This window comes from Musca vetustissima, unplaced genomic scaffold (genome assembly GCF_032173495.1).
Source record: "Musca vetustissima isolate MV318-11 ecotype Yass unplaced genomic scaffold, APGP_CSIRO_Mvet_v1 utg2199, whole genome shotgun sequence".
Taxonomy (NCBI): Eukaryota; Metazoa; Arthropoda; class Insecta; order Diptera; family Muscidae; genus Musca; species Musca vetustissima.
In genome coordinates this window covers 128,634-200,722 of record NW_026879439.1, presented here as the reverse complement: position 1 = coordinate 200,722, position 72,089 = coordinate 128,634, and the positions used below count along the sequence as shown (strand labels likewise).

The window sequence follows — 72,089 nt, the reverse complement described above, 5'->3', positions numbered from 1 at the left end:
ATGGCAGATGTATGAATGTAATTGTTAACGGTTTGCAAATGTAGCAAGTTTCGTCTTTGTTTATTTATATTGGGATATGTGCAAATACCCCAAATCGTACAAAATAGGGGCGTGATGGGTGACAGGGATTTTAGGGGCATAAATGTTGGAGAAAGGTGTAGAATTTTTAAAACATATTTTAGGGTCATCAAAGGCGCAGATTTGTTTAAAATATTTTTTGAAGCTTAAACAATCCTTAGATTTTCTAAAAATATTTTTGAAGGATCAACAATCCTAGAACTTTCTAAACATATTTTTGGAGGATCACAAACGGCGTATATATTTTAAAATTATTTTTGGAAAGCTCAACAAAGGCACTGATTTTTTGAAAATATTTTTTTAAAGGATCAACATACGCCTTGAAGGACCAACATACTCGTGGATTTTTTAAATGATTTTTTAAGGACCAACATACTCGCGGATTTTTTAATAAAATTTTTTGAAGGACCAGCAGAGGCGTAGATTTTTTAAAAATATTTTTAAAGTATCACAAAGGCGCAGATTTTAAAAATATTTTTAAAGTATCAACAAAAGCGCAGATTTTAAAAATATTTTTAGAGTAATGGTACTCTAAAAAACAGAAAAATATTTAATAAGTACCAGCAAAGGTGCAGATTTTAAAAATATTTTTTTAAATACTTTTTTCAAGGTTCCAAAATGTTGTAGATTTATTTTAAATATTTTTTTCAATGGCCCAAAAAGACGTAGACTTATTTTAAATATTTTTTAAGGGTTCAAAAAGGCGTAGATTTATTTTAAATATTTTTCAAGGGCCCAAAAAGGCGTAGATTTTTTTAAATATTTTTTCAAGGGCCCAAAAAGACGTAGACATATTTTAATTTTTTTTTCCAGGGCCAACGGATGCGTGTAGGAGCAGCCCTCTACCCATCTCTCAGGTCATTCCTTTGAGGGGCCAAAAAAGGCGAAGATTTTTCTTTTAATATTATGTCCAGGGGATAAAAAATGCGTAGATTTATTTTAAATATTTTTTCAAAGGTCCAAAAAGGCGTAGATTTATTTTTAATATTTTTTCAAGGGTCCAAAAAGGCGTAGATTTATTTTTAATATTTTTTCAAGGGTCCAAAAAGGCGTAGATTTATTTTTAGTATTTTTTCAAGGGTCCAAAAATGCGTAGATATATTTTTAATATTTTTTCAAGGGTCCAAAAAGGCATAGATTTATTTTTAATATTTTTTCAAGGGTCCAAAAAGGCGTAGATTTATTTTTAATATATTTTCAAGGCCAACGGATGCGTCTATGAGCACCCCTCTATCCATCCCTCAGCTCACACCTTTAACTATAAACTCTATAAAGTCTCAATGGAATTTGTATCGTCCATAAAAAGTGTCTGACCCTTCAACTCGTCTATAAAGACATCAGATTTCAGATCTTCTGTAAAAATAGGTAACTTCGTTTATATAGACTCTTTGACACGTAAGCACGTCCTCCTTCTTCAGTTCGTCCTTGATTATAACGACGTTCTGAACTTTAGCTCATGTATAAAGACTCCTTGACCTTCAGCTGGTATATAAAGACTCATGACTCGCATATAACACTCCCTTGTTATATGCTAACTCGAAACATCTATAAAGACTACCTGACCCTTGAGCATGTTCTCGTTTATGAAAACTCTTTGAGATTCAGATTGCTTATGAAAACGCAATAAGCTTCTGTTAGTCTATAAAAACTCCTGATCTTTAATTGGTCTATAAAAACCTCTTGATTTTACGATCATCCTGTGTTTCAGATGGGTTAATACTCTTTAAGCATTATTCTATAAAATGTTCAAGGCGTACAGCTCGTCCATAAAGGCTCCCTGACCATCAGTTGACACCCTGATTTCAGCTCTTCCATAAAAACCTCCTGACTTCAGCTCGTCTATTAATACTCCCCGACTTTCAGTTTGTTTATAAAGGCTTCCAGACCCCTCAGCACTTCTATAAAGTCTCCAGAACTTCAGCACATCTACCACGAGACTCAGCTTGTCTTCGAAGCCTCCCTGAGATTGCACTAGTCTATAAAGGATCGCTGACAATCAGTTCGTCTATAAAAGTTCTCAGAACCCTCAGCACACTTAAAGACTTCATTCCTCTTCAGCTTGTTATCGTTTATAAAACCCTACTGAGACTCAGCTTGGCTATAAAGACTACCAAAGCTTCAGTTCATATATAGGACTCCCTGAGCATTAACTCTTCAATAAAAAATGTCTTGGTCCGCTTCAGTTCATTTATAAAGACTAACCAAGTTTCAGTCCTCACTTGCACCTCCCTTTCTTAATCAACTGATCTGATATTAAGCCCCAAATTGTTTGTCGTTCCACCCTAATATCATATCCATGCCCGCCGTAAATATTCTCACACATGTGTGTCTGTATGCATGTAGTTCGGAAAAAAATTGTTTGGCACTAGTTCAATTATTTTTCAAGCAATTTTGTTTAAATGGCTATAAATTATGGCAATACGTGACAAAAAACGTTGTGAATATTTAACATGTCATATATATATAAAAAAGTAAAATAAAAACAAAAAGGTCTCCAACCATAAAATCAGATTTGTTTGAACCTTTAGTTAAATTTGAATTTTTTAAAGTTAGTTGATGGCAAAAGAAAATCTCACATGGATGTGAGATTCCGTGCAGAGTTCCTTGCAGTGAAATTCTAGGTGAAAAACATTTCGTGTCCTTAAAAATGTCCTGATCATCAGCATGTTAAAAATACTACCTCAGCTTGAGTCCCTCTATAAGGAATATTAGAGCTGATAATCATTTTTTCTTTTGAAGGGGATTTTTGGTTATTTGGTAAATTTCAAATCCCATATTCAGGGAACATTTTTGGGAAAAGTAGTTGACTAATTCTTTTTCTTCCGAAATATGGGATTTTAAAACCGATCGAACCACCCTTTCATTTTTCATAGAGATGCTGAAGCTTAGATGGAAGTTTATAAAATGTAATTGACATTACTTACGACTCAAAAAATTCTGCAAATTCTGATATATCGATAATCGTACCTGAAATTACAAAAAATAAATAAAATTTAAAGACAGGTTCTATTGTAAAGACACATGAAGGAAATCGAGATCAAGTCCGATTTTAGATAATCAAATAACAATATATCTAGGCTGTAAGAATACGGGTTTTATAGCAGATTTTAAAGTGACTTTGTGGCCTCTTTTGATACAGACCATTCCTTATTTCATTCATATTTTAACTTCCTAAAAAAACTTCCTCTACCCCCTCTACCACTCAAAATATTATATATGGAGAAGAGTATACGTTTGTTTGCATGTGTATATATTTTATGGTGATACCAATCTGGCTACCGGTCTACGCATTCAGAAAGTCAAGATAAAAACAAAACCAAACAAAAAAACCTCATTCACAAACATTAATAATAACTAGGGCCAAAACTCAAAATACCAGCCAGCCAGCCAGATACACGTAACACACAGATCCATTCTTCTTCACATGGCGACTACTTCCAATGAAAATCATCACACATTTATCATAAATAAACTTTATCATTTCCAGCATCATCAGTGGTGGCGGCGGCGTCATCCGCACTGTCAGCTGCTGCAAAAACTTGAAACTGCAATAGGGCCAGGGACAATATCATCATTATGGTATTATAACCCTCAAAATAGTTTTTGTGTGCATGTGTGTGTATGCGTGCCTGTGTGTGGATTCTTGTGTTCCAATCTGTTAGTGTATTGTTCTTGCTAATATCAATTTGCCAAATTGATTCCTTTCTTCTGCTTCTTTTTTTTGGTGCTAAGGTTTCATTCATATTTTATTTACTGATATTGTTGGGAGTTTTTTTGTTCGCAATCAGTTAGAAATAAGAAGCTTTGAAAAATGAATGGAGATATTTTTGGTTCGAAATGTCAGAATTGAAATTTATTTTTTGTAGAAGAATGTGGTTAGAGAAGATTAAGGGAGTCTCTACAAAAGAGTTGAAGGGAGTCTCTACAAAAGAGTTGAAGAGAGTCTGAGAGGGTCTGAAGGGAGTCTTTATCGACGAGCTGAAGGGAGTCTTTATAGACGAGCTGAAGGGAGTCTTTATAGACGAGCTGAAGGGAGTCTTTATAGACGAGCTGAAGGTGTCTTTATAGACGAGCTGAAGGGAGTCTTTATAGACGAGCTGAAGGGAGTCTTTATAGACGAGCTGAAGGGAGTCTTTATAGACGAGCTGAAGGGAGTCTTTATAGACGAGCTGAAGGGAGTCTTTATAGACGAGCTGAAGGGAGTCTTTATAGACGAGCTGAAGGGAGTCTTTATAGACGAGCTGAAGGGAGTCTTTATAGACGAGCTGAAGGGAGTATATATAGACGAGCTGAAAGGTGTCTATATAGACGAGCCGAAGGGAGTCTTTATAGACGAGCCGAAGGGAGTCTTTATAGACGAGCTGAAGGGAGTCTTTATAGACGAGCTGAAGGGAGTCTTTATAGACGAGCTGAAGGGAGTCTTTATAGCGAGCTGATGTGAGTATCTATGTACGAGCTGAAGGGACTCTCTATAGACGAACTTAATGGCGTCTTTGAGCTAAGCTCAAGAGAAAAAAGGCCAGGGATCTTAACAGGCGAGGCGATAACCAGGTAGTCTTAATAGCAGAGCTGAAGTCCAGGAAGTATTTGTGGACGCGCTGAGGCTAAATGAGTCTTTATAGAAGGGTAGTATGTTTCATAGTAGTCTCTGTAGACGAGCTGAAGGGAATTTTTACAGACGAGCTAAAGGGAGTTAGGGCTGGCGTTTTAGCACAAAAGGTGATGGCCAGGGGGCCTTGCTAGGAGAGCTGAAGGCCAGGATGTCTTTATAGATGGGCTGGGACTCAATGAGCCTTAACAGACGGGTTAAAGATCAGGGTGTAGTTAGACGTAGTACATTTTGAGTTTTTTTGTTTTATAGATAATCTGAAGATCAGGAAGGCTTTTTTTGGTGAACCGTGCCGACAATGAGTTTATGTAGAAGAACTGTAACTGTTGGTCTTCATAGAGTTCAGTTCTTATAAACGAACTGTATATTAGGAAATATTCATAAAAAGCCAAATAGCTGGAATCTACAGGGAAATCATGTAATGATCTGACGACCAGGTAGTCTTTCTAGGCGAGCTTAAATACAATTATTAGTTACATGCAAGAAGAGGACTGAGTCCTTAGAAATATCTTCAAGGAGCCTTAATAGAAATACTGAATGCTCATTAAGTCTTTTAAAAGAAGGTGAAGGGCCAAGATGCCGTTGTAGCCCAGATTAATTATTAGAAGTTATTTAAGCACTGTAAGTCATCACAAACCTTATTAAGCTCAATGAATAAGGTTAGAGGAGCTGATAAACAATTACATTTTATAGCCTTCCATGGATACGGGGAACTTAAAAATGCATTAAGTTGGTCGGATCATTATGTAGAGGCTATGTCGAATCATAAATTTACATTGAACATTTTCTGGGAAGGTTTTTTGTCCACCGAGAATTTTAAAATACCTCAAAAGAGGTCGGATTTTTTATGAGGGCTATGTCGAAGCATTGATATATATGCAAATTTTTTTTCGGGAAAGTTTAAAAATTGTCATCTGAAGCTCCACAGTCTTGGTTTTATTTTTCATTCTGCCCACGGTTTTTTTTTTAGTAAATGTGTGCGAATTTTATGAAAAAGTAGTCTACGATGAATTATCGTTTCAAGTATAGGCAATAAAGCAATCGATAATACGATAATAACACGTGCACCTGTCATGAGTCAGATTACACGTTAGATTTAATCCTACTAGGTACGTAGACTAATTAGGTGGATTATGGAAGGATTAGTAGGGTACTATGAACACGATCCCTTACTAATCAATAAAAATTAGCAGAAATGTGTCTATTAAAGACACACAAACATTGAAAACAAGAATCAAGGTGTTTATAAAAATTCAATACCACATCTTTAACCATTGTTTTTAAATCACTACCTAAAAAGATATTTTAATACAGATATTTTATTAGGGTTTACGTACTTTTAAAGGTCATCCTTTAAATACACTCCAATATCAATATCCTATTTTAATAGCTTGTCAAGTGTTTTTCGTTACATGTGAGGAATCATGGATTTATGCATGCGAGTCCGAAACAGTGCTGCAACACATCATGTGAGTCTTCGAAGCACTTCGAACCAAATTGTCGGCTGTTTCTTCGACAAATCTGGTCATGGGCAACTGTTCCCCTTTAGCAACATAGTACGGCCAATTCTGAATGGTACACCGACCTTCTGCCACGAACGTGGACATTCAAAAATTCCTAAAATCTTTTGGAACTTTGATTTTATGGGGGCAATGCAATAATAAATTATTGCTAGGAAAAACGACTGCCGGCACTCAGGTAGGAACATGGAACTAGAACTTTTAACATTTCGAAAATAACGCGTGCACTTTGCGTTAAAGCTATGTAAAAACAAAGACTTGAATAAAAAATGTTCTATTAAGAAGTTATTTACCCACCAAGGCCCCGAAATACCAAATCACAATCACTAGCAACATTAAGTGACAGGTATTATGGTTGACATTGCGTCTAGAACCAAAATCCAAGTACCGAAAAAAGGGCTGCACCTTTAAAAAGAGGCTAACTCGACAACAATCGACCGATATTTATTTTTGAAGAAATTTTTTTTTAATTTTTTGAAGAAAAATTTGTCAGCTAATGTGTACTCAACAATGGGAAGATGCTGTTAACCCCCTAAGATCCCGGGATGACAAATCACAGCCACTACCGTTACGAGAGGCCTTTATTTTGGTTCGAAAATATGCTTAGGACCATCCAAATACCGAAAAAGGGGCTGGAATTTTAAACGGTAGCTACATCGACAACTATCGACCGATATTTATAATTTTTGGTAGAATGATTTGCCTGCTAATGGTTACTCACCAATGGAAAGAACATTAGAACCCACTAAGACTCCAGAGTCACAAATCACAACACTAGCATTACGACTTGACTTCTTCTTGGTATTTGTTGGAAAATGCGCCTAGGACAATCAGAATTGTTATAGAGGGCTAGTTATGGCTGGTTGGATCTATATATGGGTTCCACACCCAAAGATCGACAGATTTTTATAATTAGCAGGAAAATTTTCAAAGTATCACACTAGAGCCATCTTGTTTGAAAACCATGATTGAAATATTCAATGTAACGAAAATTAAGGGTAATATATGAGGGCTACCCAAACTTTGGGCAATATTGATACAGTAGACCACGGATATAAGAACATCCGAAAAAATAGAGAAATTTGTTCTTATAAGCGGTTTTTCATATATAAATGTATTTTATATAATAAACTGTTTTCTTATATGGGTGAAACATGTTCTTATGTCCGTGTTTTTCTTATATAACATGTTCTTATATCCGTGGTCTACTGTAATTTGTGTTAAGGACCTGTGAACCTAAAATACAAAACCAGTGAGCGGAGCAGTATAGTCGAACGGGCCCGACCATACGATACCCTACACAACTACCACAGAACACTATCATTCTACAGATTTTTATTCCGAGCCTGGGTAATATTTCGTGATAGTTGCACCTTCTTGCCTGCTTAAAGGTCAATAGCACCTCTTCCATACATTGACATATTTTCCGAATATTACTAATGTTCAGTACAACTCTAATAATTACTTATCCAGATTCCCTTCACCGTGGGTTGTGTTGTGATGTTCGGCTTATAATTGTAGAACCAATAAATAAATAAATAATGTTTCGGTCCACTTCATCCAAAAATTATTATCTGATCATCAACGAAAATTATAGACATTGTCCTTGACCATAACTGGAACCTTATGGCACATTTCAAAGCGATCAGCGCTATATTTCCGCCGTCTAGTGTGGTAACGGTTTATTAAATAATATCTGAATACGTAAGCACCTGTAAATATTTACGTGTAATTCCCACATCCGAGTACATACGACAATATAATTGGTATCAATTTAAAGGCCAACCACTCCTCTTGGATATACTATCAACTTCTTGGCTCAATGTCCTTCAGGAGTAAATATATACGCTACAGAATACAAATTTTGTAATTTTTCACACAAAAGTCTGGGTCCATTTGACCCGCTAAATATTGACCGATCTTTATCAAAACAGGCATGCTTATTCTTTTTCCCGATCCCCTTCTCCATGTAAAAATTCGAGATGTTTGGGCCATAATTGAGAAACGTGCCCAAATTTTTCACAATTCAAATTTTTGTGGGTACCGATGTAAGTGGTCTCTCCCAAATATTGGCTCAAGATTGAAAATTTTTACTGGGGAGATTTTTTACCCAATCATAACTCATAATATCAAATTACAGACAATTTGATTGAGAATCGTGCCCAAACTCCTAAATATATCGAAATTTGGTACGTTCTGTTATATGAGGGCAACCATATAAGGTGGACCGATATTGAAAATTTTTTGGTAGGGATTACCTTATAATAATCTCAAATACTCAAATTGGGTGTAAGTTGATTAAAAAACGTACCCAAACTCTCCAAATACCGAAATTTTATGTGTACCGAATTTTGGTTCAATGGGGATAATTTTTGTAGGGAGATTTTTTTTACCCAATGATAACCCAACATTCTCAAATACAGGCCAAAAAATACTTAATATTGGGCGCCATTTATGTGAAGACAATATCAAACGGTGAACCGTTATCAATGCTAAACGTTCTAGAAGTACTAACAATGTAGGTGCAAAATTTCATAGCTCTATATTATATATTACGAGCTCTATTGTGATTTCAATAGACAGGCGGGCAGAGCTAAATCGGAATATACAATTTTATTCTGATCACGAATATACAGACTCTCTGGCGAATATTTCAAGGTGTTGAAGACGGAATAACAAATTTAATATACACTACACCTTGTGGTGGAGGTTATAATAATGAATGGATGGTATAAAAAAATCGTGGTGAACTATTTCTTCTGAATAAGTCTTCGAAAAAAAATAATGTTTTCGAGTTATCTCAATCGGAGTTGAAAGAAAATAGTTTCGACAATTGTTTAAGAAATGTGTAAAGATCAAGCCTTTAGAATACTATGAAAGACCGTAAAACCATTTACGATGACAAAAATATTCCCATTTTTATTACTAGGCCAGAAATGTATATGTAGTAACCCTCATATTAGGTCGGATAAATTTGGCATCTGAGATTTTGAATAATGGGAAAAGCAAATCCTCAATTTTGCACCTAGCAACAGCAAAAGTATTAATGTTTTTGTTGGATTTACGCCCAAAACACCAAACACACATACACTTAAAATCGTTTCGACTTAAGTCTAGTCATCTCGGTTTCAAGCCGTTTCGTTTTAATTTTTGTTTTTTTTTTTCAATGGAATGTGTTGATGATGTTGGCAGAAATTTTATGAATTATTTCGAAAAAAAATTCTTACGATTGTTACGTTTGAAACAAAAGAAGATACTTAAGCGTCGAACAAAAAAGGTATCAAACGCGGTATATATGGGAACAACCATGGATGGTTGCAGCGGAATGATTTTCACCTGTAAAAAAAATTTTAATAGGGAAGAAAGGACTATTAACAACAAAATTGCTTAAATATATAAAGAGGCTTCCTCTAGCAAAATGAAAAACTTCGCCATTCCTCTTTTTCGACTTTGGCTATAGCCTAGGTCTTTTTAAGAAGAATCTCAAATATTTACAGTCTTCTCCAAAGTCCCCATTTTTGAATTCGGCGTACGTCTTCTATTATTTTTTCTAAACCAATCCTTAGAACTTTCACCCTTCAATTTATATTCTTCAAACTTATCCCAAAACATATCTTGAAACGTATCCCCCCATCAAAACACTGAGTGTCCCATATGTTTGCATGCGTAGTCTCAAAAAAAAGTCCATAATAATACCTAAAACAAATAATCATCATGCACACCAAAAACAACAACAACAAACTGCAAGTCTGGAGACACATACAATAGCAACAATAACAACACAAAACCAACAAAAGCAATCTCCAAAATAAAATCTAAAAGAAAAAAATAAAAATATTCGCAAGCTGAAAATCGTTAAGTGTTCGCATCCATCCATAAAGAATCTGACTAAAGGATGATGGAGGTATCACCAACCAACCAACACCAGCTGCTGCAACAGCTAGCAAACAATCGTGGAAACAAAAAATCTCAAATTTAGTCCAAGGTAAGCAACTTATTTTTTTGGTCGAAAGTGTTCTAGAGAGATGCGCAGAGATAAAATTACAGTGGGAGAAATTATGTATCGGATTGTGGGGAAACGAGCAGGTGACAAGGTGACTGGGACAGGTGTGGATTTTATTGAAATAGGGGACTTAAGCATATGTTTAAAGTGTATGCATATAACATATTCACAGGTATAAATTCTAGATCCAGAGAGATGGACGATAAAATTGCCGGGAAACGAATGATTCCTGCTCGAAAGGCGTCCTTAGCAGATGTGAACGTGGAAAGAAGAAGAAGATCTTTAATATCGTAATGAAATAAATGTCCCATTAATTCTTCAATGTGCATTTATTGATTTTCATGTATGTTTTAATTTGCCTCGCCAGTACTGCATCTTACTGAAAGGCTATAAATGTTGCAGTTTCATAGAAAACATTAAAAATAATTTTTATGGATAATTTAAAAAAATTGTTGATATGCCAATTAGAAATATGCAATTATTTTATTATTATTGCACACCTCACCAATATTAATGCATTTCATAAAACAAAAGAGCTGTTTATGGCAAAGATATATAATATGTGTACATATGAAGAAAATACTACGAATAATAATACAAATCTTTTAATAAAATCAGGTCTCATTTCGTATTTAATTTTTTTTAATTTTCTTGAAGGAGGAGTGGAGCGATTGACTCCATTAGAACTATGTGCGAAATTTTTCCTTCTTAAACTTATAATATTAACTTTCGAAATGCAGCCATTATTAGGTATTTTGGGTAAAAATAGAACAGAATGGATAATATTTGTACTAACTTTCCTGTGTTAAAAGAGAAACATCGCGACGAATCTAATAAATCATCTAGTTTCAGCACACTCGAAAATGATTTCAGAATTATAGTTTAATCAACTGAATAACAAGTAAACGAGTCACTATATATAGGGCTTAAATAGGTTTAAATAGCTATAATAAAAACCAGTGAGTGGAGCAATATAGTCGGACTGGGCCGACCATATGATTCCCTACACCCTGTTGTTATATATTCCGAGCTTTGGCGATATTTGCAACCTCTTGGCCGACTAGAGGTCAACACATATTACTAATATTCACCGTAGATTGTGTTGCGATGTTCGGGTTTCAATTATGGCCTAAAGATCGATTCGAAAAACACAAAAAATTACGTTTTCGGTCCAATGTAAATATTTAATTTTATCTCTCCTTAAACAACTGTAAATATTTATGTGTAGATCCCACATCCGAGTACATACGACAATATAATTGGTATCAAACCAACCACTCCTCTTTGCTATACTATCAACTTCTCGGGTCTATGTCCTTCAGGGGTAAATATATACGCTATAGAAACAAATTTTGTCATTTTTCACAAAAGTCAGGATCCATTTGATCCGCTAAATATTGACCGATTATTATAAAAACAAGCCCGATTGGCCCGATTCTTCTCTCCATGTAAAAATTCGCGATGTTTGAGCCAAAATTGCGGTCTCTGGAGCGACCAGAAAATCTGACAAAATAAAGTAAAGTAATAGGGGTCTTCATTGGCCATAACCCATCATACATTCGTGAAGATTGGCCCGTAAATGTGGCCTGTATCGTGTTTACAAATTTTAATGGACAGACGGACGGACGTACGGACACACATGTCTAGATCGACTCATCTAGTCGAGATATTAATATCGGTAAACTTAAAGGTGGGTGTAGGATCAATATATCGCGGCGTTACAAAGCTGTATAACCCTGACAACATAGTAATGTAGGGTATAATGAGATCAATATTGATATTTTCGGTAATGGGAGTTAACAGCCAATGAGAATATAAAATACCAAAATGCAGCAAATTCGGCTGAAAAACGTGTCCAAAATGCACAAAATACCGAATTGGATCAATATTTTTAGTGCGGAGATGTGGTGATACCTTTATGAGAATCCAAAATACCAATATATAACCCTGACAACACAGTCATGTAGGGTATAATGAGATTAATATTGATATTTTCGTTAATGAGAGTTAACAGCCACTAAGAGTACAAAATACCAAAATGCAGCAAATTCGGCTGAAAAACGTGTCCAAAATTCACAAAATACCGACTTGGGTCAATATTAATAATTTTTAGTGCGGAGGTGTGGTGATACCGTTATGAGAATCTAAAATACCAATTTTATTGAAAAACCTGTCAAATATCGCTAAAAACATACCCTTAAACTTGGGACAATATTAAAAACACAAAATTAGAACTAAGTTGTTTGGAAAATGTGTCCAACATCCTCAAAATACAGAATACTGGGTGTACCGTTATATGGGGGCTACTCTGACACTTTTGTCAATATTAAAGTTTTTTGGTACGGATATGTGTTATTCAAATGGAACCCAAAATACCAACTTACAACCAATCCGTTTAGAAAACGTGTCCAAAATCTTCAATCTACCGAATGTTGGGTTAGCGTTATATAGGGGCTACAACAAAACGCGGACCGATATATCCCATTTGCAATACCAAAACTCCTAGGAGTACTAGCAATGTCTGTGCAAAATTTCAGATCTCTATCTTAAACATTTCGATCTCTATCGACACGCATAAATCGATATAGAATTTAATTCTGATCAAGAATATTTACACTTTGTTGCATTTTTGAGGTACTTCAAACTCCATCTTATAGTGGAGGGTATAGCAACATTAAAATATGTATAACACTAAAAATATTTTAGTATTTTTCCAGAGTGGACATTTACGCTATACTATGTAAAGTATGTCATTTTATGTCCTTTCGAAATAATACAATAGCGTGCAAATGTTGTAATGATACGCTTCAACACACTGTGGTACAATGCCTAATATGAAAAAAGAAACGAGATAGATCCATGGTTCTTTTTGAGATTACGCATAGAATAACTTTCTGGATCGATTAATGCACGTTCTTGCGTTTGTTCTTCTGTCAATGCTATACAGTAAACAAAGTACTGGCTGCATTTATGATCGAAATTGGATGAAATTTGGCACAGCCCACTTATTTGACCCTAGGACGAACCCTATTGAAATTGGAGAAAATCGGTTCAGATTTAGATATATCTCCCAAATATAGGTTTGTCCGATTACACAATGTTCACCTAAGTCACAATGTTCGACCGAATTAAGAACAGAATTTTGTTGAATTTTAGATATAGCTTCAATATATATTTTTGCCCGATTTTATGTAAATGGTGCACCGAACTCCCAAGATATGTTCAATAGAGACAAAATTTAGCATTAATTACTGAATTGAGACTAGAATGAGATGTGTTAAACTTCATTGAAATCCGAAGCTCCTATATTTCTTTCGATTTACACGAATTTATGCTTAAATTATTAAATTGATTCTAAAATGATGTGTGTTTAGTTTCGTTGAAATCGGTTCAGATTTTAATATAGCTCCCATATATATTTCGTCCGATTTTATGTAAATGGTGCATCGAAGAGACTATTTTTCTTCTATTTATACGAAATTTGCACACGTGTGTCAAGTTTTGTAGAAATCGGTTCAGAATAATGTGTATTGGATTTTGTACAATATGTTCAGATGTAGATATAATCCATATATATTTTCGTCTGAGTTCATACAACTTGTGCACCGATCGAGATTAAATTTCGAGCGCACTGTGCTGCAGCATAGTACGTTGTCTCAAATCAATCAATTTTTTCATATAGCTTCCATACATAATTTTGCTCGATTTCATACAAATGTTACCACAAAGAGCCCAAGTCTACCGGATTGACATGCAATTTTTCATAGATTTCAGAATGGTATGTGTATGTGTTGATTTAAAATTGTTCATGCATCTATATGGATCACATATTTGATTTTGTCCGATTCCATTCTTTTCTATCAACAGGATTTTTTTTTAGTTTTTAGTAGAGACATTTGGTACCCAATTCGAACCCATTGTACCAAATTTCAGCGAATTCACTGAAATATCGCGCTCGAGAACCCAACATACTGAAAATTGGGGGGTACCCTTATATGGAAGCTATGCCTAACCGTGGTCCGATGTAGCTCATCTTCGAACTTGACCTGTATGCAGACAAAAGACAACTCTATATAAAATTTAGGTGATTAGGTTAACAAATTGAGATGTTAAGAGGCTAGAGTGATTACAACAGGCAGACGGACATTCTTAAATCGAATTATACGCTGATCAAGATTATATACACTTCATAGGTGCGGAAATGATTATTTCGTTGAGTTATAAACGAAAAAAACAAATTTAATATACCCTCCATAAAAAAGGTACAAGTGTACTCGGTTATTAATCGTAGGTTTAAGTCGGTTCACATTTAGACACATATCACATTTTTATACCCTTCACCACACGGTGGTACAGGGTATTATTTCTTTGTGCATATGTTTGTAACAGGCAAAAATAATCGAGATAGACCCATGGTTCCTTTAGAGAATATGCATAGAATCACTTTCTAAGTCGATTTATGCATGTCCGTCCGCCCGTCCGTCTGTCCATGTTAAATTGTAAACAAAGTACAGGTCGCATTTATGATCCGAATTGGATAAAATTTGGCACAGCTCATTTGTTTGGCTCAAGAACGAACCCTATTTAACCCGATTTAAGGTAAATGTGGTACCAAAGTCCCTAAATATCTTTCGATTTGCACGAAATTTGGTACAGCCTACTGAACTAGGTCTAGAATGATGCGTGCCAAGTTTCGTGAAAATCGGTTCAGATTTAGATATAACTCCCATATATAGTTTCGCCCGATTTTAGGTAACTGAGGTACCAAAGTCCCTTAATATCTTCCGATTTGCACGAAATTTGGTACAGCCTACTGAACTAGGTCTAGAATGATGTGTGCCAATTTTCGTGAAAATCGGTTCAGAGTTAGATATAGCTCCCATATATATTTTCGTCCGATTTTATGTAAATTGTGTGACAAAGTCCCTATATATCTTTCGATTTGCACGAAATTTGGCACAGCATACTGAATTAAGTCTAGAAAGAGGTGTATTAAATTTCGTGAAAATCGGTACAAATTTAGATATAGCTCCCATATATATTTTCGTGCGATTTTATGTAAATTGTGCACCAAAGTCTCTATATATCCTTCGATTTGCACGAAGTATGGATTTATAAGTAAATGAAGAACTCAAAATAGTGCCGAATGCTCAAAACATACTGATATAAGTGTAACCTAACATGTGACAAGTTTCGATGAAATCGGTTTAGATTTCGATATTTTGCTTTAAAATTATTTATAAAATTTTGTCCCATTTTAAGAAGCAACTCTATATCTGACCAAAATTTAGTGTAGGTTGCAGAATGACATGTTTAGTTTCATCTTAATGGTCCTTCAAAAATGCGACGTCTGTTAGGATTCCATCTGTTGAATATACCCAAAGTGGTGAAGGGTATAATATAGTCGGCCCCGTCCGACTTTACTACTTTCCTTACTGGTTAATTTAGTCCAATTTCATGTCAATGGTCCTTCAAAAATGCGAGGTCTGTTAGGAAGCATCTCTTAAATATATTTGAAATCAATACACACCTTCTCTATCCGTTAACGTATTTTTGAATCAAAACTATTTTTTATTCACTGCAATCCACAATTTCACTAAATACAATTTCAAATTTATTCAAAAATTTATTTTCGCTCATAAAAACGACTTAGAATAAATCATCTGCAATCACTATTAAACAAGAGTTTCCTCTTTTTTTTGTGTAAATATTTGTTTAAATATATTTTTTTAATTAAAAACGTGAGCGATAAAATCTGAAATAGGCGTTTGTTTTCTATAATTTTTGCTACGCAAACAAACAAACACACGTACACACTAACACGCCGATCAGCAGAAGAAAGAAATATTAACTTTTATGGCTCATAAATTTCACTGCAACGTCGTAATTAAGTAAATCCGTTTACATTTGCCACTTACACCTGGATGGTTTTGTTCTAAACGTAATGTTTTTATTATTTATTTGTTTTTTTTTTTTCACTGTTGCTGCTGGTTTACGGGATGGCCGGCCAACACGTTGCACCCCAGAAAACTCAAACTCTCACACACTTTAGTTTAGTTTAGCATTCATAAATCTATCACAGATATCAGCTCATATTCATGCCACATGCGGCATAATTATTGCACTGCACTACACTGCCCTGCAATGAGGCTCAGGCATCATGCAAATCACAATTAATTTGTGGCACAGTAGAAGCCAACAGGCTGGCAGGCAGTCTGCAGCAGTTCCTTATTGCAACCAAAATGGAAATATTTATGGACACTTGGCTCTTGGCCAATGGTGGGCCAAACCCAATGTAGAAATGTAATAATATATTTCACTTTATATTTTTGCAGTTGTTTTTATTTTATTTTTTTGTAATATTTACAACTACGATTTGTGTTTTGTGATTTTTACACGTTTCGAATAAATTTCCAATTTTTAAAAACACACATCCACCAACCAAAATAAAAACATCAACGCAACGCTACACCGCCGAGAGGAAGCTGACGAAGTAGAAGACGTTGAGAAAATCGAAGACGCGGTATGGATGGGATTGTTGTGTGATGAACGCGCAATTTTTCTTGTGTTTGTTTTTATTTTCTCTTGTTCCGAACAGCAAACAAAACGACCGACTGCATCAAACGACCGGTACTCAGTGCAGAAGACGACTACGACAGTGATGTTGTCGTGTGGTGTTGTCTTGCCTGCTAGCCAACCGTTGATGATATTGTTGTGGTGTTGCCACAGCGTTGATAGAATAAGGAGAAATGGGGAAATATGTTTGTAAAATGCCCAAAGATGTGTTGTTATACTAAATAATGATTTTTTGAAAAATAAAATGGATAGCCTACCAATGGGCCTAAAGCATTGAAATATTTAAAGAATTTCCTCCATAATTTTTGTAGTCGCATTCACCAACAATATGACTCTGTTTTTTTTTTTTTTTTTTTTTGAGGGTGAGAAACATATTTACAGATTTCTCATTTTTATACAGGTCTATATTTTGACATAGCTGCAATATAAAAAAGACCTCCTCAATTTTCCCAATTTTACAGAAATAGCTGTAGTGTGGCATTCCGGTTTATTAGAATTTTCGGAGTATTTTTTATATAGGACACTCATATAAAGGTCCCTCCCAATGTTCTGTATTTTGAAATTTAAAGTATAAACAGTTGAAATTCAGTTTGCTGGGAGAATACGATACATATTTGCACAAAGGTCCATGTTTTAAAACTGCTACCACATAAAGGAAGCCCGTAATTTCTTTCATGTTGAAGTTCCAGGTCCAGTTTTTCAATCTTAATGTCTTTAATTTATTTGCCATTTTCTAAGGTAATTTACAAAAAATTGTCTCTATGTAGTGGTACCGACCTATTAAAGGACATTTGAAGAAACTTGGTGAAAGGTACAAAAAGTTCGGGCAGCGGAATTCCACGCTTTCACGAAAAAATAAGAGTTCCATAACGTCAAAAAATTTGGAATATTCCTCAATTTTTAATATTTGGACGATTTTGGAAGCAATTTTCAACAGAATTCTGATTTGTAAGCAAATTTAGTATTTTCCATGATGTGTTTTCGAAACAACCTTTTTCCGAACGAACACCCGAATAATATTTATGTGTCGCGTGCCATAAGTTTCCTGGGGTATTAATGTCTGGTTCTCTGTAATGTTGGGTGCCATTAGATATCAATAGTCTCTTTTTAAAGTTACTTCCTAATTTTCAGTAATTTGTCAATGACGCTTTATCGATTATCCAAACGAATAATGTTAAAAATGTCTAGTATTGAATACACCAGAATGGGTTCCGGATAATATTTTTATGTCAGGAATCATAAAATTAATAGGATATATTTAACTTAATTTATAGAATCTTCATTCTTCTGTGAGAATCATATATGTGCTGTAATTGAACTGGCCGGTTCTAACTGGTCGATAACAAGACGTTCGGAAATGTTGTAATATATATTTTCCACCATGTTGGGAGTTATAAAACCTATAAACAATTTTCTGTGCCTTGTTAAAACAATCATCGATATTGAACGTTATTAACCTGTTTCGAGTTATGTAGATTTTGGCAATCTTATTTCTTAAAAAATTCGATCGTTTTTGGTTCATTCCCCAAAACGATCTGGGTCATTTATTTATTTCCATGGTTCCCTTTAGTTCAATCTTTCATTGATACACGTCAGTTAATTTGGTTAATGAATGAACGATAAAAAAGTGAAAAACTAACGAAATAACCTAGATAGTACCGATCGTTCTCTTTTGGGCAATAGTTTGTTTGAAATAGTTTGTTTCCGAACGACCCACTGTGGGCGAAATGGACGATCTAGCGTCGTTTAATTCAATTTTCAAAGTGTTTAATTGGGCCAAAATTGTGTCTCTATCGATTACTACTATCCCACTGATCTAATATATCGATCCTATTCTGATTGATATGATCTAGTTGAACAGCTGTGAGCTGTCAAACACAACATATGTTTCAGCCTAAGTTAACTAAGCTTCAACACGTGTTTTCTTTGCATTGCCAAATTTTCTCTAAAGTAGCATTTGTCTCAATAAGGTGAATGAAAAGTTGATTTATTTATTGTTAGAGGTATGTATTAACTAAAAAAATTTTGTTTGTGACCTGTGCTTAAGTGTTGTAGAAAAAATATAGTTCAAGTGTACTATACCACTCATCTGCTTAAAAAAATCCAAAGTAAGACTTCCGTAGACCGGAACTTCTGATATTCGTGTGTATTCGCGCTAGAATATGGTTTTTTAAATTACTATGTCGATTTGTGATTGTAAAATGTCCAAATGATCTGCAGCCACCTGCAACTTTACATGATATTGCATTTTTTAGGAAAAATGTCGATGCTCAGACGAGAAGTTTATTTACTATGGCGCAACGAGCCTGTGCGTACTAAAAGAAATTCTGTCATTGAAACTCATATATTTAATAATATTATTAATATCAGCATGTGCGATGCTAATAAAGTTCTTCTAATAAACAAAAAAATAGAACATTTGTAGCAAAATTGGCTGAGAAATGGAAATTCGACCATAGAAGCCGTTACAAATTTGAAGAAAACAACAAGGAGTGGTTAGACGGATAACTTTTATTAGTTAATCCACTGACTAATCGTGGAACACCCGATAAGAAGTTTGACGAATGTTCCAACAAAACGAAACTAAAATGTTATCCAAATGGAGTCCAATTTACGAACTATTCAGCTCAAGTGCCTTTACAAGATATGGTAGATCATATTGTTACGCGCCTTGAAGAAGCTCATTTTTCTATCAGAATTTAATGTTGCTGAACGGAGTGAGCAGAATCTCATTTCTTGCGGGCTCAAAATCGATATTGAATCATTTATGGAATATGCTTTACAGAACGCAGAACTTTTTATCATACTTTATGCTTGGTTTTATATGCCGTGTACCATACATAAAATCTTAATACATGGAGCCGATATAATTAAAGTATCACCACTTCAATTAGGAAAAATGAAATGGAAGCTCGGCGAAGATTACCGCAATTTCCGTGAGCATCATACGCGAAAGGCATCCCGATTAAATACAATGAAATACTTAATGCATGCGCTTTTGTGTTAATCAGATGCCTTGATTTCAAATTTACGCAAACCACAACCAAAAAAAAAGAAAGATTACAACTTTTGTCAGAACATTGTGTATCCAAATCGGAATAAGAAACTATTATTACAATAGTAATAATAGTTTCTTATTTCGATTTGTTTTTTTTCTTTTTTTTTTTTTGATTTATAATTAATTAAATTTTTGTTGTGAAATGTATGAAGTCTTAATAAGGCCAAAAATATTATTAAAAAAATTAATAAAAAAATGTTTTTATTATTAAAGTTTAATATATTCTTAGCCCCAAAGAATGAGAAACATTAAATATACTAACTTTATCATGTTTTCCTGAATGAAATAAACAATGACTAAAAAATTGAAAAATTACAACTTTCAAAAAAAAAAAAAATATATATATACATTAAAAAAAACTTTTTTTGCTTAACTCTGTAGCTTAATCTATTTTCAACTAAAAAAAAAAATATTACAAAAAATAAAATACAAAATCCCTAAGCGCTATTAATTAAACGCCGCTAGATGAACCTTTTCGCCCACTGTGCGACCCGACTATTGTTTTTTTTGCGAAGTTTGAGCACGTTTTTCAATAAAAATGTTTGGGTAGAAATGTTGTTACTATAGATCATTAATATTGGTCCACATTTTAGTACAGGTCAGAGGTGGGAAAATTTTCCTAACAAAAAGTATAAAAACATTTTTAACCCGAAGTGACAATCCCGGACCTGGGAGAGTAAACAAATGCTTCAAAGGACAATGTCTCTTTTGATATATAACATCAAGGAGAGTTAACGTCACTAACAAGCCGAAGTTCTTTCCTTCGTGCTTTTTGGAGGATTACAGTGTTCTTTGTTTTTCGGGGAAAAATTGAAGTCTTGAAGTAATAATACAGTGAACATCTGGATTCAATATCAAGTTTTACCGCTACTTGAGGATTTCTAAATCAGAGGAATCGGAAATTATCACCAACTAACTTACATCTCTACTTGATGAATTTCTAAAGCGGAGAAATCGGATATTATCACTAACTTACATCTCCAATAGGTCTCTCATATTGTTTTCCATATATGACATCAACTTCAGATCGGTGGATAACATGGTTAAATATCTGCCCTTGCGGAAATGTAATTACCATATTTTGTTCATTACTGCGACTCCGCTGAGTTGAGGCAACAACAAGCATTTTCATATTAAGTTCAAATTACTCAAGCCTTTTTAGATTATTTTTAATCTCTGACTTCAGATTTTCCAAGTCGAAAAAAGTTTGAAATCACAGTAATGTTTGAGCTTTTTGCAACTTCTCTCTAACAGATATCCACATATCCTCTGCCACACAATGCAAATATATCACCCATACAAAACCGTGTTGTCTTCAAATATTTTTCAAAGAAAAAGGTGCTCACGTGTCCTAAAACAACCATCCTATCAAAATGGATTAACAATTTTTCTTTAAACAAGTAAAAAACTATATTCGACTTTTCGATTCTTGCCTCCGATTTTTTACTAAAAAATTCGACTTATCGATCATTCAAACGATTTTGTCAAATCAGTTCAAAATCGATTTTTGACTTTTGCCGACTAAAATTTGTTTAATAAATTTTTGTCAACATAAACAAGTGCATTTTTTGTTCGGCATTGTTGACCCAGTGTTGGGCGCCATACCATAATCAAAGAGTGTAGTATTTTATGTTAATGTTAATATTTTAGGATCTTAGAAAGGTTCCTTGGGACAATTTTTTGCCATCACAATTTCATAAGAATTTTTGACCCGACGTTATGGATCCTGCGTTGGGCGCCATGTGACATCTTAAAAAGGTTCCTGAGTAAATTTGGGGCATGATAATTCCATAAGCATTTTTCATCCGACGTTCTGGATCCAGCGTTGGGCGCCATGTGACATATATTAATCAAAAATACCGCATTTGACGTTAATATTATTTAGGATCTTAGAAATGGTCTTTGGGTCTATTTCGGCCATCATAAATCCCTGATTGTTGAAATTACTAAAGCTCATTCCACTCAGGGATGGTCTGTTTGACGAATTTTTAGGTTTTCGACTGTCAAAATGTTGTAAACGTCGAAAACGTCATATACTTGTATAAAATGTAATAAATGTAGTAAACGTCATTTATTTCAATATTATAACCATATACAGTTATTTTCAAGAATATATATTATTTTTACGTACATCTGACTATTCCTTACTAATGCTGATAAAAAATTCTGAACTTTTTTGAGAAGAAAATTTTGACATTTTATATGGATTTGAGTAAAGCATGCGTAATTTTCGAATTGATTAATGGGAATAGCTATCTTGTCAAAAACCTAATGTTTTTGGGGGGTTTCCGACGTTTCTGACGTATGTATTATACGTCGGAAATGTATGTCATTTACGTCACTGTTTCTGACGGACCATCTCTGATTTCACTAATATTCCGGTCAACAATATTTATATCCAAAAATCCCCTAAACAAAATTTTCCATCTGGCATCACTGCATAGAGGCGCTTAATGTATCCATATCATTGTTGTTTTGTTGTTGTTGGTTGTCTCTGTTGACGTTGCTGTCATGTTTCATAGGGCGATGTACAAAATTTCAGAAGAATGAACAAAGGAGGCGAACGAACAATTTAACAGAACGCGTATAATGAGGTGTGAGTGAGTTCATCTAAATGAATTATAAAAAAAAATAAGGCAGTACACCAAAAATACAACAAAAACAACAACAACACCATAGTAAGTGTACCACTAACAACAATGACGAAACAATTATCAACGCCACTAGACAACCAGCCAACCAACCACGAGCACCAGCGGTGAACAGTTAAAAAGTTAGTTTGTTTCAATTACAACCGAAACAAAAAAAAATGGAAAAAAGTAACAACAACAAAAACGCTGGTGAACAATCCCAGAACATCATAACAACAAAAACTACAATAACAACTTTTTGTTTTAATTGCAACCAACAAAAATAACAAACAACAATAATAATGTTAAACACACACCCATAATGTAGCAATAAAGGTTTTCGGATCTCTTAATGCAACTAAGTACAACAACTACAGCAGCAGCAGTAGCAACAACAACAACAACAAGTGTTGTTGCATCAAATTTGTAGCAGCTCTAGTACTAACAGCTACCAGAAGAACCCAACTTAGTTTATAGAAACATACATATGTACAGGCGTACGTATTATGGCTGTCATTCTTCAGGTATAAAACGAATAAAAACATAATCTCAGTCGGATTCATGGGAGGGAGGTTACTGCTGTTAACAGCGCCGCTGCAATAACTATGCCTTCATTGTCGTTGTCGGCGTTGCTGTTGTTGTTGCCACTTCTAAGTTTATTGTTTTGTGGGTTAATGTGCTAAAAGTAAATCTAATTGTTGTCGCAGTTCGACTTTGCTACAACGCACACACACACAGAGTTATTGTGTATGTGTGTGGATGGGTGTGTGTGTTTGTAGGATTTGGTTAGGATCCTGTATAGTCGTCAGTCTACTTGAAACTACCACCAAAACAACTGCAACAAAACACACAAGTCCTTCGCTACTGTCTCTCTGGCGTTGATTTACAATGTCGTCTTACCAGTAATCATAAGGACACACGAACGCACACACACGCACACACACACACACACACACACACAATAATGTTACTTTATGTATGCGATTGTGTGTGTGAATAGTTTTAGTTCAGTTTTTTTGTAAAGAGGTGTAATTAGAACGGTCACAGTTCACATTCTGCCAACATACATGTCATGTTAAACAACTGAAATTATTATGTCCAAGGGTTGGAATAGAAAGTTCCCGTTGTGGCCTGTAATGAGGATCAATCCAAGGATTAGATCATAAAATATGAATTTTGTTCTTGTGTGGAATTGTCTTTTTTATTTGACAGGAATTATTTTTTTATGCAAATTTTTATAGTTTTCCTTAAAACTTTCTCACGTTTCCCAAAACAACCCTCCTACCAGAATGAATCATAAAGCCTTCTCCGGAAAACTTGTCCTGAGCATATCATATGTTGTGCATGGATGGTTGGTTGCATTTGGAGAAAGACATTATACTCTAGCATTGTCCATGAATTAGTACACAGCAACAACATATTCAAACATATTATATGGAACAGTTTATAAAATTCTCGCCATGGGCAATGAAAAAGGACAATACCGACGTTGGGCGCCATTTGTATAATGAAATGATCCAAAGTTTCATTACGTTGGGCGCCACTAAAAAAATACAGGAAACGATAGCACAGATTTGTAAAGAATATTTTTGAAATTATTAGTGAAATTACGTTGGGCGCCACTAAACAAAAAATATTTTTCCACAGATCAATAAACGAAGATTTTTAAAGAATAGTTTTTCAAGGACCAACAATGCGTCAATTTTAAAAGAACATTTTTTATTCAAGGACCAACAGCCCACAATTCCTGGATTTTTAAAGAATATTTTTTCAAAGAACCAAAAGCCCACAAGGCGTGGATTTTTAAAGAATATTTTTTCAAAGAACCAAAAGCCCACAAGGCGTGGATTTTTAAAGAATATTTTTTCAAAGAACCAAAAGCCCACAAGGCGTGGATTTTTAAAGAATATTTTTTCAAAGAACCAAAAGCCCACAAGGCGTGGATTTTTTGAAGAATATTTTTTGAAACAACACACAACCCACAAGGCGTGGATTTTTTGAAGAATATTTTTTGAAACAACACACAACCCACAAGGCGTGGATTTTTTGAAGAATATTTTTTGAAACAACACACAACCCACAAGGCGTGGATTTTTTGAAGAACATTTTTTGAAACAACACACAACCCACAAGGCGTGGATTTTTTGAAGAACATTTTTTGAAACAACACACAACCCACAAGGCGTGGATTTTTTGAAGAATATTTTTTGAAACAACACACAACCCACAAGGCGTGGATTTTTTGAAGAATATTTTTTGAAACAACACACAACCCACAAGGCGTGGATTTTTTGAAGAATATTTTTTCAAAGAACCAAAAGCCCACAAGGCGTGGATTTTTTGAAGAATATTTTTTCAAAGAACCAAAAGCCCACAAGGCGTGGATTTTTTGAAGAATATTTTTTCAAAGAACCAAAAGCCCACAAGGCGTGGATTTTTTGAAGAATATTTTTTCAAAGAACCAAAAGCCCACAAGGCGTGGATTTTTTGAAGAATATTTTTTCAAAGAACCAAAAGCCCACAAGGCGTGGATTTTTTGAAGAATATTTTTCAAAGAACCAAAAGCCCACAAGGCGTGGATTTTTTGAAGAATATTTTTTGAAACAACACACAACCCACAAGGCGTGGATTTTTAAAGAACCAACAGCCCACCAGGCGTGGAAAGATTAGTGCATGTAAGAGGGAATATCTCATATGTGGCATATCGTTCAACCTCAATTGTAGTGGTATTTAGTAATTGCTGTTGGGTCGTACTTGTGAATACTTAATTTGACAATGTCCTTTGCAGGCACACACACACACATAAATACACAGTACCGTGTCGTCGCTCCAGCCACTATTGCAACAGACTCAACATACCCATTTCTACACAAATTTTGAATATTTCTTGTCGTCGTCGTCCGTGATATGTTGTTAGGAGCGATAAGGTAATAGAATTGCAACGGAATGTGTATTGCAACATAACTAAAAACGACACTTGGCTGGCCAAAAAGAGGACATTTCTTAACCGCATTGCCATGCAGAATGTTAAGTCAGTTTTTTTTCAAAGAACCAAAAGCCAACAAGGCGTAGATTTTTAAAGAATATTTTTTTCAAAGAACCAAAAGTCCACAAGGCGTGGATTTTTAAAGAATATTTTTTCAAAGAACCAAAAGCCCACAAGGCGTAGATTTTTTGAAGAATATTTTTTTCAAAGAACCAAAAGCCCACAAGGCGTGGATTTTTAAAGAATATTTTTTCAAAGAACCAAAAGCCAACAAGGCGTGGATTTTTAAAGAATATTTTTTCAAAGAACCAAAAGCCCACAAGGCGTGGATTTTGAAAGAATATTTTTTCAAAGAACCAAAAGCCCACAAGGCGTGGATTTTTAAAGAATATTTTATTCAAAGAACCAACAGCCCACAAGGCGTGGATTTTTAAAGAACCAACAGCCCACCAGGCGTGGAAAGATTAGTGCATGTAAGAGGGAATATCTCATATGTGGCATATCGTTCAACCTCAATTGTAGTGGTATTTAGTAATTGCTGTTGGGTCGTACTTGTGAATACTTAATTTGACAATGTCCTTTGCAGGCACACACACACATAAATACACAGTACCGTGTCGTCGCTCCAGGCACTATTGCAACAGACTCAACATACCCATTTCTACACAAATTTTGAATATTTCTTGTCGTCGTCGTCCGTGATATGTTGTTAGGAGCTATAAGGTAATAGAATTGCAACGAAATGTGTATTGCAACATAACTAAAAACGATGGTTGGCTGACCAAAAAGAGGACTTTTTTTAACCGCATTGACATGCAGAATGTTAAGTCAGTTTTAACAAAACACATGCACAAATACAAACACACACCCATACATACGCTCTTACAGTTAGGCAATGCTATCTTTGTTTTGTAAAAGGATTTGCGGATGTCATTCACAAAATTGAATTGCTTTTGTTCGGCCATAAAGTCCTACTCGTCATTACATATGCACGCAGGCACACACTTGCATGTACATACATCCATACATACATATGAAGAAATGAGGAATTATAATCGTTTAGTATCATCATCATCATCACTGTTGTCGTCAAACCGCATACACACGAAATGAAGTTGCAAATTATCCTGACTTAATGGGATCCAGTTCAAAACCTATTGCGGTTTTTAAGTGTTCGCCGACCACACTAATGTCAGAAAATTCAACCGACCAACACTAATGGGGTTTCTATGTTAAAGTATATATGCATTAGTGGTGGTGGCTTTTAACTGATTACTTGGGATATGGATAGTTATTAGTGGAATAGAACTCGTAAAATGTGATAGTTCTTTTCCAAACAAAAATAACTCTACTACAATAGTAGAGGCAGATAGGGTCTATCTATTTGGTTCCAATGCCGAACTAGTTCATAGGAACTATTCCCCAAAAAAATATATTTCCATTTGAAAGGCCTAGTCCATACCATGGATATTGCATGGACACCTGATCGTACTAAGTTGTCAATTGTAAGTCGGTGAAGCCGACACTCATCCTGACTATTGTATACTATTTTGGTTTGCGGAAGTCTACAGAATTGCAATCTAATGATGAGTTCAAGCAATTTTTTATATAATTTATAATTTTTTAAATTCGCTTCATCGTTTTCATAAATATATTTTTAGCAAATTTTTGACAATATTGTGGGCGACGTACAGGAAGCAGTTGAAGGACTTTCATTATTTATACCCTGCACAAATATATTGTCTGGGTCAGGGTTAGTCACATCTCGACTATCTGAATCGATATAGCCATGTGTGTCCGCCCATCTGACTATTATAATTTCCAAACACGATAGAGGTCACAATCGCCAGGAAATTTTGCATATAGGACGTGTTCTGGTCAAAGAAGATTCCTATTGTTTTTTGATAATAATATGTTAATATTTAGGGGATGAAATGGATCAAAAACTTTATTCTTGTTGGTTTCGCGGGTCGCTCTAGAGCCACAAATATATCACCCGAACATCACCAAGGAATAAGCATGACTCTTTTTAGGGGAATCGGTTAATATTTAGCGGGTCAAACGTACCCAGACTTTTGTATGAAAAATGGTAAAATTTGCATTCTATGGCGCATATATTTACTCTTGAAGGACATGGAATAGAGATTTGATGGTATATTCGAGAGGTGTGGTTGACCTTTAAATTTATACCCATTTTATTGCCACATGTATTCGTGAATCTTTACAGGGGTGTACGTATTCTGGAATTGTTTAGTATATTACGTTCCGGTTATGCTCATGGGTGACGCTTAAAGGTTCGCTGATGATCAGATGATATTTAAGGGATGAAATAGGCGAACATTACAACACACACAGCACGGGGAAGGGAATCTGGCCAACTAATTAACAGGGTTGTTTTGATAATATTCAGTAATATTCGGAAATAGCCACTAATCTGTCAAAAGGGTGCAAATATCGCGAAATGTGGCCAGGCTCGGAATATAGATCCACAGAAAATTAGATTTCCGTGATAGTTGTGCAGGATATCATATGGTAGGCTTCGTCCGACTATATTGCTCCGTTCACTGGTTTTTGTATAAAAATGCTATAAAATTGTCAATACTGGAGATATTTGGAATCAAATTTTGAATAATTATTCATGAGGAATTTTACCGATAATTGAAGAACAAATTTAAAAATATGTTCCATGTATAATTTTTATAAATTTTTTAAGTTATTACCTACGTAGATAAATAATGTAGGGACTCAAAATTATGGGACCATCAGGGTGACCCGTGGAAGTCAGTAACTACCTTGGTTTTCTTTTTGTTTTAAGTGATTGTATGTAGCATCATCTCTGTATGGACCCAAAGTTGTTTATGTGCGGCCAATATTGATCATTTTTGGTAGGGAGATTTTTTTCAAAAGTTCCCACGCCTGACTTTTCCACCCCTGCCGACCGAGGGGGCAACCTCCACTTTCGTAGGGATCGCGTAATCATACCATAATACTATTTCTAGCTACAGAATCTACACCCAAAAATGTTTCACGATATAATAATGTTTTATTTTACAAAACCTAGGATAGCTTCGAAGCTCCCTCACTGCACATTTTCAATATAAATTTATATTTATAAATAGCCCCATACCAAGGTATCGGCGCATTTTCGGTATGGTCAATCCTAGTATTTCAAACCAAGTAGCAGTAATTATACCCTTAACCACTCTGTGGTACAGGGCGTTGTCGTTGTGCATATGTTTGTAAAAGGCAAAAAGAATCGAGATAGACCCATGGTTTCATTTTGAGAATATGCATAGAATCACATTCTGAGTCGATTCATGCATGTCCGTCTGTTGATGTTAAATTGTAAACAAAGTATAGGTCGCATTTATAATCCGATTTGAAATTTGGTATAGCTCATTTATTTGGCCCAAGGACGAACCCTATTGAATTGGAAATTAGATTTAGATATAGCTCCCATATATATTTTCGTCGGATTTTATGTATATGGAGCACCAAAGCCTCTTCATATCTTTCGATTTGCACGAAATTTGGCACAGCTACTGAATTGAGTCTAGAATGATGTGTGCTATGTTTACATTTAGATATAGCTCCCATATATATTTTCATCCGATTTTATGTTAATAGAGCACAAAAGCCCCTATATAACCTTCGATTTACACGAAATTTGGCATAGCGTATTGAATTAAGTCTAGAATGATGTGTGCTATGTTTCATGAAAATCGGTTCAGATTTTGATAAAGCTCCCATATATATTTTCGTCCGATTTTATGTTAATGGAACACCAAAGCCCCTACATATCCTTTAACCCTTTAAGTTTCGTGAAAATATGTTCAGATTTATATATATCTCCCATATACATTTTCGTCCGATTTAATGTAATGTCGGTAAATTGTGCACTAAAGACCCAAAGTTGGTCCGATTGGCACACAATTTTGTATAATGTACTGAAGTTACTATAGCATAAGATGTGTCAAAATATGTTGGAATCGGTTAAGATTTAGATATAGCTAAGTCGATTCACAAGATGATAGATAAAGATGAAATATTTTAATTCATCCTATTGCATCTGTAAAATTGGGACGTCTGTTAGGATTCGTGTCCGACTTTACTACTTTCCTTACTGGTTTTCTAATTTCCTCATCGAATTTAAGTATTTTAAATGTCCAAATCATGGTGAGGGGAATAACAAGTTCTGCCCGCCTGATCTTTACAACATTTTTATTTGTTCTGAACTGATCTCTCAAAAAAGGTGATTCGAAAAAAAAACAATTGTTCGTCATATTTGTGGGGTGTATGTATCCGACATTTGAACTAAATATATGTTTGGAATTAATATTAAGATGTGTCTAGTTTGGACCAAACTGAATTCAGCTATCGTTTTCAACACGTAACTGCTCCCATTACCACTGTATTTGCCATTACACAACTTTAAATAATGAAATAAAAAAATCGATTGTCAATAATAATCTACCATTCAGCTCAATATATCAGCATCCTTCTAACCATACAAACCCACATACATATATATCGAAATCGTCAACAATAAATTGTAGCACTTGGTCTTCTTAATTTACCTGCAACATCGCAAATGGTTATAAATTGTCTTCTACGGTCATTGCAATTATTCGTTGTCGTCGTAGTCGGTGCAAGGACATTGAAGGAGAGAAAAAAAACGGAAAGTGCGGGAAAAAGAATTATCATTCGACATCGACTGATTTTATTTGAAAGGAAGGACGTGTCCAATTGTTAAGAAGAAAAAGAAAAAAGTGACAAGAAAAAAAAACGAAGCAAATAAAATCCCCAACAGTTGAGGTGGAAAAAACGTTCAATTTGTAAAATGAGTTTCCCAGGGAAAGAGAGAGAGACGTGGAGAAAAACACCCAAAAAACGGAAAGCTACAAATAACTCTAGTTAAGGATGTCGCGAGCTTAATTAAAACGATGCAGGGATAAATCAGTGTCATTTACTAATTACTTTATGCTGCTGAGCTAAAGTGGGAGTTCGTGTGGATTAATTCAATGATGGTTAAAAAATTCAGCTACCAATTAGAGGAGGATGTAAACATGGGCAAATTGCAATTGGGAACGGGTCAAATAATACATACACCACTTTTCTTGAATTGAACTAGTCACCACGAGTCACACTAGTTAATTGCAAATTCCAAAAAAAAAAAAATCAATACTGGTATTTAGTTCATATCTCTGCATTCATGCATTTCAATATCCTTTAGTATGGGTGCCGGTATTCGTAATAAAATTTCTCTAACAAATCAACACTTTTTTGCCGAAAAAAAAGAACCGGCACACAAAAGCGAAATCTACATGTCCTCAAGGCTTGTCGTGGACAAAATATACATCTCACGTGTGCACACACATCACCCCGGACATCCTCATCCTTCTCCTATCTCTCTTGCCTTGTTCACAAAGGATTCAACTCTATTTGGTAGATGTTTACAGTTTCCCATTCGTATTTTTCATTTTTTGCATCGTATTTTTGTTTTTAAATACAAATATTTACTTCAAGTACTGTCACTGTACGAATGTGTGTGGGTGGACAGGCTGTGTGTCTGTATTTGTGTGATATCCATGCTGTTTGTTAAACAATGCAATACAGTAGAGCACAGTTGAAAGCATAAAAAAGGAAAGCAAGACATGTCCTTATGCGGAATGCAATGAAAATGAAATTAAAATAATTTCCATGAAAAACTTACAAGGGCAGAATGCTACAGCTGACTTTCCTTTACAAACACACATGCAAATGTATGTGATAGTTGACAAGTTTCCACACAGAAGTATATATTAAAATAGTAAATAGAAAATGTTATATGAAAAGTGGTAGAAATTATATTAAATGTTTAGAGAATTGTTTGTCTAAACATGAGAGAGAGAGAGGTTGTGGGCGTGTGGGTCATGCTGTAAAAGGCATAACTTGTACAAGTTGTCACTGTCACAATAACAGAAAAAAGGCAACTACGGTAAATTATAGTCTGGATGGGTTTTCGGAACTACAACAAAATTATAAAGAACAAACTTTTGGAAAATTTTGCCTTAATATGTGCAGTCTATATTAAAAACTAGTGAACGGAGCAGTATAGTCGGACGGGGCCGACCATAGGATACCCTACACAACTATCACGGAACCCTAACTTTCTGCTGATGTTTATTTCGAGCCTGGGCAATATTTGCACTTCCTTGCTTATTAGAGATCAACAGCACCTTTTCCTTACACTGACATATTTTCCGAATATTACTAGTATTCAGTCCTTCTAATTACTTGTCCATATTCCATTCACCGTGGGTTGTGTTGTGATGTTCGGCTTTCAATTGTGGACTATAGATTGACTCAAAAAAAAAAAAAAAAAAACACAAAAAATTATGTTTTCGGTCCATTTCATTCCAAAATGATTATGTGATCATCACCGAAAATTATAGGCGTTGTCCTTGACCATAACGTGAATCTCATGGAAAATTTCAAAGCGGTCAGCGCTATAATTCCGCCCAATAGTGTGGTAATGGTTTATTAAATAATATCTCAGTATGTAAGCACCCGTAAATATTTATGTGCAACTCCCACATCCGAATACGTACGACCAACCACTCCTCTTGAACATACTATTAACTTCTCGGGTCTAGGACATTCAGGGCCAAATATATACGCCATAGAATACAAATTTTGTAATTTTTCACACAAAGTAATTTTTTGGTCCATTTCATATTGTTGGTCCTAAATATTAACAGATCTTTTCCAAAAACAATAGGGGTCTTCATTGGCCAGAACCCATCCTACATGCAAAATATCGTGAAGATTGGTCCATAACTGTGGCCTGTATCGTGTTTACAAATTATAATGGACGGACGGACACACATGTCTAGATCGACTCAGCTAGTCGATATATGACGATCGGTATACTTAAAGGTCGGTCTAGGACCATTATTTCGCGGCGTTACAAACTTTTGGGGCTGCACAAAGCTATAATACCCTGACAACATAGTTGTGTAGGGTATAATAAATAACAAGTTCGGTCATGGCTAACTTTGTATATAATTCACTAACATATTATGACTATAGTTGGGTTACCACCAGTAACCCAGAATGACTCAATTGCAGTAATTTCTGTTGAAATGACAAGTCAAAAAGTCGTTAAGTTCGGCCAGGTCAATTCTGATAAAAAAAATCTGCAAAATACCGAAGACCGTTACATGTAGCCTATCGTAAAAAGTGACTAATATTCCCATCCTAATACCAGACATCCTGGGAGTAATAGCAAGATGTGTACCAAATTTCAAAGCTCTGTCTTAAATATTATAATATGGGGTGTATACCATTGACCATTTTTTTTTTTACCGCGCACAAGAAATACTACATTGTAGAAAAATTTATTGAGAATTCCTAAAATCTCAAAACCCCTAAAGGTGTGGTGTAGAAACGTTTAAAATCATCAAAATTCCGTAAATAGGAAGGCTTCATTGTATGTGGCCTATACGTACAGATGCACCAATATTGATAGCTTCTGCTAGGAATGTTTGCTACCCCAGTGAGAATATACTTAAGTAAACTCTTTTAATACACTGTGCGACAAAATCGAGGTCTTTGTCTGGGTGGAAAATCCCTAATGGGGATGAAAGTCCTAGGTGATCTTGTGTCCTTACGTCCTTCATTTATTGAACCGGACTCCAATTATCACAAGATGCGATTTTCCATTATAGGAATATTTTTTAAAACGTTGCTCATAAGATTTAAGTGGGGTCCTCAAAGACGAAAAATCTATATTTTAACGTTTTAATGGCATATTCTCATTTTTACCCGCTTCTTGTCACTAAAAGCACTTCGGTGAAAAAATGCCGTTAAAAGCTTCAAAATTTGAAAAATAGTCGGAACTTTTATTGGGGACTATGATAAAACATGAATTTGTTTCAAACACTTCCTATAAATATGTTTTTTCCCTCTCTCCGAACTTGGTATGTCAAATTACAGCTAATTCGGCGGAGAAATTCGGCTGAAACATTCAAATGCCGAAAATGGTAACAATATCAAAAAATATGGATCTATATTAACATTCTTCGGCAAAAATGTTTCTCATCCCCCAACAACTCGGAATATGGCAATATATATTGTGAGTTCAACATACGGACGGACATGTTGTTGCAAATGGAAAAGCACCGGAGGTAGACTGTCATTCTTGTCACACCATGAATGAGGATGCCCCCACAAGAATAAGATTGTCACAGCTGGCCAGACGTCACCATAGTGAAACCTCGTACTCTTCTGAATAATGGGAATGCTGATTGGCAAGTTTTCAAAAAAGTTGTTCAACCACCGCTTCAGAGAGCTGCCCATACTTTCAGATTCTCGATTTCACCTTGTCTGCAGAAGCTAAGACAATTAAGACGCTATTCCACCCATCGCTAGAAGCATTTTTCAGTAGCCCAACATGGACTCCGTAAAATGTACAGCACAACAAGATCATTGAACGTCATCGGCACACATATTAGAAGACTGAACCAGAACACACTGTGCAACCGAACTGTCGTGGTTGATCGGGTCTTCGACTTCCACTTTCTGAATTCCATATATGACTGGCGTCCACACATGTAGATGATTATTCTACGTCTCATCATTGGCTTCGATACTGTTTCTGATAACCATGCGTATCGAAGACCTTCGATAGTTCAATGAGACTGAACCAGAACAAACCAAGCAACCGAAGAGCCATGGTGGACCCTTACCTATCGAAGGTCTATACGTATGGTTGAAGAGCCTTGAGTGAAACAACCTGGGGTGATTTCTCCGGAACTGTTCAACCTATTTCTTTTTGATATTCTCCAACCCGCGAATAATATAGATATCGTAATATATGTGGATGTTTATAAAATCAATTCATCGGACCCTATTATTGATGACATATGTGAAATAACCACCATTTGGATGGCTGAAATGAAGCTCCCGCTTAATATAATGGTTGATGGACAGCAGATTCCGACCACCAACTATCGCAAGATGTTGAGTGTACTGTTCGAAAGCCTTTTCAAAACGTCCTCGCAACAGCAGGTTTATCAGACAGGCCTGAATAGCTTTCGTACATATGTAGCCGTCCAGGAAGTATATGCAGAAGTGAAGCAGCTGCGTAGACAGAGTAGTCTTAGCACAGCTAACATCGGGTGAACACAACAGTTTCAATTCTACTAGACTCAAAGTTGTTGGGTTGCTAAAGTCGCCCGATCGAGTGAGAAGTGATCCACGCTCTAGTCGGGGCATAAGTCTTCTTACTGTTCTTGGAAAAGTACTTGCATCAGTTCGGTTTTACCGAGCGTAGAGGTTCCGTGGGCGCGTGGTGGAAAGTACAAGATAGCCTGAGCGGGTCCAAGAAGTATCAGCAGAAGTGAAGCAGCTGCGTAGACTGAGTAGTCTTAGCACAGCCACAGTACTTTCGTACTGGACTGGTCAGACTTTCGCTTCGGATTAAGTACTGATTTTCTATGTGCGTTTTTTATAAAAGAAGCCTCTGTGGTTGTGGGATGACTGAAGACTGGAAGGATATCCTGACGGAATGATGTAACTATAAAGACATTAGAGATTTAGCAAATATGGGTATATCGAAGGTAGTAGTAAGGTTCTTGAAGACGATCGGAACCTTAGTTGTTCAAGTAGTTTTGCTCCATAAGCGTTTAGGAGCTGGACAGTAGTGGAGATAGTAGTGACGGTGGGAGTTTGTGCGGCGGTTGGCGATGAACAAGCTGGCTGCCGGTGGCTGTTGTGTTGTGGGTCTTGATGCTTCTACTCGTTTCACGAGTATGTTGTGAAGGCTTCCGTGAGGACAGTATCGTTGATTGTTGTATTGTGTTGTCCGTTGCCGCGGTTCTTTGTTTGTGTCCTGAGTGTTTGTTTGTCGTTGTTGCTGCCAATTGCAGTTGGCATGTGGTTCTTGGTGTGTTGTACTGGGATACCAGCCCGGACTTGCATCCAACCAGTGGGTGCTTCGGACTCTAGTCTGGTCGGAGGTTTTCCGTACCGCAAGTATCAGGTGCACCTGTATCTGTTGATCCAGCCTAACAATTGGTGTGACCCCCTGGACAGAATCGCGGGAGTTGTGGTTTCGCCTTCAGCATGTTCGCCAATTGGTACAGCACTACGGTGCTAGTATTATTCCACCTGTATCTTAACCAATGTGGGGTAGGTCAAATTGCCCGCACGATAGCTATGGCATGCTCAGTATTTGGACACGATACTTTGCACTTCTTCAACTGCATAGATAAGTCTACTCCCATGTCTCCGAAATCTCTATGGATGCAGCCCATACAGGTTGCAACCCTCCTGAATTTGGACACATAGGAGGCAGAACCAGGGAACATATAATGAATTCCCTTCTTGCATTTCATTTGCTACAACAACAACATACAAATTACTCACATAAATAATATCAATTCATTGCGACAAATTTACATCCTACAAATGAAAAAGTGGAAGGAAAACGAAAATATTTCGTTTTCCTTTCCTTTTCCTACATTTATTCTAAGCGAATTAAATAAAATACTCGTGTTCTAAATACTGTCGTATTGCCAATTCATTTAAGTAATTTCCAACAGAACCGTTATAAGCCGAAATAGCTCAGTTGGGAGAGCGTTAGACTGAAGATCTAAAGGTCCCCGGTTCAATCCCGGGTTTCGGCATAACCATCCTAATCGAAACTTTTTGCCCATTTAACTTTTAAATATTTGTTTTCACTTTTTATACAAGTTGGCTTTGTTGTTGTTGTTTCTTTTGGTTGAACTTTCACTTGTTTGTTAGCTTATGTTAGTTGTGTGTGCACACTCATATATTGTTGTTGTTTGTGTGTATCTATCAACTGTGCTATATTTAGCTTTCTGTGAAAAGTAATGCCAAAGCTTTCGTATAGTGCACGCAAGCTTTAGTGCTTTGTGTAAGCTGTTTTGTCTCGATACGAGTATATGTTTCCGTGGTGTAGTGGTTATCACATCCGCCTAACACGCGGAAGGCCCCCGGTTCGATCCCGGGCGGAAACAATTAGTTTTTTATTTTTTTTTAATTTTAAATTTAATTTTTTTATTTTATGTTTTTAATTTTTTATAAGAAAATAAAATGTAGCAAATATAACATTATTTATCATATTTTATTTATATAAACCCAAATAGTTGAATGGATATTTCACTAAAATTTTAACCAATTACTCCCATGACTTACAGATCCCAAACACCCTGGGTGGTCCATTGATTTGTTGATGACACTTTCACTACATTTTGTGGATTTCCCTTATGAATAAAATAGGGATAATAATCATTACTACAACCTAAATAAAAACAAAATAACCCATTTCAGATCAAATACACTTAATTAGACACGGCCCCAGATATGTCCCTATCCATATGCTAGGGCAGTAAATTAACTATTTTATAAATATTTATAAACTTTAAAAGAATCATAAAAAAAACTTTTTATCTCAATCATAGGTCATTTACAAAACGTTCCGTTATCTGAAATTATACTATTACCAAGTTTTGTCAACCATTTCCATTCATTCCATTGGCGTTTGGCTTCCAACTACAGCCGGTTATGACAGGCTTAATATGCATTCGATGATTGCCGCTCCACAACTCGAAATTCCAGCAGCATTAATTAATGTGATTTTGTTGTTGTGGATTTTTGGTTTGTTATGTACAAAACCACCCGGAAAACTGCCCATAAATTAACAACTTGGTGTAATAAATGACAAGCGGAATGTGTAGATCAGAAGAAAATTAAGATAAACTTAATTAACACACATCGGTATAATAGAAATTAAATTACATGCCTATGCTTAAGGCAAAAAATTCACACACGGTGGCGGCATGAAATAAATGAATGAATGGATGGAAAAAATGTCACATGTCAAAAACACTCACTGGAGAGTCGTTATAATGAGTTACTTATAAATGATGGAAGATGATATGTTTTTTGTTTATTTTTTTGGATATTGAAATAATATGTAGGGAAATATGAAATTTAATTAATTATGAAAACATCATTCATGAACATTATGAAATCAGCATAAATACATGGGTGGACCATTTACCGTAGTCGCTATGATATGTTATATCATACAGAATAATAAAGGAATATGTGATAATGGCATTATGCTCCGGTCCGTTCTTTTTAAGTTCAAATTAAGTTTCAAACCCCAGTCAAATCGGATATAATTCGTGTCTAAAATCTTCAAAATATAGGAAATGGACAAAATTTCGATAATTTTAAGTGTAAATCCCACATCCGAGAACATACGACAATATAATGGGTACCAATTTAAAGGTCAACCACTCCTTTTGGATATATATTTGGATCGGTACACTCAAAGGTGGGTCTAGGACCAATATTTCGCGGCGTTACAAACTCTTGAGACTGCACAAAGCTATAAGACCCTGGTTGATGGTTAAAAAGGAATTTTATACCCTTCAACAAAGGGGTACTGATCTGCTAAAATATCTGCTCATATCGATTAACTCTTTATTTTTGTATATTTTCCTCTTTTTCAGGTCTTTCTTTATTTTTCCGAAGGATTTTTCTGGACCACTTGCGCAACGTAACTCACGCGTAATTGTTGATTTTGTAGTTTTTATTTCTGTTATATTTACAGTTGTAGTCATTAAATTAGTATTTATGCTAAGAACAATAAGGAAAAAATGACAAATATTGTCTTTCTTTGTACATTTAGCCGAAACTTAATGTATCTAAGTACAATTAATGCAAAACAAATTATTCGACTTTACTGTTTCCCGGAAATGCCCATATGCAAATTTTTTTATACATTTTGTAAATTTTGTTTTTTTTTTAATCGTAAACCATTTAAAATTTTACAAACTTATAACTATGAATATTCACATGAAGTAAAAACTTACCGTAAATATTACAAATATTGATCAATTGGACCAGAATTAGCTGGAAAAAATATTAATAAAAAAATAATATTTTGCACATAATTTTCTTGCAAATATATTAAAAACTAAGTAATAAATAACGATTCAAAATTAAAGAGTGTTCTCTATGCGACAGCTTTTTAATATCAATAAACTTTTTTATGTCCAGCCCCAATTTCCAGCATCGAATCGAAAGCTGGCAACCCTACCAAGAACCCATAATACCGCTTATGAAAAAAACCAGTAAGGAGTAAAGTCGGACTGGGCCGACACCCTTCACCACTTGGGGTATGTTGTACATATGTATCCTTACATGTCAATTGCATGTCAATGTTCCCTCGAAGGAATATATTAATGTCCTTCTGCAACCCAAGAAAAATTTAATTTCATTCTGAAATATTTAGAGTCGTCTGCGTACCATGGGACAAATTTGTGGAAACGGGTTTATAGCAAAATTGATACACGCTATTCGGTACGCTGCACTGTTAAAAATTGAATTTCAATGATATGGCTGCATCTGCACCAATTTCAACAAAACGCAATAACGTTGTGCAAAATTTCGTGTTAATTGGACAAACATTAGGAGTTTGGTGCACCATTTATGTAAAATCGGACGAATACATATGCATATTTGGGAGTTATATCGAAATCTGAACCGATTTTCCCAAAACTTAACACACGTCACTCTAGACTTAATACAGTACGCTGTGCCAAATTTCGTGCAAATCGAATGATATATAGATTCTTTCGTGCACCATTTATATTAAATCGGACGAAAATATATATGGGAGCTATATCTAAACCGATTTTTCCCAATTTCAATAGGGATCGTCCTTGGGCCAAATAAATGAGCTGTGTCAAATTTCATCCAATTCGGATAATAAATGCGACCTGTACTTTGTTTACAATTTAACATGGACAGACGGACGGACTGACATGCATAAAAAAGTGATTCTATGCACTTTCTCAAAAGGAACAATGTGTCTATATCGTTTTCTTTTGCCTGTTACAAACACAGTGTGGTGAAGGGTATAATGAACTTACATTGCACATTGAAAAGATCTTTTTAAGCCTTTCAAAGAACATGCGGAGTGAAGTTAAATATACTTTAGTGTTTCTGTATTGAGAATTTTCTGCGAAGATGTTTTGGGTTTTCCGATAACACGGAATGCCAAATTAAAGCCACATTGGGCGAAAGATTCAGCTTCATCTTTCAAAATAATATAATAATGGCTATGCCAAAACGTAGACCAAATTATCTCTCTTTTAACAGATTTAGTATAAGTATATCGACTTTCGATTAATCGACTTCTTGTATTGAAAAGCCTAATGCCATGTACAGACGAGCGTTGTTCGCTCTCTCATTCGTTGTTCGACCCTTAATTATGAAGTAATTACTTAGTTCCCCATACAAAATTGTCTGAGCGAACACCGACTTTTGTACGTTGTTCAATTCGAATCACTCTCTGAATCACCAAGAAATTTGTCCCATCCCTAACAACTGAGAGCATTTATCGAAAATAAATTAATTTTGACAGCTTGAAAATATTTATAAAATTTTCAACCTTTTTTAGTAATATTGAAAATGATGAATGAAAAGTAAAAAATTGTCTAGTTTTTATATATGCAGCAGGATGTAAATTTTGTTATCTACATAATGCAATGTGAATTTCTTTCCCCATGGTTCTAATTAGCGTACAAAACAAGAAACAAATTTGGGGACACTCAAACAAAAAATTCTCCAAACTTTTATATGTGACATTTGAATTTAGAAAATATAAAAATGTATGAAAACAACAATATTTTCAGAAAAAATGGAAAACATGAATTAAAAGTAAATAGATATGGGTTCTTAATATAATCAGTAGAAAGACAATTAATTTTTCTATTCAAATCCATATGTGATTCATGCAAATATGTATGTTAGAATTTTGGTGTAAAACAAGAAACAAAAAGTTTGAAATAAAAAACTCTGATGACATGAATTAGGAGTAGTGTTGTATGAACGGGTTAATTCATGTACGTAATTCTGAGAGCGAACTACGTTGTTCGAATGCCCGTCAGAACATGGCATAAAAGTCAATGTCGACTTTTTATCTTTAAGGACATCGACTTTTCAAGATCGACTTTCAATTTTCTTTATAAATACTTGGTTTATTATCACAAAGCCAAAATTGCCAAAAAATTCCCCAACAATTTATATAAAAAAATAATAAAATTTTAATCGATTTTGCATTAGTCGTTAAAAGTCGAAAATCGATTTTGAACTGGTTTGACAAAATCTAAAGATAAAAAATTCGACTTTTTAGTCAAATGCAAAAAATGGAAAATTCTAAAAATCGACTTTTTGGTAAGAGGAAAAATCGAAAAGTCGACTTTTACACTCAACTACTTATCCCTATAACAGATGGAATGAAAAATTTAATTCAATATATATTCCAAGTTGGAAGTTGTCTACTCCGCTGATTTTGACTTTTCTTTCCGATAAAAATTCCCCTTAGATTGGTAGAATGCAGACTAAGTTATACACACAGAGAAATGATTCTTTCCTCTTGGCCAGGTCAGTCCGTGGCTTTTTTATGAGAATTTGAAACAACAAGGGTATGGTTCAATAATCGTTTCCTGGAAATAATGGGTCAGTAGGTGCAATATAATAGTGTATCTTAGCGAATATTGATAACCATAGCCTATAACATATCGTTCTTTTGCTTCAGTAGTTTTGGCGGGTAATTTGCGATACAATTTGTATTTTTAAAATGGTATTGCTATTAATATCTTCTTTACAAAAAAACCTTTATACCCGGAATGCTCTTGTAACAAATCTAACCAACTAAACAAACTGCATGCTAATTTCGCAATACCATAATTTTCCCACGTAGTTCCATTTATTTGTGGAAGGAACTATGGTAAAACATTGACGATTTTCTTTGGGAAGGTATCACATCCCTTTTAGAAGAAAAATGTTCATAATACGTAGTGACTGTTTAAGCATAGACCTATATTAAAGAATTTCTGAAACGCGTATGCAAACTCACCAAAAAAAAGGAAATTGGCTGAGTAGTGTTATATGGGGCTACCAAATTACAGCTGATTAGGTTAAAAACGTGCCCAAAAGCCCTAAAATACCTAGTATTGGAGGGTACTGTTACAGTGCTACCACTCAAAATTAGCCAAAATTTAAACCGTCATATGGGAGGGCTACCCTAAAAAGTTAATTTATAATATTTCGACGTGTTTCAAACGGAAGAACAAATTTAATATACATTCCACTTTGTGGTGGAGGGTATAAATACATCAATGATAGCACGGAATCTTCGATCTACATTGCAACATTTATTACACGGGGCCGTTTGTCCACTGAAAATCATAAATACCGTAAATAAATTGAACCAACGAGTGAGCTCTTAAAAGATTGGATATATGTTGGAACTGTTGTATGTACGCAATATCTAACAATGGACCAATATAGGAAATTGCATATGAAGGTTATTATACATCCAACGATAAAAATATGAGTCGTTGGAAAATTTATATTGTTTTCTGTTTAGAGTAGTTGTGTCAAAGGACTTCTGTCTGTTGAAGACCCTTTAAAGGTGGTACAAGTCTCATTAGGGTCTGTAGTATACCTGTAGGAGATTATTCATATATAAAAGTGATCAAGGATGCATTCTATTTATTTAATTTCTATAGTATTCCCTACATACTAGTTATTATTTTTTTTTTTTTCAAACAAATCCCTAAATTATATTTTTACCTTAGATCTGCTTGTGACATATAACATTCTCCATGTGGCATCGCAACAAAGTGATAGCTTTGTTAAACATTTATGATCATTGTCAAATACTTTCCAATTAAAATTATGTAGGTGTAGAACTAAAAAAATATTAGCTCCAGATTTTGACAAGACAATTTTTATTTGATTTTAAATAACGCAGAACAGCGGACCACACAATGGCATACCTGTTCGCCCCCATTAAAAATTCTTCTCCAGAACTGAACCATAAAAAAACAACGGCCAACAATGAACCTTTGAACTTTACAACATGTACGTTTGGTTATTCATAGAGAACACCATGACAGACAACAATCAACGGTGATAACGTGATTAAAAATTTAAATAAATAACAAATCGATTTGACATCCGAGATTTACCCGAAAAAAATAAGAAATGAAAAATGCATTTTACAACAACAGCAACACGAAATCACATAATTCAATAAAAAATGAAAATAAAAACTTGTTTGCTTTAAAAATACATAACATCAACAAATTACATGAAAATGTACATGTCGGTGGGGAAAACACGACGACAACAACAACAAATCTGAGAAAAATTCATAAAACAAACTCAACGCCACAAAAAAAAAACAAACATAACAAACATAAAAACGATGAAACGCTCCATTCACACCACATATAAAACAAAAACAACAAAACAACAAAAAAACTCGAGGAAAATTTTGAAGACCAACAAAAACAAAAACTTGAGAAAATAAAATCAACAACAACAAAAAATTATAATAAAATAAATCTCAAAAGAAAGCCCAACAACAACAACAACGCATGTAAACAGCAGAACAGAAATGAATTTATGCTGACTTTTTGATCAAAGGAAGATGATAGCCATCATTAGTTTTTCGTCTTTTGTTTTTATACAAACGAAAATGTTGTAGGGGTTTTCGGGTGAATAATAGTTGTCGGTGTCTTATGCTCTCATATGGGTGTGAGGTGTTACAAATATGTGCATTTGTATATTGCGGCCAAAAAGTTTGTAAAACATTGAAATGTTAATACATGCAAAAACGTCGTCAAAGTCCGCCGATCTTAACTTTTTATGCTCTCCACAATGTGGCATGTATTCAAAATAAAAATTGGCGTAGGATTTTAACCCTTTGTGCCCCGAATTTTATTCCATAATCATAGAACAATTTTCTGTTCATATATTAAATGCAACTATCCTAAATCGCTACATCTTTGCGTTCGGGAGAATGATGGGAGAATTCGTACAATTCGAATACGAAGCGATTTAAATAATTTGGACTGTATACACAAGTTATACTGTACACATTTTGCCCTTCTCTCTCATATTGAAAAGGTCATAACTTTACAAAAAAATTGAATTTTTATACCCTCCACCATAGTATATTATTAATTTTGTCATTCCGTTTGTAACTCATCGAAATATTCATTTCCGACCCTATAAAGTATATATATTCTTGATCAGGAAAAAATTCTAAGACGATCTAGCCCTGACCGTCAGTCTATTGTAATCACGCTATCTTTTGGAGGAATTGAGATATGGTGCTGAAATTTTGCATAGGTTTGTATTTTGTTTGCAGGCAGGTCAAGTTCGAAGATGGGACATATTGGTCCACGTTTAGGTATAGCTCCCATATAACAGTACCCCCCAATATTCGGTATTTTGGGGGTTTTGAGCGCGTTTTTCAACCGAATACGCTGAAATTTGGTACATTGGATTCTTATTGGGTAGTAAATGTATCCACAAAACAATTATAAATATAGGTCCACTTTTTCTGGAAGCCCCCATATAAGGGCACCCCAAATTTTCGATATTTTGCGGTTCTTGAGATCGATTTTCAACCGAATTCGCTGAAATTTGGTACATTGGGTTCTTATTGGTTACCAAATATCTCTACTAAAAATTATAATTATCGGCCCACTTTTTCTGGTAGCCCCCATATAAGGGCACCCCCAATTTTCGGTATTTTGAGGTTCTTGAGCGAGATTTTAAACCGAATTCGCTGAAATTTGGTACATTGGGTTCTTATTGGGTACCAAATATCTCTATTAAAAATTATAAATATCGGTCCACTTTTTCATTTCAAATACCTGTCAGTATACCTGTGGTTGAGGGTATCCAAAGTTCGGCCCGGCCGAACTTAACGTTTTTTCACTTGTTCACATTTTTCTTTTGATATGTGTCGTCCATAATTTGATATGTTCGTCCGATTTTATGTAAATGGTGCACTAAAGCCACTATATATTTCTTTTGATTTGCACGAAATATGGTAGAGGGTACTGAATTGAGTCCAGAATGACGTGTGAAATCGGTTCCGGTTCAGATATATATTTCGTCCGATTTTATGTAAATGGTGCACCAAAGTCTCTATATATCTTTCGATTTGTACGAAATTTGGCATAATGTACTGAATTGAGTCTAGAATGACGTGTGCTAAGTTTCGTGGAAATCGGCTCAGATTTAGATATAGCTCCCATATATATTTTCGTACGATTTAAATGGTGCACCAAAGTTCCTATATATATTTCGATTTGCACGAAATTTGGCGTAGCGTACTGAAGTCTAGAATGATGACTAAGTTTTGTGAAAATCTGTTAAGGTTTATATCGGTTCAGATTTAGATATAGCACAGCTTCCATGTATAATATCGACCTAATTGTACACCAAATAATGAATAGGTGTCTGATTGAGATTACATTTTAAACAGTGCAACATGGCGAAATGCGTGTGTCAAGTTTGCTTTAAAACGATTTACAAAATTTAGCATAGGTTGCAGAATGGCAAGTGTAGGGATTGATGTTAGTCGGTTTACATATCTGTAGACATAGATAACATATCTAAGTTCGTTCAATTGTATGTCAATGTTCCTTCGAAACGTCGACGTCTCTATGGATACATATGTAGAATGTACCCAAAGGGGTGTAGGTAGGTAACATATAGTCGGCCCAGTCCGACATTACTACTTTCCTTACTGGTCTATTTTATATGGCATCCTCATACTATCCGATTTGAACTAAACTTTGTACAACCTATTATCTTTATCAAGCCTAGATCAAGTCCCATTGGTCCGCTCCTACTTGTATCTCCCCCACAATGGGTAACATTTTTATACCCTACACAACTATGTTGTCAGGGTATTATAGCTTTGTGCAGCCCCAAAAGTTTGTAACGCCGCGAAATATTGGTCCTAGACCCACCTTTAAGTATACCGATCGTCATATCTCGACTAGCTGAGTCGATCTAGACATGTGTGTCCGTCCGTCCGTCTGTCCATTATAATTTGTAAACACGATGCAGGCCACAGTTATGGACCAATCTTCACGAAATTTTGCATGTAGAATGGGTTCTGGCCAATGAAGACCCCTATTGTTTTTGGTAAAGATCAGTTAATATTTAGGGGATGAAATGGACCAAATACTAAATTTTTGTCGGTTTTTCTGGTCGCTCCAGAGACCGCAATTATGGCGCGAACATCGCGAAATTTTACATGGAGAAGGGGATCGGGCCAAAGAATAAGCATGCCTGTTTGGATAAGGATCGGCCAATATTTAGCGGGTCAAATGGACCCCGACTTTTGTGTGAAAAATTACAAATTTTGTATTCTATTGCCTATATATTTGCCCCTGAAGGACATAGACCCGAGAAGTTGATTGTATATCCAAGAGGAGTGGTTGACCTTTAAATTGATACCAATTATATGGTCGTACGTACTCAGATGTGGGAGTTACACTTAAATATTTACAGGTGCTTACGTACTGAGATATTATTTAGTAACCCATTACCACACTAGAGGGCGGAAATATGGCGCTGGTCGCTCTGAATTTTTCCAGTTGTGGTCAAGGACAACGCCTAGTATTTTCGGCGATGATCAGATAATAATTTTGGGATGTAGTGGACCGAAGACTTAATTTTTTTTGTGTTTTTATTTCGAGTCGATCTATAAGCCACAATTATAAGCCGAACATCACAACACAACCCACGGTGAAGGGAATCTGGACAAGTAATTAGAAGGGATGTACTGAATATTATTAATATTCAGTGTAAGGTAGAGGTGCTGTTGACCTCTAATCGGGCAAGAGAGTGCAAATATCACGAAATATTGTCCAGGCTCAAAATAAACTACCGCAGAAAGTTAGAGTTCCGTGGAAGTTGTGTAGGGTATCATATGGTCGGCCCCGTCCGACTATACTGCTCCGCTCACTGGTTTAATTTATATAAATTCAGTATTAGATGAAATTAATGTTCGATTTGAACCAAACTTTGCACAATCTATTATTTTTACCATGTCCAGATTTAGCCCGAAGGTGGGACCCGTCGGCCCTCTCCTCTTTGATAAGAACCTCCGCGAACCATAGGCTGAGGGTATATTTACTCATTTACTTGTTATTATGAGGATTTGCTACTTAGTTATAACCCTTTATATTGGAACTACTCCCTGACGAAAGTTTCTTTAAAGCCCTTAGACAGTCCTAATTTCACACAACCCTTCATTGACTATAACCTTCTCGCATTTGTGTGTTTTTTAAACTGCAGTCTGATTTTTATATTCTCCGTCTTCCTCGTATATCTCCAAATAATAAAGAAAAGCCTTCAAACAAAAACAACGACATAAATTACAGCATAATTATACTGGATTTAATTAAAATCTCGTAAACGAAATGCATTTACACACTCTACACACGAAAATTATGCGTTTTTCGCTATCCAAAAGCAGCCTTTGTTTTTTCGGGAAATTTAGTAGACTAACAAAAAAGAAACGAAACGAAACGAAAAACGCCGGTACCATAAAAGCGTCTAATGGGTGAGGAAGGTGGATGGATGGAGGTGGTATTAACACATTGCACTCATTATGTGCTCAACTAATAGCCATCAAAACTACTGTGAACAGCTAGATCACAGACAAAAGGGCGAAACGTTTTGCTTCTATTTTTGGGACATGAATGAATGAATGACTGACTGGATGGCTGGCTGTTGGGATGAATGGTTGAACGAATGTTTTCTGGAGTTCAACTCTTTTTCTATGGAGAGATTTGTTTGTCATAAATATTCACAAAAAAATCCGAATTTATGATTTCTTTTTAATTCCTTTTTATTATTTTCTTGAAGTCAGCGAGTGCATGACTGAAATCCTAAATTATGCATCAAACAGCTGTTTCGTGTATTATGTTAATGCAAAATAATGAAGGCCTTTAATGGGAATGATAACGATGTGGCCATTCAAAATAACAGCTAAAATAATAATTTTTAATAGATGGAGATTTGAAATATTTTATGAATAAATTTAATGAGTTGAAAATTTGAATGGACTTGTACACTGCCACTATCTTAAATATGGAGTATTCTATGAGGGCTACTATATATATTTTTTGTAATATGCAACACATAGAGTTAACTGGCGCCATAATGTCAGATTGAAAACTTTCTATTTTTTTTAGAAAAATGTACGTTTGACGTACGATAATGTTTGGTGTTCTTTATACTGCCTTGAAAAAATATTTTCCAAAAAAAAAAAAGGAATTTAAATCGGGAATTTTTCTTGAGATCAATTTTCACCACTTTCGATGTGAATTATCACGACAAGAATGCATCGATGATAGAGACACCCCTGGCATCCAAGTAGAATAATTACTTCGTAGCAAATGGTCGTCTGTTTCTTCGACAAAAGTGTTCATGCGGCGATAGTTCAACATGAGCAACATAGAATGGTAAATTCTTAGTGGTACAATTTGTTTGCCTGAAGTCTTCGGAGAAACTCAAAAACGTACATGAATTGTCGGGTAACTGTGCACCATGACAATATGAGCTCTCTCACATCGGCCAAATTAGCGCCCTATTGATGGATCATCTCCTTTAGAGCCTTGACTTGGCACTCAATGACTTCTTGTCATTACCTCTCAACAAGAAAAAATGTATTGCCAACGATTTTCATCGCCAGGCTTCAAAACCCACGTTTCGGAGCGCATAAAAATTGATTTCGTAAATAATAGCTCTTCTGATCATATCGACTTTATATAGAGAAAAATCTGAGTTGTAGCAAAGAGTCTATGGAGAACCAAAACTGGAGTTTCCATAAGGACGAGCTGAGGTAGAAAAAAAAAATATATATATATATAGACGAGTATATGGGCTAGAATAAGTGCCATGGGGACGTACTGGACAAGCAGAAGGACTAACAAGCCCTTATAAACGAGATGAAAGTCCATGGAGTCTTTATAGATTGGCCATGTGCCATAAATGTAGTATTTGTAGGAGAGTACTGGACAACGGTGCAGAATCATTGTTGACTAACAATTGGATTTGGTTTTAAATTATTTTCTCCAAGACTATCAAGAATATTATTCCAATGAGTATATATGTCATAAATAGCCTTTAAGCCAAATGAAACTATATGCCAAACTAAGGGACTTGGATATCTTATGGACAAGCGAAAACACTCGGCTGTCCTTATACACTCGCTGAACCTACAGGGAGCCTTTAAGGGTGCAATAGTCAGGTGGTCTTTATTGAAGAGTTAAGGAGCTAGAATCTATTTCTCGGAGATGGAGATAACCACAACTGTAGGCCTGCAAGGGCAACGAGAGATATTTATACCCTTCACCACTCTGTGGTACAGGGTATTATGTCTTTGTGCATATGTTTGTAACAGGCAAAAGGAAACGAGATAGACACATTGTTCCTTTTGAGAATATGCATAGAATCACTTTCTGAGTCGATTTACGCATGTCCGTCTGTCCCTCCGTCCGGCCATGTATTTTTGTTAACAAAGTACAGGTCGCATTTATGATCCGATTTGGATGAAATTTGACATAGGTCACTTATTTGGCCCGAGGACGAACTCCATTGAAAGTGGAAAAAATCGGTTCAGATTTAGATATAGCTCCCATATATATTTTCGTCCGATTTCATGTAAATGGTGCACCAAACTCCCTATATATCGTTCGATTTGCACGAAATTTGGCACAGCGTAATGAATTAGGTCTAGAATAATGTGTGTTAAGTTTCGTGAAAATCGGTTCAGATATAGATATAGCTCCCATATATATTTTCGTCCGATTTATTGAAAATAGTACACCAAAGTCCCTATATATCTCTCGATTTGCACGAAATTTGGCATAGCTTAATGACTTAGGTCTAGAATGAGGTGTGTTAAGTTTTCTGAAAATCGGTTCAGATTTAGATATAGCTCCCATATATATTTTTGTCCGATTTAATGAAAATTGTGCACCAAAGTCCCTACATATCTTTCGATTAGCATGAAATTTGGCATAGCTTAATGAATTAGGTCTAGAATGAGGTGTGTTAAGTTTTCTGAAAATCGGTTCAGATTTAGATATAGCTCCCATATATATTTTCGTCCGATTTAATATCTTTCGTAAATTTGGTGCTTAATGAATTAGGTCCAAAGTTTGTTGAGTTTCCCTATATATAGGTTCCTATATATCTTTCGATTAGCACGAAATTTGGCATAGCTTAATGAATTAGGTCTATAATGTTTGTTGAGTTTCCTGAAAATCGGTCCAGATTTAGATATAGGTATCATATATATTTTCGTCCGACTTAATGTAAATGGTGCACCAAAGTCCCTATATTACTCTGAATTATGTCTAGAATGATGTATTCTGAAGATCGGTCCAGATTTAGATATAGCTCCAAAATATATTTTCGTCCGATTTAATGTAAATGGTGTACCAAAGTCCCATAATATCTTTCTAGCGTCTAGAATGATGTGTGCTAAGTTTCCTGAAATCGGTTAAAATTTAGATATAGCTTCTATATCTAACCAAATGAAAAGTTTAGCATCGGTTGCACAATGAAATGTTTATGGATCCAATTTCATTTTACTGGTCCTTTAAAAATGCGACGTCTGTTAGGATTCATCTGTTGAATATACTCAAAGTGGTGAAGGGTATCATATAGTCGGCCCCGTTCGACTTTACTACTTTCCTTACTGGTTTTAAGACTATTTTTTCCAAGGACTATCGGATCAATAAGAGTGTATATTTAAATATTAATTTTTTAGGACTATACGTAGATGTTGTAAGGTAATTTTCTCTAGGAAATATTTTTGAGTTTAGAATACTTTCCTAAATAACTCAATAATCGTGGAACTGATAGCCCAATAAGTGTAGAATGTCAGGTCAATAAGAATGCAATTTTTTACATTATTTTCTGAAGGACTATTAGCTTATTAAGCGTGGATTTTTTAAGATAGTTTTCTCCAGGTTAATAATTACCTTGGAGTTTTTAAGAACAATTTCTCAAGGAATGTCACCTCAATAATTGTGGATTTTTTGAGAATATTTGCGGAAGAACCAACACAATAAGAGTTGATTTTTTAGATTATGTTATTGTATTACATAAACAAATGGGCCATGGATTCATTGTAGACGATATCAAAGGTCACGAAGTCTTTATAGAAGAGCTCAGCTCATAAGCTTATTTTTCTTAGACTTTCAAATTAATTGGATTAGAATTTTTAATATTATTTTCTTAAGGACTATTTATTATTTATTTTTTAATATTTTTCGAGAACTATCAGATCAATAATCGTAGATTTTTATGTGTATTTTTAGCAAGTAGCTCAATAAAAGTAGATTTTATAAAATTATTTTTGTTCATTGTCTATCAGATCAATCAAGTGTCGACTTTTTAAGATTGTTTTTGTTAAGCTATATAAAACTATAAAGACTCCCTGCTTCACTTCGTTTATAAAGTCTTCCTTCGGCTTCAAGTCCTTTATGTACGCCTATTAAAAACTCTCTATCACTTTAAAACATATGATGATTTTAATTTCGAATGGGATACGTATCACAGTGTTTTGAATTTATTTTTGTTTTCATCATTTTGTCACATTGCGAAATTTCACAGAATTCAAGTTCTTCACTTCAATTGGTTCCATTTCATGGAGAGATAAATGTACTTGGACAAGTGTCAAACCATTAATATGTATGTGGCAACAATTACACTTCATCCATATATAAATTGGATATGTTGTCTTCCATATGAATAGTGTCTCAACATTTAAAAGATTGTGCCAATAAAAACAACAACAACAAACATTCATTGTGCAGCTAAGTACAACAACCTCTTGAAGTAATGAACTCCCAAAAAATACATAGAGTCATGAAACACATTAACCATGTTAATGTCGCACTTGATTTTTGTTGCTGTTAGTGTTGTTGTGGTCGCACAGCTTTTGGAGAAATTTCATGTTGCGATGTTATTTTTGGTGAACACGATAAAGGGCCCAGTCATGTGGTGTGCTGAAGTGTTAGAAAGCCATTAAACCATATGTTGCCTAATTATATTCGTCTTCGTCTTCTTCATTTCCATCTCGAATTAAAACATAAAAACAAATGCCGAACAGTTAAGTGTCGCATGACACAGTTTCATTGTTGGTGGCATTATTAAGAATGTGTTATGGTCATCATGGATTACATCGAAAATTCAGGGTATTCTAATTATAAACTCAAGGATTTCAATGTAATTTTTCAAAGGATAATGGCTATTTTCTATGTATTCGAAGAACGCGGATAATTAATCAGCTCTAAGGAAGGAATAGAACACACACATTGCCCCACACATTTAGGGAGAAAGTTTTTTTGCGAAGATAAAAATACTGGGAATACGGAGCTCTCGATAGGGAGTCGAGGTGAAGGGTCAGGGAATATTATACACGTGCAGAAACAGGGAGTCATTAAAAACGAACAGAAGGGCCAGTGAGTCTATATAGACGAGCTGAAGGGCCAGTGAGTCTATATAGACGAGCTTAAGGGCCAGTGAGTCTATATAGACGAGCTATATAGTCGAGCTGAAGGGCCAATGAGTCTATATAGACGAGCTGAAGGGCCAGTGAGTCTATATAGACGAGCTGAAGGGCCAGTGAGTCTATATAGACGAGCAGACGGGCCAGTGAGTCTATATAGACGAGCTGAAGGGCCAGTGAGTCTATATAGACGAGCTGAAGGGCCAGTGAGTCTATATAGACGAGCTGAAGGGCCAGTGAGTCTATATAGACGAGCTGAAGGGCCAGTGAGTCTATATAGACGAGCTGAAGGGCCAGTGAGTCTATATAGACGAGCTGAAGGGCCAGTGAGTCTATATAGACGAGCTGAAGGGACAGTGGGTCTATATAGACGAGCTGAAGGGCCAGTGAGTCTATATAGACGAGCTGAAGGGCCAGTGAGTCTATATAGACGAGCTGAAGGGCCAGTGAGTCTATATAGACGAGCTGAAGGGCCAGTGAGTCTATATAGACGAGCTGAAGGGCCAGTGAGTCTATATAGACGAGCTGAAGGGCTAGTGAGTCTATATAGACGAGCTGAAGGGCCAGTGAGTCTATATAGACGAGCTGAAGAGCCAGTGAGTCTATATAGACGAGCTGAAGGGCCAGTGAGTCTATATAGACGAGCTGAAGGGCCAGTGAGTCTACATAGACGAGCTGAAGGGCCAGTGAGTCTATATAGACGAGCTGAAGGGCCAGTGAGTCTATATAGACGAGCTGAAGGGCCAGTGAGTCTATATAGACGAGCTGAAGGGCCAGTGAGTCTATATAGACGAGCTGAAGGGCCAGTGAGTCTATATAGACGAGCTGAAGGGCCAGTGAGTCTATATAGACGAGCTGAAGGGCCAGTGAGTCTATATAGACGAGCTGAAGGGCCAGTGAGTCTATATAGACGAGCTGAAGAGCCAGTGAGTCTATATAGACGAGCTGAAGGGCCAGTGAGTCTATATAGACGAGCTGAAGGGCCAGTGAGTCTATATAGACGAGCTGAAGGGCCAGTGAGTCTATATAGACGAGCTGAAGGGCCAGTGAGTCTATGTAGATGAACTGAATAGCCAGTGAGTCTATGTAGATGAGCTGAAGAGCCAGTGAGTCTATATAGACGAGTTGAGTCTATATAGACGAGCTTATTTTTAAGGAATATTTTATTCAAAGAACCAATAGCCCACAAGACGTAGATTTTTAAAGAATATTTTTTCAAGGACTTTAGTCCTCCAGACGTGGTTATTTAAAGAATATTTTTAAGCACTTCCGTCCTCAAAATGTGGTTACTTAAAGAATATTTTTGCAGGATATTTTCAAGTACTTCAGTCCTCCAGTTGTGGTTATTTAAAGAATATCTTTTCAACGACTTCAGCACTCCTGACGTAGTTACTTAAAGAATATTTTTGCAGGAACTATCAGCCTTAAAGGCATGGATTTTTCAAGGAGGTTCTAATGGTCCCATTTTACTTACATGTGAGAATGAGTGTTAATTTCCCCTTTAACTTTTCCTGGGATTTTCGCCATTCGTATTCACTGAGTCACACAAATTTTGCATGAGTTTGGTCCCGACCCGCTCGCCACATGTGCCCTCTTGACAAACTGACAAAACTACGATTATTTGTCATTTTGGCATTTTGGATAATTTGTGCATAAATGGCTGTGTTGCATTTCGATGACTTGGCATTTGGCAGCCACGGCACTACCACATTTCATATTTGAAGTCAATTCAGAAGAAGAAGAAGAAGAAGAAGAAAAAAATAGACTCTATTTAGGGTCCGTCCATATGCTGCCTCATGCTTCAGTTGCATTTCCTAAGTTGTATTTCATTGGATTGGTTGGTATTTCTTCTGGTCCACCAAAAAATCCCATGCCAATACAACCAAACTCATGACAGCACCGAGTCAAACTATGGAATAAGTGAAACGACACGACACCAAAAAAACAACAACTACAACAAAAGTACGACACACTGTCAGCCAACATTAGGCAATTTATCTCGACATTATAGCAAACAACGACAGCTAGTTTTGGTACATGCATCAATGGGCCAACAAATCAGGCAACCAGCTTGCAGCTACTACTCATGATGTCGTATGTCGGAAACTCCATGTATGCCACAATACATCACACTCACTCTCCTCTATGGGCAGGCGGCACTGGGGTATGGCAGCGGAATCTTATGAAATGTTTGAAATAATCCTTACCAGTACGGAAAGCCGCTTTTCAAACAGTTGATGGTATTGTTGGTGTTTGGTCATAGTGGTAGTAGTGGCAACGACGACGACACGTAACATTTCAGTTGCATCAAAATAAATGCCTATTTTTTCTGCTAATGCAGATGATGCGAAGAAGATGATGGAGCTGCTGCTGCTGCGGCATGTCGTGTCATTCACTTATTTCCCAATATCAGCTGGCATTTCTCTACCGAAAAAATGCCAGGGTGATGAGTGAAATGTATACAAACAAATGAGAAAAAAGCCAACATCAACACTACCAACACTGAGCTTCCACAATACGTGCGGTCAAGGTAACACATAGCCATCATTATATCGAGAGATAAATACTTTCTTTTTTATTTTTGTTGAGAATTTCGGAAAATTCTTCTGGCAATGCAGGTATTGTTTTAGACATTTTGGCACCAAAGGCAATATTGCACTACTCCTCTCTCACCTTCTAAACATTTCCAAAGTTGAAAAAAAATTCTACGATGCATTGTGATTGGCCAATATGCTATGCCATATGGGCGTTATACTATTTCACATTGCAGTAGTAACAGAAACAAAAAAAATGATTTATTCAATTTTTAATTAATAGTGTCCAAATGAAATCAGTTTAATAATTTATGCCAGGAACTCAGAATTTTATCTAAATTAGCTTTTTAAAAATCCTGATCAACGAACTATGGGTGTAATTTGATAACAGAAAAAAAAATAAATGCACACCTGAACAAAAAACGATTGATCTCTCCAGAAATGGGTGTTAACACCCAACACTGTCAAAAGCACGCCCTTTTCCAACACTTGGGTGTAGGCAAATCGACATTCCATTCCACTGGTGGTATTATCTCCATGACAGTCGTTAGCATTTGACACGCCAACTATTTCCAGTTTAGTAGTTAAATGTCAGCTGGAATCTTTGCTTATCGCTTAGAGAAATCTTTGCAGCTGATTAGAAATAAAAAAAGGCTGGACGAATAATGGAAATTGTCAAATGATACTTCAATTTGCAAAAAAAAAAAAAAAAAAAAAAATAGATAAATAAATAAAAGTTTGAAAAACTATTGTTGGCAAAAGCGACTACTTAGACGAGCGACTTTATAAGAGGGAGCCGAAAAGGAGTCGAACGACTTTATAGATGGTGCCGAAGAAGGATTCGATATGAAGGCGAGGGAGTCTATAAAGACAAGTTGAAGGGACATAGATTATAAACTGAAGAACTAAAGGACCAGTGAGTCTATATAAACGAGTTGAAGGGCCAAGGAATCTATACGAGCTGAAAGGCCAGAGAGTCTATACAGACGAGCTGAAGGGCCAGAGAATCTATATAGACGAACTGAAGGCCCAAGGAGTCCATATAGATGAGCTGAAGTGCCTGAGAGTCTATATAGACGAGCTAAAGGGCCAGAGAATCTATATATACCAAATGAAGGGCCAAGCAGTATATATAGCGTCGAGCTTAAAGTCCAAGTAACCTATATAGAGACGAACAAGAAGTCTATATAGACGAACAGTAGGACCAGGGAGTCTATGTAGCGATAAACCGAAGGACCAGAGAGTAACACCAGATCAGAGCGCCGAGCGTAAGGTGCAAGGAGACTATATAGAGACGAACAAGAAGTCTATATAGACGAACAGTAGGGCCAGGGTGTCTATGTAGTGACAAACCGAAGAGCCAGAAGTAACACCATATCAGACCAGTGATACACTTCTTTTAATTCGTAAATAAAGTGACCGGTTCTGTAAAAATTTTTGAAACGGTACAGCGGTTGATTCTTAAAAAAATATGTAAAAAAATCTGCGCTTAAAAAATAGTAGTTCAAGAAATATTTTTAAAAATCTATACGAGCTGAAAGGCCAGAGAGTCTATACAGACGAGCTGAAGGACCAGAGAATCTATATAGACGAACTGAAGGCCCAAGGAGTCCATATAGATGAGCTGAAGTGCCTGAGAGTCTATATAGACGAGCTAAAGGGCCAGAGAATCTATATATACCAAATGAAGGGCCAAGCAGTATATATAGCGTCGAGCTTAAAGTCCAAGTAACCTATATAGAGACGAACAAGAAGTCTATATAGACGAACAGTAGGACCAGGGAGTCTATGTAGTGATAAACCGAAGGACCAGAGAGTAACACCAGATCAGAGCGCCGAGCGTAAGGTGCAAGGAGACTATATAGAGACGAACAAGAAGTCTATATAGACGAACAGTAGGGCCAGGGTGTCTATGTAGTGACAAACCGAAGAGCCAGAAGTAACACCATATCAGACCAGTGATACACTTCTTTTAATTCGTATATAAAGTGACCGGTTCTGTAAAAATTTTTGAAACGGTACAGCGGTTGATTCTTAAAAAAATATGTAAAAAAATCTGCGCTTAAAAAATAGTAGTTCAAGAAATATATTTAAAAATCCATCTTTCTAAAAATATTTATAAAAAAATTCCCGCTTCTGCATAGTCCTTTAAAAACTATTTTAGAAAAATTCACGCTTCTGGATAGTCTTTCAAACAACATTTTAGAACAAATCACGCTTCGGTAGTCTTTCAGACAATATTTAAAAAAAAATTCCACGCCTCTGGATAGTCCTTCAAAAAGTATTTAAAAATCGAAGCTTTTGGATAGTCTCTTAAAAACATTTTTAAAAAATCGTTTAAATCAAACAAACATTAGGAGTTTGGTGAGCCATTTATGTAAAATCGGACGACTACATATACAATTGTTGGAGCTATATCGAAATCTAAACCCGATTTTCCTAAAACTTACCACACATGATTCTTGTTGAGGTTCCATCGATTATGTCATCGATAAGTCTACTTATCGGTACCTCAACTATTACCTATCGTCATCAGAGAATACCAATCGCTAAATAAGAAGAAGAAGAAGCAAGAAAGAAAATAAAATGCTTTTGCCGCAAACACAATAAAGAATTGTTGTTTAAATAAAGAAAACATAATTCAGACCGCCAGCGTCTAAATATTTAAATAAGTGTTTTATTTTTACAAACCACCACCAGTTCCTAATTAGCAACACGTAAGTATCGCCTGTATACTTGTTGTGTTGTCTAATATTCATATTTATTGTTGTTCGTCTTTGTGCAACAAATACTTTCGGCTCTAAAGCTACTCTGTAGATTTAGAACCCCTACAAGTCCATACGCCTGTATCGGAACTTGTACAATTCTAGACTCAACTCAGTAAGCTATGCCAAATTTCGTGCACATCGAAGGATAGGTAAAGGTACTTTGGTATATAGGTACTTTGGTGCACCATTTTCATTAAATCGGACGAAAATATATATGGGAGCTATATCTAAATCTAAACCGACTTTCACGAAACTTAACACACATCACTCTAGACTTAATTTAGTTCGATATGACAAATTTGGTGCAAATCGAAAGATATATAGGTACTTTGGTGCACCATTTACCTTAAATCGGACGAAAATATATATGGGTGCTATATCTAAATCTAAATAGATTTTTCCCAACTTTCCCAATAGGGTTCGTCCTTGGGGCGAATAGATGAGCTGTGCCAACTTTCATCCAATTCGGATAATAAATTCGACCTGTACTTCGTTTACAATTTAACATGGACAGACGGACGGATGGACGGACATGCATAAATCGACTTAAAAAGTGATTCTATGCATATTCTCAAAAGGAACCATGTGTCTATCTCGTTTCCTTTTGCCTGTTACAAACATATGCATAAACCAGTGACGGGGCCGACCATATGATACCCTACACAACTTCGACGAAAATCTAACTTTATATGGTTCTATATTCAGAGCTTGGGCAATATTTCGCGATATTTGCACCCTTTTGACCGACTAGATGTCAACAAATATTTCAATAGACGAGGGGTGTACTTGTCCAGATTCTCTTTACCGTGGGTTATGTTGTGAAGTTGGGCTTTCAAAAAAATAAGTTTTCAAAAAAAATAAGTTTTCGGTCCACTTCATTCCAAAATCATCATCGAAAATTATAGGCGTTGTCGTTGACCATAACGGGAATCTAATGGAAAATTACAAAGCGATTAGCGCTATATTTCCGCCCTCTAGTGTGCTAATGGGTTACTAAATAATGTCGGAATACGTAAGCACCTGTAAGTGTAACTCCCACATCCGAGTACATACTACAATATAATTGGTATCAATTTAAAGGTCAACCACTCCTCTTCAATACACTATCAACTTTTCGGGTCTATATCCTTCAGGAGTAAATATGGCGTATATACAATACAAATTTTGTAATTTTTCACACAAAATTCAGGGTCCATTTGACCCGCTAAATACTGACCGATACTTATCAGGCATGCTTATTCATTGGCCCAATCCCCTTCTCCATGCAAAAAATCGCGATGTTTGGGCCATAATTGCGGTCTCTGGATCGACCAGAAAAACCGACATCCCGTAAATATTAACCGATCTTTTCCAAAAATTTCGCATGTAGGATGGGTCTTCATTGGCAAAAGACCCATCCTACATGCGAAATTTCGTGAAGATTGGTCCATAACTGCATAACTGCGATCATCGAGATATGATGATCGGTATATTTAAAGGTGGGTTTAGGACCAATATTTCGCGGCGTTACAAACTCTTGGGGCTGCACAAAGCTATAATACCCAGACAACATAGTTGTGCAGGGTATAAAAATCGAAGCTTCTGGTTAGTAGTTCAAAAACATTTAAAAAAATTCCGCCCATATTGGTCTTTTACAAAATATTTTTCAAAAACCAAGCTTCTGGATAGTCCTTCAAAAAGTATTTATAAAATCCAAGCTTTTGGAAAGTCTCTCAAACTTATTTTTAAAAAACTTATTTTTAAAAATAAAAATTTACGATATTTTTTTGCAAAAAATAAAGTTCAAATAAAAATATCCAGTTTTATGAATTGAATCCTTAACAAATATATTAAAAAAAATCACTTATTCAAAAAATGTTTAAAAATCCACGCAAATGGATCCTTTAATCCTTCAAAGAATATGTTTAAAAATCCATCTGGATATATAATTCTTTCAAAAAATCCACCCTTATATTTTTGAAAAATCTAGAATCCATCCAAAAATATATTTTTTTAAATCTATGGTTAGTGGTCTGTTTGTTCTTCAGAACGTATTTTTATACGTATTCGTTCCCGAATATGGTTAAAATGTATATTAGGTGTACGTCGCGTATTGCTATAGGGTATTATGCAAATAAAATTAAAAAAAAAATAACTTACCACTTAATTTTCACCATTCACTGTGAAGCTTGTTTTTGTTTGTCACCATTCGCTTATCTGATAAGTCGTTATTGTTGTTGTTTTTGTTAATCCTGAAAAAATAGAAATTAAATACTTGTATCAGTAAAACGTTCGTTTTTTTTCTTTCTCTTTACAAATAAAATGAAAATGAATTTGCATACATTTTACACGCTTCGCACGTCAGACACTCACTTTGTGACAATATGCCATACGCTTTACAAAGAACGACAAAAATATTGAAATACAAAACCACCAACAACAACGACAACGACAACCACAATTCTTCATATTTGTTCTGTTCTGGTGTCCGGCGAGTGAATAAACATAAATATGACTATTTGATTAAGAAATATGTATGTAAATGCACCTATTAAAGTCACTTATTAAAATGGTATAAATTATAAATGTTAGTGTCGGCACACTCTGCGGCAAACGCATTTGTGAACACGACAGGCCTTTGACAATATATGAGAGCATTAACACGAAGCGAACAACTACAACAACAAGAAAAAAATTGCAACTGATTATAATGATTATGAATAACATTTTAATCCAATGTTTGTTGGAGCCACCTTCTCCGAATGCTCCTCCTCCTGCACTCAGCTAACCACTAAAGCTATCACGTTGCAAGGCATCCGAAGCCAGATATTAAACTGGCTTAAATAAGCGTGCAATTGTGTGTGTGTGTGTTCATTTAATTAAGAATTAAAATAAATTCGAATTAAACAAGACAAACTTTCATACTCATGTACGCATTTTTTGCACAGAGTATTCGAAAGAGAGAGAAAGTGGCGATCAACTGCATGTTTCTAACAACTAGTGCCCAACATTTTCAAATTGGTTGTATTTTAGTATTTCTGTTCTCATTGGTAGAAAGTCCACCTACCAGAAGTGATCAATATTAGTACAAGTTTAGGACCATTTTGAAAAATTTGTAGAACGTATTTTTGAAGAACCTAAAGACCACTAAGCGTGGTTGTTAAAATTATTTTTTGAAGAATTCGAAGGCCGATAAGCGTGGATTTGTTCAATAAATCAAAGCGTCGAATTTAGAAAAAAGGTGTTTTTAAGGACTTAAAGGCCAATAAGTGTGAATTTGCATCAATATTTTTTGAGGGGCTCACTTATGTCCTTATTTTTTTTTTTGATGCTCTATACAGAAGCGTTGATTTTTATACCCTTCACCACACTGTGGTACAGGGTATTATGTCTTCCGACCGTCCATCCGTCCGTCCAAAGTACAGGTCGCATTTATGATCCGATTTGGATGAAATTTGGCACAGTTCGCTTATTTGGCCCATGGACGAACCCTATTGAAATTGGAGAAAATCGGTTCAGATTTCGATATAGCTCCCATATATAGTTCTGAATTAGGTCCAGACTGATGTCTACGAAGTTTTGTAAAAATCGGTTCAGATTTAGATATAGCTCCCATATATAGTTTCGTCCGATTTTTGGTGAATGATACACCAAACTCCCAATATTTGCCCGATTGGGACAACATTTTGCACAGAGTACTGACTCAAGTTCAGATTGATGTCTGCGAAGTTTTGTGATAATCGGTTCAGATATAGATATAGATCCCGTATATAGTTTCGTCCGATTTTTGGTGAATGATGCACCAAACTCCCAATATTTGTTCGATTGGGACAAAATTCTGCACAGAGTACTGAATTAGGAGTAGACTCATGTCTGCGAAGTTTTGTTAAAATTGGTTCAGATTTAGACATAGCTCATATATATATATATATATATATATTAGTTCGATTTTTTGTGAATGATACACCAAACTCCCAATATTTGTCCGAATGGGACAACATTTTGCATAGCGAATGCTATTGAGGAAAAAATGATGCGTGATACGGTTTGTTGAAATCGGTTCAGATTTTGATTTTATGTAAATGGTGCACCGAAGGGCCTATGTTTGTTCGATTTACACGAAATTTGGCAGAGGGTATTAAAGTGAATATAGAGTGATAACAAAAACAAATGGTGTATGCAAGGTTACTCAATTAGGTCCATGTGTTTATAAATAGCTCCTATACATGATTTGACTCGATTTCATAGAAATGGTACACCAATGAATCCAAGTCTATCCGTTTGACATGAAATTTTTCATTGATTTCAGAATGGTATGTGCATGGGGTTTTCTTCAATTGGTTCAAATATCGATCTAGATAATTTAATTTCGCCCGATTCCATCTCAACAGTCCTCCAAAGATTCTATGACCTTTCTATCTTCAGGATATTATAGATATTAACATGTCTTGCATGTACCTAAAGTGGTGAAGGGTATCATATAGTCGGCCCCGTCCGACTTTTGAACTTTCCTTACTGGTTTTAAAAATATTTTTCAAGGGACTATCCTGAAGCGACCATTTTTAAATTTGTTTTTATTTTTTTTAAATAATTTTTGAATAAATATCCATAGCGTGGATTTTTAAACTTATTTTTTGGGACTTTTTTGAAGCGTAGATGTTTAAAAATATTTTATATGTGCCTATCCTAAAACGTGGATATCTAATATCCTGACAGACGAGAGTTTCTGTATCTACGAAAAAGTTTTTTGTTTCAAAACAGTTGTTTGTCTGTGTGTAGGATGAAATTTGTTTACATTTGTTTCGATATTTTTCGGGATTACATCTTTAGGAAATAGATACATGATATAAAGGAGGAATAGCAACTATGATCATAGCAAAACAGCTCCCAATTTAAAAAATGGTTGAAATTTGACTTCATTTCTTATTTTTATAATTATAAATAAATTTAACAAGAAATAATTAATTTTCGACAGCATTGAAATATTGAAATTGCCTAATTCAGTATAAATTCAGTTTGATTTTGTGCATTAACAACACATAAAAATGAGGATAATGTACAAGTTAATTTGAACTAAGGCTGTTAATGCAAATTAAGGCTGTCGTCTGTCTAGGCTATAAAACTATTTGTTTATGGGACTACCCTGAAGCGTTGATTTTTAAAAAAAATACATTTTCTGGGACTATTCGAAAAAAGAAGTTTTTTAAAAGTATATTTTATGGGACTATTCTGAAGCGTGTATTTTTTTATTATAGATATGATCGTTGTTTTTAATATTAGGTTACTGTTCAGTAGCGTGGACCTTTTAAAATTTTTTATTAAAGAACCAAAAGCCGAGAATGCAGACTTTACAGACGAGCTGATGGGAGTTATCATGAATGAGCTATAGAGGAGCTGACGGGAGTCTCTACAGACGAGCTGACGGGAGTCTCTATAGACCTGCTGAAGGGGGTCTCTATTGACGAGCTGACGGGAGTCTTTATATACGAACTTTATAGACTAGCTGAAGGAAGTCTATATAGACTAGCTGAGGGAGTCGTATAGGGATGCAAATTCTGCACTAAATACCCAGCGTTTTTTCGTTGGACATGCAATTGTTCACAGCTGCAACATACCGAATGTACAAAAAAATATATATATATATATATATATATATATATTTTTTTTTTTTTTTAAATTCTAACCGAAATCCTTTAAATTAAATTAGAAACTAGTTTTTTTCATCTAGTTCCTTGTCCTACCGGACACATTAATATTTATTACCATTCAACATGCAATTTTCCTTTCAAAGTTTGCTTTTTTCGCCTGAGTGTTGCATTTCGATGTAGTGTTGCGGTTTCCATCTATTAAAACTTAAGCTTTGCAGGAAAACATTAGCGTTAAGATGCAAAATAATCATAATTTATAATTTAAATGCAATTAAAAATTTTAAGCCTATGGTAGAGAATGTGAATGTAGAGCTCTTGTTAATTATTAATGAAATATTGCGAGAGAGTATTTTAAATTGAAAATTAAAATGAGATATTCCTAATTGGTAATTTATTAAGAAAAAATAATTCTCTCTAAGCCCCTTAAACATTTCTTGAGAACAGTTGTCCTTTAAATTATAACGTATTGTCATTAATCGTTAATTATCCTCTTAAAAGATTTTGTTGCAACATTATTTATAATAATCTCTCTGTCACGTACATACACATGTCGTCATTTATATTAACTTATATGTATATGCCCTCGTAAGCATTATTCGAAACGTAACGGAACTGCTTGCCCATTTCCATACCTTTACGACCATTACTACAGACAGCAAAACCCTCAATTTCTTTAAATTTTGCACATCAAGCTGTTCCTTTGTTCTGGCTCAAAATTACGTAATTTGTAAAGCTTTCAAAACGAATTTGTTTCCTTCATTAACATCTTCCTGGTAGAAGAGCGAACAAAAGAACAATCATCTCAAAAATTGTTTCGCAAATATAAATGGGCCAAGTTTCGTACGAAACGGCACATTTAAACACTTAAGCAGCTACAAATGGAGAACAACAATCAAAAATCTTGAAAACTTTTGGATGACGTTGTTTACAGCCGTAATAAATGTTCATTGCATGAGAGAGGGGAACCAGTAACTTTTTACGATTCGTGGTGAAAGGTCAGTAAGATAATGTGTTTACATATCCTGAGTGCGAGGGAGTCTGTATATACAAATTGAGGGCTACTGAGTTTCTATAGACGAACTGAAGTTCAAGGAGCCTCTGAGCGGCATGAACACGAGATCATGTGTTAAGGAGTCTATATACTGAAGCTGAAGAACCAAAGAGTCCTTACAGGCGAGTCCTTTTAGAAGGAGCAGGAAGTTGGTAGAGACAAACTAAGACACACAGTGCTTATGAACGAGGGCGTCTGTATATACGAATTGAAGGCCACTGAGTTTTTATAGACGAACTGAAGTTCAAGGAGACTCTGGACGGCATGAACACGAGATCATGTGTCAAGGAGTCTATATACTGAAGCTGAAGGACCAAAGAGTCCTTATAGAAGGAGGAGGAAGTTGGTAGAGACAAACTGAGAGACACACAGTGCTTATAAACGTCCTTAATGGCTAGGAAAGCATTATACGAGCTTAAGATCCGACAGACTTTATGGCAAACTGAAGGCCGTCTTTGTACACGAGTTGAAGGGTCAGGGAGGCTATATAATTTAGCTGACGAGCAGGAGAAAAATTAAGTCTGCGTAAGGAGTAGAAGGCTAAGTAAAGGGGCGAGGTGGAGGGGGTCTCTATAGACGAGCTGAAGGGAGTCTCTATAGACAAGCTGAAAGGAGCCTCTATAGACGAGCTGAAGGAAGTCTCAATAGCCGAGCTGAAGGAAGTCAAAATAGACGAGCTGAAGGAAGTCTCAATAGACGAGTTGAAGGGACTCTCTATAGACGAACTGAAGGCAGTATCTATAGATGAGCTGAAAGGAGTCTCTATTGACGAGTTGAAAGGAGTCTCTATAGATGAGCTGAAAGGAGTCTCTATTGACTAGCTGAAAGGAGTCTCTATTGACGAGCTGAAAGGAGTCTCTATTGACGAGCTGAAAGGAGTCTCTATTGACTAGTTGAAGGGAATCTCTATAGACTAGCTGAAGGAGCTTTTACAGTCGAATTTAAAGTAGTGTTCATAAGGAGGAAGTCTTTATCGACGAGCTAAATTAGGACATCGGTATAGATTTGGAAGATTTGAATGGCTAGAGAAACTTGATAGATGGGCAGAAGGGAGTACTTATAGGCGAAACGAAAAGAATATTCATTCGTCTCTATAGATAGGCAGAAAAGATAGGCAATCTCTATAGATGCAATGAAGTTGATGAATCTTTTTTGAAGGAAATGAACTCATTTCAGTTTCCACAGTAGATATGATGCAAGAAGTATATAAAGGGATGAAGGTTAGAGATTCTTCATAGACGACTTGAGAAAGAGAGAGGATCAAGACACTTTATAAACTTCTTGAAGGTCCATGAAAAATTTAAATGCGCGATGAATGGAGAGTTTCGAAAAAAATCGTGTTGTTGGTACAAGTTAGTGGTGTGGATAATATATCCCGTGCATGTCACTCAATATATACACAGAACATTGTTACTATAGTCCAGGGTTTAAGGAAAACTCAGGTTTGTCAATTTGGAGGAGTGTTGCCGTTTTGGACGTTTCGAACTATATTTGGTCCGAAAAACAAATAATTTTTTTAATTTGGTCCAAAGGGTGTCTTCGGTACATTTGCATGCTAGTAATTTAGGAGGAATCTGTTTGAATTCTCAATTTTGGTCTGAAAATCCGATTTTGGTTACTTCTTACCAGGGTGAAGAGAATGATTAAAATACTCTCTAAGCCCCTTAAACATTTCTTGAGAACAGTTGTCCTTTAAATTATAACGTATTGTCATTAATCGTTAATTATCCTCTTAAAAGATTTTGTTGCAACATTATTTATAATAATCTCTCTGTCACGTACATACACATGTCGTCATTTATATTAACTTATATGTATATGCCCTCGTAAGCATTATTCGAAACGTAACGGAACTGCTTGCCCATTTCCATACCTTTACGACCATTACTACAGACAGCAAAACCCTCAATTTCTTTAAATTTTGCACATCAAGCTGTTCCTTTGTTCTGGCTCAAAATTACGTAATTTGTAAAGCTTTCAAAACGAATTTGTTTCCTTCATTAACATCTTCCTGGTAGAAGAGCGAACAAAAGAACAATCATCTCAAAAATTGTTTCGCAAATATAAATGGGCCAAGTTTCGTACGAAACGGCACATTTAAACACTTAAGCAGCTACAAATGGAGAACAACAATCAAAAATCTTGAAAACTTTTGGATGACGTTGTTTACAGCCGTAATAAATGTTCATTGCATGAGAGAGGGGAACCAGTAACTTTTTACGATTCGTGGTGAAAGGTCAGTAAGATAATGTGTTTACATATCCTGAGTGCGAGGGAGTCTGTATATACAAATTGAGGGCTACTGAGTTTCTATAGACGAACTGAAGTTCAAGGAGCCTCTGAGCGGCATGAACACGAGATCATGTGTTAAGGAGTCTATATACTGAAGCTGAAGAACCAAAGAGTCCTTACAGGCGAGTCCTTTTAGAAGGAGCAGGAAGTTGGTAGAGACAAACTAAGACACACAGTGCTTATGAACGAGGGCGTCTGTATATACGAATTGAAGGCCACTGAGTTTTTATAGACGAACTGAAGTTCAAGGAGACTCTGGACGGCATGAACACGAGATCATGTGTCAAGGAGTCTATATACTGAAGCTGAAGGACCAAAGAGTCCTTATAGAAGGAGGAGGAAGTTGGTAGAGACAAACTGAGAGACACACAGTGCTTATAAACGTCCTTAATGGCTAGGAAAGCATTATACGAGCTTAAGATCCGACAGACTTTATGGCAAACTGAAGGCCGTCTTTGTACACGAGTTGAAGGGTCAGGGAGGCTATATAATTTAGCTGACGAGCAGGAGAAAAATTAAGTCTGCGTAAGGAGTAGAAGGCTAAGTAAAGGGGCGAGGTGGAGGGGGTCTCTATAGACGAGCTGAAGGGAGTCTCTATAGACAAGCTGAAAGGAGCCTCTATAGACGAGCTGAAGGAAGTCTCAATAGCCGAGCTGAAGGAAGTCAAAATAGACGAGCTGAAGGAAGTCTCAATAGACGAGTTGAAGGGACTCTCTATAGACGAACTGAAGGCAGTATCTATAGATGAGCTGAAAGGAGTCTCTATTGACGAGTTGAAAGGAGTCTCTATAGATGAGCTGAAAGGAGTCTCTATTGACTAGCTGAAAGGAGTCTCTATTGACGAGCTGAAAGGAGTCTCTATTGACGAGCTGAAAGGAGTCTCTATTGACTAGTTGAAGGGAATCTCTATAGACTAGCTGAAGGAGCTTTTACAGTCGAATTTAAAGTAGTGTTCATAAGGAGGAAGTCTTTATCGACGAGCTAAATTAGGACATCGGTATAGATTTGGAAGATTTGAATGGCTAGAGAAACTTGATAGATGGGCAGAAGGGAGTACTTATAGGCGAAACGAAAAGAATATTCATTCGTCTCTATAGATAGGCAGAAAAGATAGGCAATCTCTATAGATGCAATGAAGTTGATGAATCTTTTTTGAAGGAAATGAACTCATTTCAGTTTCCACAGTAGATATGATGCAAGAAGTATATAAAGGGATGAAGGTTAGAGATTCTTCATAGACGACTTGAGAAAGAGAGAGGATCAAGACACTTTATAAACTTCTTGAAGGTCCATGAAAAATTTAAATGCGCGATGAATGGAGAGTTTCGAAAAAAATCGTGTTGTTGGTACAAGTTAGTGGTGTGGATAATATATCCCGTGCATGTCACTCAATATATACACAGAACATTGTTACTATAGTCCAGGGTTTAAGGAAAACTCAGGTTTGTCAATTTGGAGGAGTGTTGCCGTTTTGGACGTTTCGAACTATATTTGGTCCGAAAAACAAATAATTTTTTTAATTTGGTCCAAAGGGTGTCTTCGGTACATTTGCATGCTAGTAATTTAGGAGGAATCTGTTTGAATTCTCAATTTTGGTCTGAAAATCCGATTTTGGTTACTTCTTACCAGGGTGAAGAGAATGATTAAAATACACTCTTTCTCACGAATGCTCACGCCGAGAATTCTAATGTTTTTCAATTTATCGCGAATGATAAAGTTAGAAGCATTTGCAGTCTCTCGCGAATGTTCGCATTGTACGAAAAATTCACGAAAGATAAAATTTCGCTGCAAGCGTCGTCGATTCGTTCGTTCGCGAGCATTTGTTGCTAAAGAATATTCTTTTGAAAAAACTCAAAAAACAAATCTTCGCGAACCACTGTTAAAAACAACCACAACCAGTAAGGAAAGTAGTGAAGTCGGACGGGACCGACTATATGATACCCTTCACCACTATGGGTATATTAAACAGGACTATTAACATGAAATTGGATGAAATAAAATATGTGGTATTTATCTACGTAATTCTATGTTCAATTTGATGTCAATCTGACTAACATAAGGAGTTTGATGTCCAATTTACTTAAAATCGGGCGAAAATATATATGGAAGTTATATCCAAATATGAACCGATTTCAACGAAACTTGTCACAGGTTAGGTTATACTAATTTCAGTACGTTTTCGTGCAAATATGGGAGCTATATCTGCATTTTGACCGATCAGACGAAAATATATATGGGAACAATATCTAAATCTTGACCGATTTTCACGAAACTTGGCAGACATCATTCTAGTACGTTGCACCAAATTTCGTGCAAATCGACAGATATATAGGGTCTTTAGTGCACCATTTACTTTAAAGTGGACGAAACTATATATGGAGCTATATCTAAATCTGGACCGATTTTCACGAAACTTGGCAGACATCACTCTAGGCTCAATTCAGTACGTTATGCCAAATTTCGTGCAAATCGAAAGATATATAGGGACTTTGGTGCACCATTTGCATGAAATCGGACGAAACTATATATGGGAACTATATCTAAATCTGGACCGATTTTCACGAAACTTGGCAGACATCATTCTAGGCTCAATTCAGTACGTGGCACTAAATTTCGTGCAAATCGACAGATATATAAAGTCTTTAGTGCACCATTTACCTTAAATTGGACGAAACTATATATGGGAGCTATATCTAAATCTGGACCGATTTTCTCGAAACTTGGCACACATCTTTCTAGGCCTTATTCAGTACGCTGTGCAAAATTTCGTGCAAATCGAAAGTTATTTAGCGACTTTGGTGCACCATTTATCTTAAATCGGACGAAAATATATATGGGAGCTATATCTAAATCTGAACCGAATTTTCCCAATTTCAATAGGGTTCGTCCTTGGGCCAAATGAATGAGCTGTGCCAAATTTCATCCAATTGGAATAATAAATGCGACCTGTACTTTGTTTACAATTTAACATGGACAGACGGACGGACGGACATGCGTAACTCGACTTAGAAAGTGATTCTATGCATATTCTCAAAAGGAACCTTGGGTCTATCTCGATTCCTTTTGCCTGTTACAAACATATACCCTGTACCACAGTGTGTTAAAGGGTATAATGAGCACAAAACGGAAATAATGTATTTTAATTAATTCGTGAGCGAATTTTTGCGCACCCTACTTCTTACGTATATTTGAGTCGGACAATTTTTTTCGAACGACACTGATTTGGAATGTTTTATGGTTTGACGGAGTCATAGGATCATACCTGTTCGAAAATGAGGTTGAATCAATAGAAACGGTAAATGTATTGTGATATAAAGGGGTGATTAAACTTATTTATATTCAGCAAAAGTTAGGTACGCGCCACATGAGCTAATCACAATTGATCACCAAGATCTTGGGACTTAACACCTTGTTACTTATTACTTTGATTCCGCTTTAAATATTCAAAAGCTCAACGATTTAATTCCATACACTTTTATTAAAAGTGTGCGGATCTGCAAGTGTGCTGTGCTCGTGAAATTTGGTATATTAATTTATTTATTTCCAAAAACTGATGTTTTCGATGAATACCAACAATCAACTCAGGAACACACACTTAATAAATTATTATACGCCTACCCTCCTCGCTCAACACTAACTTCAATAATAATTAATACCTAATTATTATATTATTTGCGTTCTTTCACAAAACAATCAATTACAATTAATTCCAAGATATTAATGATACACCGAATCAGATCCCTTTATTTTCTGCCTCTAAAGAAAGTGCAGACAGCGCAAAGATAAGATAAATTGCCAAACAAACTAACAAAAAAGTGAATTCTTGTGAATTGTTTGTGGTGTTAGAATGTAATTCATTAACTAGTCGTATAAACAAAGGCCTTTATGGCCCTTACAACGATATGACAACCTAACAACATTCAGCAAAAACGACAAGAAATATATAGCATAATTAAGCTGATATTTTAGTCAATTCTCAGAACTGTAATTAATCTCATAAGCATTATATTTAAAAGTTTTTTGTTTATGTAGGTTTTTTGCTCGTGCTGTTTTCTAAGTTTTAATGGAAGTTCATTAAACTTATGTATGATATTCGTAGAGACATAATTACATAGAATTTTCTTTCTTCTTTTTTGCTAATAAACCGCATAATAGTTGTTAGTGTACATTAGCAACAAGTGTTGGCAGTTGGAGGTTAATAATTACACAGAAATTATGTTACAGGCGTCATATTTATTATACCCTTCACCACACTGTGGTACAGGGTATTATGTCTTTGTGCATATGCTTTTGAGAATATGCATATAATCACTTTCTGAGTCGATTTATGCATGTCCGCCCGTCTGTCTGTCCATGTTAAATTGTAAACAAAGTACAGGTCGCATTTATGATCCTAATTGGATGAAATTTGGCATAGGTTACTTATTTGGCCCAAGGACGAACCCAATTGAATTGGAAAAATCGGTTCAGAGTTAGATATAGCTCCCATATATATTTTCGTTCGATTTAATGTAAATGGTGTACCAAAGTCCCTATATATCTTTCGATTTGCACGAAATTTTCATAGCGTACAGAATTGAGCTTAGAATGTCTGCTAAGTTTCCTTAAAATCGGTCCAGATTTATTTATGATCCGAATTGGATGAAATTTGGCATAGGTCACTTATTTGGCCCAAGGACGAACCCAATTGAATTGGAAAAATTGTTTCAGAGTTAGATATAGCTACCATATATATTTTTATCCGAGTAAATGGTGCACTAAAGTCCCTATATATCTTTCGATTTGCACGAAATTTGGTATAGTGTACTGAACTGGGTCTAGAACGATGTGTGTTAAATTTCGTTAAAATCGGTTCAGATTTAGATATAGCTTCCATATATATTTTCGCCCGATTTTATGTAAATGGTGCACCAAAGTCCCTATATATCTTTCGATTACCATGAATTTTGGGCCACCGTACTAAATTAATTCTAGAGTGATGTGTGTTAAGTTTCGTTAAAATCGGTTTAGATTTAGATATAGCTCCCATATATAATTTCGCCCGATTTTATATAAATGGTGTACCAAAGTCCCTAAATATCTTTCGATTGGCACGAAATTTGGCACCACGTACTGAATTGAGCCTAGAATGATGTTTCTTGAAAATCGGTCCAGATTTAGATATAGCTCCCATATATATTTTCGTCCGATTTAATGTAAATGGTGTATAAAAGTCCCTATATATCTTTCGATTTGCACGAAATTTCGTATAGTGTAATGAATTAGGCCTAGAATGATGTATGTCAAGTTTCCTGAAAGTCGGTCCAGATTTAGATATAGCTCCCATATATATTTTCATCCGATTTTATGTAAATGGTGTACCAAAGTCCCTATATATCTTTCGATTTCCATGAATTTTGGGCCAACGTACTGAATTAAGTCAAGAGTGATGTGTGTTAAGTTTCGTTTAAATCGGTTCAGATTTAAATATAGCTCCCATATATATTTTCGTCCGATTTATTGTAAACGGTGTACCAAAGTCCCTATAAATATTTCGATTGGAACGAAATTTGGCATAGCGTACTGAATTAAGTCTAGAACGATGTGTCTTAAATTTCGTGAAAATCGGTTCAGATTTAGATATAGCTTCCATATATATTTTCGCCCGATTTAATGTAAATGGTGGACGAAAGTCCCTATATCTCTTTCGATTTGCACGAAATGTGGCACAGCGTAATGAATTAGGTATAGAATAATGTGTGTTAAGTTTCCTGAAAATCGCTCCAGATGTAGATATAGCTCCCATATATATTTTCGTCCGATTTAAGGTAAATGGTATACCAAAGCCCCTATATATCTCCCGATTTGCATGAAATTTTGCATAGCATAATGAATTAGGCCTAGAATGATGTATGTCAAGTTTCTTGAAAATCGGTCCAGATTT

At 35.6% G+C, this 72,089-nt stretch overlaps 2 non-coding genes across 2 annotated transcripts; both read left to right on the top strand.

The window, feature by feature from the left end:
• Nucleotides 1-36,057: 36,057 nt before the first annotated feature.
• Nucleotides 36,058-36,130, top strand: Trnaf-gaa (transfer RNA phenylalanine (anticodon GAA)). Its single transcript has one exon. It is a non-coding gene; the product is annotated as a tRNA-Phe (tRNA).
• A 281-nt stretch (nucleotides 36,131-36,411) lies between these two features.
• Trnav-aac (transfer RNA valine (anticodon AAC)) lies at nucleotides 36,412-36,484 on the top strand. Its single transcript has one exon. It is a non-coding gene; the product is annotated as a tRNA-Val (tRNA).
• The last annotated feature ends 35,605 nt before the right edge of the window (nucleotides 36,485-72,089 follow it).